This window comes from Humulus lupulus, chromosome 6 (genome assembly GCF_963169125.1).
Source record: "Humulus lupulus chromosome 6, drHumLupu1.1, whole genome shotgun sequence".
In the NCBI taxonomy this organism is placed as follows: domain Eukaryota; kingdom Viridiplantae; phylum Streptophyta; class Magnoliopsida; order Rosales; family Cannabaceae; genus Humulus; species Humulus lupulus.
The window spans coordinates 122,252,654-122,324,576 of NC_084798.1; the positions used below are offsets into that span (position 1 = coordinate 122,252,654).

Genomic DNA, 71,923 nt, shown 5'->3' on the forward strand with positions numbered 1-71,923 from the left:
AAAATCGGCTCCCAGAGCTCTCCGAGTCAAGGCTGGTCAAGCTTTCCCTTGCCATTACCTACACCACGAAGCACCCGTGAGCCAAGGCCCAACAAGAAAACATCACATTATATAACCAACAATATTTACAATTTAATAACCCTTTAAGCATTATCATGTACTTAACATTCCACACTAATCACATAGCACGTAGATATAACCAATGTTTCAACCAATTAACACTCAGCAACATTTGGACCTGGTGGGTTGATAAAAGTAGGCATGTCATTCTGGACCCTTTTCCATTCAACCGATAGGACCTTTTTCTATTTTTCCAATGGAGAAAACTACGAAAGAATGTACAATTGGACTTGGTAAGTTTATTTGAACCTTAATTGGTCCAAGAATGATTTTATTGATGTGTGCAAGGCCATAGTTTGTACCTCGACAGCTATTGTAAAAACACTAGCCAAATACCAGAAGAAGTGAGAAACTAGTTTTTGTGTAAAGATAGTGTCTCGAAGAGGTAGGATTTGAGCAAATGGATTCCAAAGTCATTTTGTATAGAAGGTCCGAGTTCGGAAATCATAAAATTCTGAAGAAAGATTGTTCTATGAGTTGCTACTTCTTTTGCTGATTTTTGGGACTTTTTTGAAAGGATATTTTTTGCATCCCGAGGAAAAGATTGATTGTGTTTGGTAGAAATGGAAGAAACCATCATGAGTATGAGTGGGATGGTATGTGATTATTTTTGGGATATGATGGGGATGGTTTTTGGTGAGTATCATGAGGCTAGATTTATAGCAAGGGGTGATCTGGATAAGAAATCAGTCACAGTATTGTCTTAACCTTGGATGTGTTTAATGTCAAAAGAGTAGTTGTCGAACTAGACTGCAAATCTCAAAAGTTGTGCATTTTTCGACTTGATTTTCTTTATACCGATCATCCCTTTTGACGCAACAAAGTCTGTTTCTACCAAGAAATGATGACCAATCAGATGGAATTAGAATTTTGTAATGCCCATCTTTATTGCCATTAATTCGTTTAGGGTAGAATGATAGTGGAGCTAAGAGTCTTTGAAGTGGCCACTCTTGTATCCACATATTTTTCTTTTCCCTATTTGGTCCTGTTCAAGTAGGACACCTCCCCAAAACCGATCACTAGCATCTGTTTGCAAGATTCTTTTTCCATTAGAAGGAATCTGTAAAAGTGGTAGTGTTTGGATCATCTCCTTTAGTTTTTTTACTGCTATAGTTTGCTCTTGTGACCATGGTGGAGTTTGCTTTTTAAGCATGTCACTGAGTGGTCTTGTCATTTCTAAATGCCGAGGGACAAAATCCCATAAATAATTTACAATTCCTAAGAACTGTTGGGTTTGGACCTTTGTGATGTCTTTTTAGGGAAACTTCAGTAATTCTTGGGATATGTGAGGTTGGGCCTCATATTGGCCTTTAAAAAGCTTCATTCCTAGAAACTCAATTTGAGCTTGTCCAATGAGCATCTTCTTTTTGAATAACATGACCTCATGGGCTTCTGTGAGAGAGATGAACTAGGCTAGTAGCTTGTGGTGGGCTTATTCATCTTGTGAGAAGAATAATATATCAATAATGTAGATTAGGGTTTGTCTAGAATGGGATCGTAGATTCTGGTCATGGCCTTTTGGAATAGTGATGGGGCTGTTTTGAGGCCAAAAGGAAGGACAGTCCACTAATAGTGGTGATTTGGAATGCAGAAGGCCATTTTGGGCCTATCTTCTTATTTGATACCCAATTGCCAAAATTTCTCCTTTAGATCGAATTTTGAATGTATTTGAGCCTTTGACAAGCTTTCAAATAAAGAATTCTTGTTTAGCATGGGAAATTTATCATCTGCCAAAAATTTGTTTAAGGGCTTGTAATTTATGACCAGTCTTTGTTTTCCTCAGGCCTGTTATGATCTCATATTGGCATAGAAAGCATGGCAAGCCCATGATGAGGTGGATGGTTCAATCAAACATTGTTGTTGTAGTTCTTTGCATTCTTCGGGTGCCATTTGCTGATGTTCTGGGTATCATGCTTGGGTGACTTGCCTTGGTAAGGTTAATGTCTTCATTGAGCTTGAAGGGTAGACTAATGAAGAACTATTGATTTTTCCATAGAGGGCGTCACATTTTTGGAGGAACTCGGCATGACTTGTGGCGCAAGAATTTTTTATGAGCCTTTATTTGATTTTGGAGAATGGATCAGGAGGCATCAGGAAATAGTTTGGTATGGATTCCCATGGAGCAAAATGTTGTTTATATCCAAGGCCACCAGGAAGGATTTGTAAACCCTTTTTCTTGGTGTATACATCAAAACAAATGATTAGATCTTTCCCTGGTAATTTGAGCCAATTACTCTATGAATGATAGAGCATCCTGGGAAGAACTGTAATTTAATTGGTTTGCTGATGAGCTCTGTACAAAAAATGCTTCCATTTGCAGCGTGGAAGAATTGTTTTTCTTTTATACAATATTTTGGAGGGAGAACATCATGGTTCATCATGGTGTATGATGCTCAAGTATCGAAGAAGGTTGCTACTTTGACTGGCCGAGCATATCTTGTATAAAGGATTTCCATGGAGATGACTGACGATGGTTGTATTGTATTGATAGCTGCCATGTGGTAGAATTAATGCATCTCTAAATTATCCAATTGTTCGAATGCATAGAGGGACTCTAGATTCATTTCATCATTAGTAGAGAAGATGGATTGTAGGTCATTTTTCTTGAGAGATATGTCAATTTTTTGTTGAATGTGGGAGATTAGTTTGGCAGTCTTTCCTTTGGGGCATTTTTTGGCATAATGTCCTTTCTTTCCATAGATAAAACATATGTCGGACTTCTTCTTGAAAGAGCGCTTCCTCCTTAGGAATTTGAATGAGCGGTATCCCTTTTCCATAGGGAATTTAAAGGTTTTAAGGGTTTCATACCTTTTGTTGTGTTTCTTTTCTTTTGGAAGACAAAAACATGTTGATTTTGATGGACATTTGATCAGGTATTTTTGGCTACGAACCTTTCCAAACCTCTTGGATTGTTTGATGAATTCTTGGATGAATTTGTGCTGAGAGCACATCTTTTCCAATGCCATTAGAACTAGCTGATAGATTTCTCCAATTGTAGCATCAGCTAGGGTTCTTCCTGTTTCCAAGAGAAGTATAAAGGTTTCTTCTCCTAGTGGTTTTGGTATGGAAGAGATGAATGCTTGTTTTAGATTTGGATCATCAATCCCACCTATTTGGTAGAACCGTTGAGTCATCTTCTTGTAATGATTCTCCAAATCTCTCTTATCCATTGAACAACATTTTAGTTTGAAGAATTTTGCACGTAGTCTTTCAGTGACTTGAGCGTCTTGTCCACAGAATTCAATATATATATAGGTCAGGGCATTGGTGACAGATGGAAGTTTAAAAACATCATCTAGCTATATTCACCTACACTTGTCCACTAATCCTGAAGGGTACTTGTAAACTGGGAGATAAAGTTGAGGAGAATCATCCTTGTTAGTGCTTCTGGTTTTTGTGATTCTAAGTTGAGCGAAGCTTGAAACTCTTGGAACCTTTCACGCCATTTTTATGGAGGGAGATCATCTAAAGTAAAAGTTTGAAAGTTTAAACTTTTACTCTTTTGTCGTTGGGGGACATGTGGTGTTGTTGATTCATTTCCACTTTCGTCTTCACTTGTGATAATTGGTTTGGTTTGTGAGGTTGATCCATCAGCAGGTTGAACCATCAAGTGTGAAAAAGCTCTATCGTCATTGCTGGATAAGATTTCAAGATCACTATGTATAGTATCATTAGAAGTTGAACTCATATATTCTTACCAGACATGTGAAATGTTGTTTGAACTAGCTGAAGAGCCTCGATCTTCGGAGTCCATTTCTATGGAGGGTGTATTTTGTTGAATCATTCGTGATAGAGGATTTGTGGGTGGGTGAACCATAAGTTTCTTAAGTTCGTCTAACGGTTGGCTTGGGGATTATTTCTTCTTTCCCTTTTTTGTCTTTTGTTGTTGACTTTCATCAAGTATTCGTCTTAGTCGTACAACAGAGTCTTCTTGCACAGATTCAGTAATAGGAAAAGTTCGGGAGGGTTTTGGCATTGTAGCAAATTGCCAAGGAACTGGCGACGTAGACATCCGGAACGGGGACGAAGTTCCCAAATAGCTAGTGGAATGAGCGTTTGTTAGTTCTTGTTTGAAAAATCAGTTCTTGAGGGATTCATATCGAGTTTTCAGGCTCTTCATCTCAGCTTCTTTTGCTAAGAAGACTGGCATTGAGACTGAGTTTGCTTTAATGATGGTCAGAAGTTCTTCATGAGTGTGTTGGATCTTTCCAGTGAGTTTATCCATGACAGTAATGTGAGATTGTTTAACTGTTGTCTCTATTCTGGTATTTTGTAACTCGACCTATTTTAAGTCCTTGTTTTGGGCAATCATATTTTCTGATTTCCAGTTGAGAACATCTTCAGCTGGAGATAATTTTTTGAGAGATCCATTAGCATTCCTAGTTGTGGGGTTTTGAACCTTTGGTTGGTGAGAAACCGTACCTTGGTCGTCTTGCCTATCCAATTTTTTGAGAGGAGGAAAATCTGACTCATAATTAGTAGCAGTCATCATACAGACTTGTGGAATGTGTTGGAACTGATTTTGACCAGGAAAATTTTCTCCATGATGTTGCATCAATTTTGCTGCTTTTTTGTATCATGACAAAATATTTTGTTGAGGAGCTAGAAGTAGAGACTATCGGGAGTATGTTGGAGTAAACTCTATTTCCCATCCAGTTTGTTCTGAAATAGGCTTAGGTAAGTCTTTGAGAGAAGAATATTTGACAATATAGTCAAACTTTGCAGAGGGTTGGCTTAACAACCCTATTTCCTTTTCTCCTTTTGCTAATTGTTGCTTAAGCCATTTTCTTGAGCTAGGACGTCACTTTGGGAGGTCTTCTTCTGTTTTTAGGCAACTTTTGCAATCCCAAACATCCCAATACTTGTGTCCGTCCGAAGATTTGAAAGCATAAATAGGGTTGCCTTGAGAATCAAAGAATTGGATTTCCACATCAGTTGGTGTGACAAAAGTCATCATGTACTGGGTGGTAAAGCAACTGGGAGTCTTTGTTTGAGTTCTATCAAAGACTATTTCGACAGAGCCATCTTCTTTCTTGTGATAAGATGGTTCAGTGAGAGTTTGGACAACTTTTTTCAGTTGGTGGAGTATCTCATAGTTTGTTGTCCATGAACTGGGCAAAATCTTCATAAGATCATCTGTAGAGATTTTCCTTGAAATATGAGTGCATGTTTAAACTTGGGTAGAGTCTACCGAGACCAGTAATGTTTCTTCAGTTGTTGGCAACGAAAGATCCAGAGTGTGATCTTGGAGTTTGTATGCCATCTTTCAGGGAAGATGTAACGCCCTAGTTACTCCAAGACCGTTACTGTGGACTTTAAATAGTGCTTAACTCGCTAAATGAGTCATTAGGTTATAAACGTGCTTCTAGGTGTTATTAATAGGCCATGGTAAAAATCATGATCAAAAGGAATAGATATATTTTAATTCAAAACGTTAAACTATACATGGGCCCATAAAAGTGTTTACAAAGTTATTTACAATCTAGAATGGTCATTACAGCATAAAAGTTACAACTCGACGACCTAAGCGGTAAAAATAGGGTTAAACCCTAGTTCCCCTGAGAAATGCCTTGGCCTTGGTGGTCAAGCGGCCGCATATGTACACATCGCCACCTAAGCTCTCCACTCAAGGCTGGGTGAGCTTTTCTTTCTCTTTACCTGTACCACATAGCACCCGTGAGCAAAGGCTTAGCAAGAAAACTTATTACTGCATGTAAATAATATCAATAAATGATCATGTAACAATTATGGGGCTTGCAGCCCTATTCAAATAGGTGACTAATGAGTCACACTCTGGATAGATGACTAATGAGTCACACTCTAGATAGGTGACTAATGAGTCACACTCTGGGGCTCTACACCCTTAGCCATGTGATGTTTCAGTCACCTGAGCCTTTTTTGCCTTGGCTCTAAGTAACTAGCCTTTAGACTAGACCAGTGCTTTAGTTTTCTTTGACCTATAGGTCGGTCAAGCATTTAATGCTCATGTTGATTAGATCTAAACATTTCGACCTGTGTTAAACACATTAATGTCGCTCTTGACTCATAGGCCAATAACATACGACCAGTGCTCAGTACTACTGCCGATCATGACTGATAAGTTAAGACTTCACGACCAGTACTAACACCAATGTTGTTTCTGACTAATAAGTCAGCGCCACTCACAAATAAGCAAAGCTTCTAGGAATTTACAATGAAATCAATGTCCATATATAGAGCACTAAACATGCCTCACCAATAACCATGCATGTCACATACTGGGTGCAGTTTTCTTACCTCTGGTTTAAGTGTGAAATATTAAAAGAACGACCATTGAGAACGATCGGTCCTTAAGTCCCTTAGCGGTCACCAAGTCATAAACAAATATGAAATACCATAAATAAAAGTAAATAATAAAAGGTACATGTTCTAAACTCCGCTCTCGAGACCTCGAATCATACTAAAACGGTTAGTAGATTCGACCCCGAGCTTAGAGAAATGAAAACCCGAGCCTAAATCTCAATAAAATCCCTTCTTGGCACAAACAAGGCAGGCGAGTCGCGACCTGCCCCCAAGGGCCGCAGCGCTCCCCCAAGACAGAGAGCCCCCACCTGGGGTGCCAAGGGTGGGCCGCGACTTGAACTTGTGGGTCACGACGCGCTTGCTAGATAGCAACCAAGGGAGGCTCTGGAATGGATTCAAGTCGCAACTTGCATGAACTTGGTCGCAACTTGACCCCACGAACCCAGCTCCTCTGCCTAATTCTCAATTCAATACCATCCAAAACCTCACCAAACCAATCCAAAAATCAAGACTAAACATCAACACAACATATCTACCAATTTAACAACAAAAGCTACGCCTTAAACCACTCAAAACACCAAAAAATACCCAATTCATTGATCGAAACCTCAAGCCTTAAACTAACCTTAAAAACAGAGTGAAAACCAGGAATTTAAACTGAAATCCTTACCTCAAACTTGAATTGAACCCTTTCCAATGGTTAAACACAACCCCAACTCTTAAGCCTTAATTCCCAAGCTTAAATCCTCAAGTTTAGCTCCAAAAATCTCAACCCGAGAGAGAGAGAAAGAGATGATCGAGAGATAGAGAGAGAAGGACTCTATTTTGCAGCCTTAACCTTCTACAGCCCACTAAATTTTAAACATATCTAATGGTCAAAATACAAAAATACCCCTAGGGTCATCAAAACCTTCACAGCCGCCCAAGGGAAAAACTGTCATTTCCCGTCTATCCCATTAATTATAATTAACGTCCTTCAATTCCTGTTACTCCCAATATTCTCAAATAATAATTAAATCATATCCCATTACCTGTTTATTCCCAGTAATACTAAGCATCAAATTACCCCCAGGCTCACCCCGAGCCCAGTAATTAACCCCGTTATGACCAAACCGCTAACTTGCAACCTAGGATTGTCTCATGCCGAATAGCTCGAACATGTCCACATAACAATGTGGTCTTACCCATAAATCACAAACATGCACATAAATATACAATTATGCTCTTAATAGATCAAAATTATGAAAATTCCCTTCTAATAAGAAGTGGACCCACATGCATGCAATTATCATCGTATAATAATATAACTCACATAATCATGCATATAATCACACAATTTCATATTAAATCAATTATGGCCCTCCTGGCCCCCCTAATCCAGACATTAAGCCACATTAGGGAATTTGGGACATTACAAGTATCCCCTCCTTATAGAAATTTCGTCCTCGAAATTTACCTGAACAACTCGAGATACTGACTCTGCATATCTGACTCCAGCTCCTAGGTCGCTTCCTCGACCTTGTTGTTCCTATATAATACCTTAACCAAAGGTATAGTTTTATTCCTCAGGACCTCATCTTTTCATTCTAATATCTGGATTGGTTATTTCTCGTAGGAGAGATTTGCCTCAAGATCCAGATCCTCATAACTCAAAAAATGAGTCACATCTGATACATACCTCCGAAGAACTGAAACATGAAATACGTTATGCACAACCGACAATGACGGTGGTAAGGGCAACCTGTAGGCCACCTGACCAATCCTCTCCATGATCTCAAATGGACCTACAAACCTAGGGCACAGCTTGCCCTTCTTCCTAAATCTTCTCACCCCTTCCATGGCAAGACTCTAAGGAAAACATAGTCTCCCACCTAGAACTCCACGTTCCTGCGTTTAGGATCTGCATAACTTTTATGTCTGCTTTGAGAAGCAAGCATCCGAGCTCTAATATTCTTAATGGCCTCATTGGTCCTCTGAACTGCCTTAGGACCCAAGTATCTCCTTTCACTTGTCTCATCCCAATGAATGGGAGATCTGCATTTCCTACCATACAGCATCTCATAAGGAGCCACCCCAATGGTCTACTGATAGCTGTTGTTGTAGGAAAACTCTATCAAAGGTAAATACTTACTCCAGGATCCACCAAATTCCAACACACATGCTCGGAGCATGTCTTCTAATATCTGAATCGTCCTCTTAGATAGTTCATCTATATGACGATGATAAGCAGTATTGAACTCCAACTGTGTTCCCATGGCCCTCTGTAAACTTCCTCAGAACTTGGAAGTGAAAGTGGGGTCCCGATCTGACACAATCAACCTCGGTGCTCCATGGAGGCTCACAATCTCTCTCACATAGAGATCTGCATATTGGTCAACTATATAGGTAGTTCTCACTAGTAAGAAGTGAGCTGACTTGGTGTAGCAATCCACAATAACCCATACTAAATCATGTTGACCCACAGTCCTGGGTAACCCTACCATGAAATCCATTGTAATGTCTTCCCATTTCCACTCTGGGATGTCTAGAGGCTGTAGTAGCCCTGCTGGCCTCTGATGCTCAGCCTTGACCTATTGATACGTTAAGCATTTAGCCACATACTCTACAACATCCTTCTTCATCCCAGGCCACCAATACAGTGATCTCACATCCTGATACATCTTTGTGGCACCTGAATGCAAAGAGTAAAAAGTAGTATGAGATTCATCTAGAATCTCTCGCCTCAAAGCAGTGTCTAACGGAACACATATCTGACCCTTGTATCTCAATAAACCCATCTCTGACACTGTATAATCTCTGGACACTCCAGCTAAAACATCCTCTCTGACCTTGATCACTTATGGATCACCCAAATGACCTTCCTCGATTCTCTCCAACAGCGTAGACTGTAGCATAATGTTGGCCAACTAGCCCACCAGCAACTCTATGCCAGCTCTGGTCATATCCTCTGCCAATTCTATGGATATCAACCTTGTATTGAAAATCTGTCCCGGACCCTTCCGGCTTAAAGCATCTGCTACCACATTGGCCTGTCCTAGATGATACAGAATCTCACAATCATAATCTTTTACCAACTCCAGCCAACGCCTTTGTCTCATGTTTAAGTCTTTATGTGTGAAGAAGTACTTCAGGCTCTTGTGGTCAGTATAAATCCCACACTTCTCCCCAAAAAGGTAATGTCTCCATACCTTTAATGCAAAGACCACAACTGCCAACTATAAATCATGAGTAGGGTATCTACGTTCATACTCTTTCTGCTGACGTGACGCATACGCAATCACCTTCCTTGACTGCATCAAAACACAATCCAAACCCTGATGTGAGGCATCACAATATATCAAAAATTTCTCTTGATCTATTGGAAGACTCATAACTGGAGCTGTAATTATCCTCTGCTTCAGTTCCAGGAAGCTATTCTCACACTTGTCTGACCACATAAACTTCTGATTCTTGCGTGTCAGTTAAGTCAATGAAGTGGCAATCTTGGAGAACCCTTCCACAAAAAATCTATTATAACTTTCCAATTCAAGGAAACTTCTAACCTCGGAGGCATTCTTTGGCCTTAGCCAATCTTGAACCATCTTAATCTTGGCTGGGTCCACCTTAATCCATTCCTTACTGACAATGTGCCCAAGGAAAGTTACCTAAGATAACCAGAACTCACACTTCTTGAATTTTGCACACAATCTGTGTTCCCTCAGTCTCTATAGAACCAACCTCAAATGTTGTTCATGTTTTAACTCTGATTGAGAATAAACCAGAATATCATCAATGAAGACGATCACAAACTGATCTAAATAATCCTTGAACACCTTGTTCATCAAATCCATAAAAGCATTCGGTGTATTAGTCAATCCAAAGGACATAATGAAGAACTCATAATGCCCATATCTAGTGCAAAAAGAAATCTTCGGTATTTCTCCCTCCTTGACCCTCAGCTGATGATAACCAGAATGAAGGTCTATCTTAGAGAATACTCTTTTACCTTGCAACTAATCAAACAGATCATCTATTCTTGGTAGATGATGCTTGTTCTTGATTGTTAACTCATTTAGTTCTCTGTAATCAATACACAACCTTAGAGAACCATCTTTCTTCTTCACAAACAGAACTGGTGCACCCCACGGTGAGAAACTAGGTGTAACGACCCCAAAACTTGCCAATAAGGCTTAAGGGCCTTGATTAGTGTGTCGAGAGGGCATAATTGACTTATATGTGATTTGAATGAATTTATTGATTTAAATGCATAACTATATGATAAAAATTCTCGTATGATTATATGAATGTAAATGTGATATATATAGTATTTGTGAGAACCACATTATTATGTGGGCAGGTTAGTAGAGAACGACCTGGGGCGATCCTAGGGAGCTAGATAGCGGGAAAAGTCACAACGGGGCTTAATATTTGACTTTGGATAAGTCAGGGGTATTTTAGGTATCGGGTAGTTATTTAGACTGTCAGGTTATGGAAATAAATATATGGAGATATATTTAAGGTTAGGAAGTCTAGGCGGGAATGTTGGGGAATTTTACCGTTTTGCCCTCGGGGACATTTCCGGCACCTGGAGCCTCGGGATTGATTTAATTAGCCAAAGTTAGATTTTGCCAAAACAGAAGCTAGTGGAACAAAAATAGACCGACCCTTTATTGTTCAGCCCTCTCCTCTCTCTTCTCTCTCAAGAAAACTAGTGAAAACCAAGGTGAATTCAGCTAGGAATTCAGTGATTTGAGGATAGATCTTTGAGGAAATAGCTCAGTTTCATCCAGGGAATTCAACCATAAAATAAGGTAAGCACTGAATTTCATTTTTGACTAATTGATTATAAGGTTCATGGGTTAAAAACTAAGGATTCCTAGGTTCTTAATCTCAAGGTTGAATTAAGGTGGAAAGCTTGGGAGTTGGCTTGGATTTTTTCTTAGAGAAGTGATTCCGCTGTGGAGGTAACCTTGAATCCATAAGTTAATGACTGAATTCTGGTGTTCCATTACTAGTTTTTGTGTTCTTAAGTTCTTGAGTTTTAGAATTTAAAATGGGATTTTAATGAGTTTTAACCTGGGTTTTCTATTGGATTATGGTATTAGAGTCATGATAAAAGTGTTGTGATTAATGGGTTTTGAATTAGGGAGCTTTGGGATGGTTTTGGATGAGGTTAGATGCTAGAAATGGTGAATTTTTTGGGCATGAAGGGAAGGGTCGCAGCTCTGTTCTAGAGTGTTGCGGCCCTAGGATGCAGAGCCAGGGAGGCTCGGCTAAAGGGAAGCGCCACGGCGCCCAAGGGCAGGACTGCGGCGCGTGTCTTCTCTCTGGGAGGGGGCTTGGCTCTGTTTTAGGGGCGGGTCATGGCTAGGCTTCAAGGGCCGCAGCCCTTAGGTGCACACTTGAACATTTGGGATTTTAGGCACGGGAATTTAGTCTAAGGTGCTCGGGATCAATTTCCCCACCGTGCTTGGTGGAATTCGATGTCCCGGAAGCTAGTATTGTACCCGGAGACCTTTACTTGAATATTAATGGAACCCAATACCTTGGCTGTGACTAGGTGTTAAAGCTAGGGCTCGGGAACGGATCGTGCTTGAGGAGCGTCGCTCGTAGTCAGTGAACGCAGAGACTAAAGGTAAGAAAACTGCACCTGGTTATATTTCTGTAATGGGACTAAGGGTTCCCTAATGTGTATGCTTGAAAGGATGGTATTATGCCATGTAAACTAAATAGTGAACCAATGGCCTAAGAGTGCCAAGGGTTACACTAGCGCACAGGGCGCGGCTTGGCCACTGGTAGCCGAGGACAGCTTAATATGCACTGAACTCAGTTTAACCGGGCCGGAGTCAGTGGGGTAAACAAAGGGTGCAACTTAAGTTGTCGGCCCTGATTATTATGTGACCTGATTATTATGAGACTTGAATGTTATATGTGATTAGATGCATCCTTGATTCTGAGTATATGCTGAATGGTTAATGTGGATTATTTGATGGATGATGGTGCTTAAAGAATGGACTAATTGTTATTATTTTTGTGTTGCACATTATGTTTTCTTGCTGGGCCTTGGCTCACGGGTGCTACGTGGTGCAGGTAAAGGCAAGGACAAGCTTGATCAGCCCTAACTTGGAGAGCTCTGCGGGCCGAATGTACATGACCAGCTGCCCAGTCGCCACGGTTGGGGTTTAGGCAGGGGCGCAAGAACCAGAAATGTCTATTTTGCCTTAGTATGGCTGATGGTTGTCTGTATTTTGGGGATTCTGTAAACCAACCTTTAAACTCTATTGCTTTTTGGGATCCCATGTATTAAACTACTTAATTATATAAAGTGAAACTTTTGAGACCAAAACATTTTTAACCCTAGCTCACACATGTTTAGTGACACGTTTCTAAATTAATGACTTGATTAGCAAGTCCTACACCTTTATAAGTACACAGTGTATCGATCTTGGCTATCCAGGGCGTTACATTAGGTCTGATAAAACCTAAGTCTAACAGATCTTGCAGCTGTACATTCAGTTCTTTTAATTTTGCTGGGGCCATTCTGTAAGGTGCTCTAGACACTGGCTCCATCCTTGGTGCCAGTCCAATCATAAATTCAATCTCTCTGTGTGGTGGCAACCCTGGTAAATCTTCTGGAAACACATCCAAAAACGTACACACTAATTTGGTCTCCTCTGGTCCCACTGGCTAAGAATCCTATGCAACCTCCTTGCAATAGATCTCTAGCCCTCTAAACAGATATCATAGGTATACGAGGTCTATGCACAGTGCCAACAAATACAAAAGGATCTTCACCTTCAGCCTCAAAGATTACCATCTTCCTTCTGCAATCTATGGTTGCTCCATACTTCACTAACCAATCCATACCCAAAATCATGTCTAAGTGAGTCATAACCAACTCTATCAAATCAACTGATAACTCTCTGCCCTCTACTGTCACTGGCAAAGATCTGACCTATCTTCTGTATACTACTAGCTCTCCAGTGGGTAATAAGGTTCCAAACCCCACAGCATAATAATCACATGGTCCACACAATCTATCAATAATTCTACTAGCAACAAAATAATGTGTAGCACCATAATCAATCAAAACTGTATAAGGGGTTCTAGCACTAAAAAGCTGATCTATAACTACTGAGGGTGAAGCCTCAGCTTCTACCTAAGTCAAAGAGAACACTCGAGTTGGGGCCGAGCTATCTGCCTTCCTTGGCTCTTCCTTTCTTGCTTTCAGGCAATCTTTCTTGAAATGTCCCACTACTCCACATAAGAAGCAGGCTTTTGTCCTAAACTCTCCCATATGGCACCTCTTGCACCTAGGGTACTCTGGATAAGTCCTCCAGGCCTCACTACCACCCTGGCGGCCCATTGAAATACTACGTGGTCGCCTATCAGGGCATGGGGATGGGAAGGTATCAGGAGTCTTCCTCTTCTGATCACTGGAGCCTTCGCCCCTACCTGAACCTGTAAATAGAGGTCCCACCCTCCTAGTGTCTCTTCTGGCTGCATTATCACACCAAATCTTTTTTTCTGCACTCTTAGCTCTGAGCGCCTTCTCAACCACCTATGCATAAGTAGTAACTCTAGCCACAGTGGTAATTCGAACATCACAGGCTATTCTAGGCTGTAGCCGCTGGAGAAACCTCTCCCTTCTGGTCCCATCAGTGGGCACTAGCTCCATTGCAAATTTGGTCAGCCTATCAAACTTTAAAGCATACTCAGTCACTGACAAAATCCCCTTAAGTAATTTGCTGAACTCTTCAGCTTTTGCAGCCCTGATGGCATCATTGTAGTACTTTTCATTGAACAGAGCCTGAAACTCTTCCCAACTCAGGGCATTTACATTTCTAGTCTGGGATATCACTTCCCACCAAATTCGGGCATCCTCCTTAAACATGTATGTGGCACAAGCCACGCTCTCATTTACAGACACCCTCATAAAGTCAAGGATGGTGGTAACCATGCTCATCCACTGCTTAGCTTTAGCTGGATATGCACTACCCTCAAAGACTAGTGGGTGTTGTTTCCTGAACCTTTCATAAAAAGGTTCCCATTTACTTTCAGCCTCTGGAAACTGCTCAATTGTTTGCACCACTACAGGTGGTGCCTCTAGTAAAATGTTCCCTACAAGAACCTGTTGTTGTCTCAGGAGGCGAATTTCTTCTTCCTGCCTCATAACTTTGGCTTGCAAATCAGCAAACAACTGCTGCCAATTATTAGGAGTTGGCTGAGGGATCTGACTCTGGTCATTTTCCTAACTCTGTCTGTCATTTCGGCCCTGATCATCCTGGCCAGATGAGGAGTCTACCTATCTTGGAATCATATTATCAACTTATACCTTGCAGCAATAATTAATACGACCATTTAGGTAGTGATAACTAAACCTATTGCCGCCTCACAGTCCAAGATCAAGCAGATATTCATCCATATTCCACAATCATATCAATAAACATGTCAATTTATGATCATAAAATTTAGCATTTAGCACTTATCAATTAACCATTAACAATTAACAATTAACGATGCTAATAAGCACATTCTTGCAATATTAGTGCTAATAAGCACGTTCTTGCTTATCATGAAGCAATAAAGGCCCAGCCTTATTAATGTTTCATATGCATGCAGGTAAAACATTTATATTCTATTTAAGTAGGTAAACACATAACCACATAAATAGTTACCAAACCATGAGTCGAGTTTGTCTTTAGTGGCGAGTGTACATGCCCAGCCAGTCTACAGGAACCCTAAACCTTGGTTTGCTCTGATACCAAGTTGTAACGCCCTAGTTACTCCAAGACCGTTACTATGGACTTTAAGTAGTGCTTAACTCGCTAAATGAGTCATTAGGTTAAAAACATGCTTCTAGGTGTTATTAATAGGCCAGGGTAAAAATCTTGGTCAAAAGGAATGGATATATTTTAATTTAAAACGTTAAACTGTACATGGGCCCATAAAAATGTTTACAAAGTTATTTACAATCCAGAATGGTCATTACAGCATAAAAGTTACAACCCGACGACCTAAGCGGGAAAAATAGGGTTAAACCCTAGTTCTCCTGAGAAACGCCTTGGCCTTGGTAGTCAAGCGGCCGCATATGTACACATCGCCACCTAAGCTCTCCAATCAAGGCTGGGTGAGCTTTTCTTTCCCTTTACCTGCACCACATAGGACCAGTGAGCCAAGGCTCAACAAGAGAAACTTATTACTGTATGTATATGATATCAATAAATGCTCATGTAACCATTCTGGGGCTTCCAGCCCTATTCAGATAGGTGACTAGCGAGTCACACCCTGGATAGGTGACTAATGAGTCACACTCTGGATAGGTGACTAATGAATCACACTCTGGGGCTCTGCACCCTAAACCATGTGACGTTTTAGTCACCTGAGCCTTTTTGGCCCTAGCTCTAAGTAACTAGCCTTTGGACTAGACCAGCGTTTTAGTTTTCTTCAACCTATAGGTCGATCAAGCATTTAATGCTCATGTTGATTAGATCTAATCATTTCGGTCTGTGTTAAACACATTATTGTCGCTCTTGAATCTTAGGCTAATACCATACGACCAGCTCAGTACTACTGCTGATCATGACTGATAAGTCAAGACTTCACAACCATTACTAACACCAATGTCATTTCTGACTAATAAGTCAGTGCCATTCACAAATAAGCAAAGTTGCTAGGCATTTACAATGCAATCAATGTCCATATATAGAGCACTCAACATGCCTCATCAATAACCATGCATGTCACATACTGGGTGCAGTTTTCTTACCTCTAGTTTGAGCGTGAAATAATAAAAGAACAACCCTTGAGAATGATCGGTCCTTAAGTCCCTTAGCGGTCACCTTGTCATAACCAAATATGAAATCCCATCACACCACTCTCAAGACCTCGAATCGTACTAAAACGGTTAGTAGATTCGATCCCAAGCTTAGAGAAATGAAAACCCGAGCCAAAAACTCAATAAAAACCCTTCCTGGCACAAACAGGGCAGGCGGGTCACGACTTGCCCCAAAGGGTCGCGGCGCACCCCAAGATAGAGTGCTTCTACCTGGGGTGGCAGGGGCAGGCCGCGACTTGACCATGTGGGTCGCGACGCGCCTGCTAGACAACAACCAAGGGAGGCTCTAGAATGGATTCAAGTCACGACTTGCATGAACTTGGTCGCGACTTGACCCCACGAACCCAGCTCCCCTGCCTATTTCTCAATTCAAAACCAGCCAAAACATCACCAAACCAATCCAAAAATCAAGACCAAATATCAACAGGGTAGGCGGGTCGCGAGCTGCCCCCAAGACAGAGAGCTCCTGTCTGGGGTGCCAGGGGCGAGTCAAGACTTGACCCTGTGGGTCGCAGCGCGCCTGCTTGATAGCAACCAAGGGAGGCTCTGGAATGGATTCAAGTTGCAACTTGCATGAACTTGGTCACGACTTGACCCAACGAACCCATCTCCCCTGCCTATTTCTCAATTCAAAACCAGCTAAAACCTCACCAAACCAATCCAAAAATCAAGACCAAATATCAACACAGCATATCCACCAGTTTAACAACAAAACCTATGCCTTAAACCACTCAAAACATCAACACATACCCAATTCCATGATCAAAACCTCAAGTCTTAAACAAACCTTAAAAACAGAGTAAAAACCAGGAATTTAAACTGAAATCCTTACCTCAAACTTGAATTGAACCCTTTCTAAAGGCAGAACATAACCCAAAACTCTTAAGCCTTAATTCCCAAGCTTAAATCCTCAAGTTTAGCTTCAAAAATCTCAACCTGAGAGAGAGAAAGAGATGATCGAGAGATTGAGAGAGAAGGAATATGTTTTGCTGCCTTAACCTTCTACAACCCACTAAATTTTAAACATATCTAATGGTCAAAAGACCAAAATACCCCTAGGGTCATCAAAACCTTCGCAGCTGCCCAAGGGCAAAACTGTCATTTCCCGTCTATCCCGTTAATTATAATTAACGTCCTCCAATTCTCGTTACTCCCAATATTCTCAAATAATAATTAAATCATATCACATTACCTGTTTATTCCCAGTAATGTACTAAGCATCAAATTACCCCTAGCTCACCCTAAGCCCGGTAATTAACCCCGTTATGACCAAACTGCTAACTTGCAACCTAGGATCGTCTCATGTCAAATAGCTCGAACATGTCCACATAACAACGTGGCCTCACCCATAAATCACAAACATGCACATAAATATACAATTATGCTCTTAATAGATCAAAATTACGAAAATGCCATTCTATTAAGAAGTGGACCCACATGCATGCAATTATCATCATATAATAATATAACTCACATAATCATGCATATAATCACATAATTGCATATTAAATCATTTATGGCCCTCCTGGCCCCCTAATCCAGGCATTAAGCCACATAGGGAATTTTGGACATTACAGAAGAGTAGCTCCAATAGAAATAAGAACTTGGTTAATTCCAGCCAATTGGACTTCAACTTTGAAAGCATCAGTCAAGCGATTGTCTTTGAGATACATATTAAAGTTAGGAACAGTGTAGTTATTATTATTCCTGCACTTAATGTAGTCTCTATGGTTGCAATGCTTACATGTTGGTTGTACGCCCTGATTTTCCCACGGGCTGAGACACGGCCTAATCATGTCTACCACGTGGACATCCCCAAGACCGGAGCTGCCATCGTAAGATCCTACCTCCTTAGCTTGAGGTAACCTTAAGGACTGAGTCTGGACTCTGAAGGCCACAAGTCGAGGGAAGCATCCAGCTCATTGTACGAGCTAGAGTTGGAGGCTATGATCTTTTATAAAGTCAACCACGCAAGGTAAATGTGCATATATCAGATATCACGTGTCTGATATACCCCTGACTTCTTGAACACGTAGCATGAACGTGCGTATTCTGGCACCCACGACTGGGTTGGGCCATGCGGCCCATTATCCCCCTTACCTATTGATTAGACCACACTTCATGTGTCAGGTTTTAGGAATTAATCATCACTACTAGAAATATAGGTTTTTACTTCAGTTTTTATAGTGAGCATACAAAAAAAGCGAAGTAAAAACGTTTTCAAACTCTTTTACTTCGCATTTCAAATTGGCGCTCTGAAAAAAATTACTTACTACTTCGCTTTTTTAAAAAAACGAAGTGAAAAATTCATAGTGGAGAGGGTCGTGTTTGTTTGCACAAGCCCTTATATTATGTTTAGAGGTAATAAAAATGCAAAAAACTGGCCAAACCAAACGCGGCCCTTGTGCACTTTTAACTTCGGTTTTTTGGTAAAAACCGAAGTAGAAAGTGGACTTTCCACTTTGGTTTTTACCAAAAAACCGAAGTTAAAAGTCTCCAACGGGTATAACTTAAGGACCTTTAACTTCGGTTTTTTGGTAAAAACCGAAGTGGAAAGTCCTTTATATGCCCATTCCCTAGACCCGAACGGTCATCTTCTCAAAACCCCTTTCCCTTCTGTGCAAAAAGAAACCCCCAAAACCTCCATTAACCACCGTGAGCCAACACCCATTTTGATTCTCCAAGCTTTTTTTTTTGTTTTTTCTTTATTTCTTGCAATATTTCTACCCTATAAACCGAAATATAGTCCAAAAATCTTTTTTTTTTTGTTTTTTAGAGAAAAAAAGGCATTTGGCCGTGGGTTTTTTCTCCATTTGAAAGTGGTGTTTATTGCCGGATTTTGGCCGGATTTTTGACATTGCAAGGGGATTTTGAGCTTCAAAACAGGTATAGATTACTAAAATGTGGTTTTGATGATAATTTTTTAATTTTCCATGTTTTTTTAATTTTTTTTATTATTCCGAATTTAAAATTAATATAATTAATATTTTATTAATTTTTATAATTATTTGTTTATTTTGTTAGTTTAAATAATGTGATAAAAATTAGGTTTATTATAAATATATATGCATATTAGTTAGTTTTAGAAATTTTTACAATAGATAAATTTGTTTTTTAAATATTTGAAAAAAAATAACTTGAAGATGATCAAAGTGTTGTTCATTAGTTTCATTAACTAGTTTGATTTTTTTTATTTATTGATTTGATAATTAATTATGTAGTTTACTAATTATGTAATGTTTTAGTAGGGTCGTTGATTGAGTGGTGAACTTTGTTGTTCATTTCGGGTGCATTGAAGATTAATATTGAAGGTTAGTTATTTTTTGTATTTATATTACTATAAGATTTATGTATAAAGATAAGACTAATGTAATCATGCATATTAGATTTAGTGAAAGTTATGTTTGAAAATTAGTGAAGTAGGCTCTGGGAAATTTGCGTGCTGTGGTGATATAAGGATGAATTGATTTATGCTTGATTATTTTGTTTGTTTGTATTGTTGTTATAGGAAATTTTGAAATTGCGGTATGCTATAGAAACAGAGGATACTCTGCCGAATTTTTAAAAAAATTTATAAGACTAGAAACTAATAATGATAGATTCATCTATGCTTGATTATTGTGTTTGTTTTAAATGGTTTTATAGGTAATTTTTAAATTACGGTATGCTATAGAAACAGAGGATACTCTGCCGAATTTTTTTAAAAATTTATAAGACTAGAACCTAATAATGATGGATTCATATATGCTTGATTATTGTGTTTGTTTTTATTGATTTTATAGGTAATTATGAAATTACGGTATGCTATAGAAACAGAGGATACTCTGCCGAATTTTTAAAAAAATTTATAAGACTAGAACCTAATATAAGTTTTTTTTCTAACTTATTAGGAATTGAATATTGTTATTAGTATGGATAAATCATGGATGCTTGAGAGGAGAGAAACATCACAATTTCAAGATGGATTCAACAAATTTTTAGAGTTTTGCCTAAAGAATTGTAGTGATCCACAAAAAATTTGTTGTCCTTGTATCGATTGTGGTAATGGAGTAAAGGGGAATATTACCATGATAAAGGATCATGTATTTTGTCGGGGATTTGATATGAGTTATAGTAAATGGTATTGGCATGGAGAATTATTAAATGATGACCCATATCCATTAGGTAGGCGAGGTGTAGATGATTTTGAGAGTAATGATTTTGATGATCATCCTATAGAATTGCTTGATGAAGCACAAGAAGAGTTTTTTCATAATCCAGAAAAATTTGATAGTATGGTTAGAGATGCAGACAGACAATTGTTCAGTGGTTGCAATAAACTAAGATTGCCCACAATGGTTAAATTTTATAACATAAAAGCAGAAAATGAAGTTAGTGATAAGTGTTTCAGTCAATTTTTAGCTGCTTTCAAGGAGATTTTGCCGCTAGAAAATTGTTTTCCGGAGTCTACATATGAAGTAAAGAAAACATTAAGTTTGATAGGGTTAAAGTATGAGAAGATTCATGCATGTCCGAATGATTGTATTTTATATCGTAAGGAGTATGCAGACGTGGACGCTTGCCCAGAATGTGGTTTATCACGGTACAAACCTAACAAAAGTAAAGAGATTAGGAAACTTATTCCTCAGAAAGTGCTACGGTACTTACCTTTGATTTCGCGGCTGAAGCGATTATATCGAAGTGCAGAACACTCTAAGAACTTAATATGGCACGAGACTGGACGAGTGAAAGATGGTAAACTCCGGCATCTTGCAGATTCACAGGCCTGGAAGAAGGTAGATTATATCAATCCAGAATTCAAAAATGAACCAAGACATCTTCGTCTTGGTTTAGCTGCTGATGGAGTAAACCCGCATAGATCTCTTAGTAGTAGGCATAGTTCATGGCATGTCTTCCTGGTTATGTACAATCTTCCTCCTTGGTTGGTGATGAAAAGGAAGTTCATGATGCTTTCATTAATGATTTCGGGCCCAAAACAACCAGGACATGATATCGATGTTTACTTGGCACCATTAATTGATGATTTGAAAGAGTTGTATGAAAATGGTGTTGAGGCATATGATGGTTTTAAAAAAGAAGTGTTTAATTTGAAAGCGGTGTTGTTATGGACTGTTAATGATTTTCCAGCATATGGTAACCTATCAGGTTTAAGCACAAAAGGTTACCAAGCTTGTCCAATTTTTTGCACCAACACAAGGGCCCGTCGCTTGTCAAATGGACGCAAAATGTGTTATATGGGTCATAGACGATATTTGCATTTAAGTCATCCTGACAGAAATAAAAAAAAAGCATTTGACGGTACTGTGGAACGAGACATTGCTCCTTTGCCATTGTCAGGTGAGCAAATTCTTAAGGAAGTAGAAAAAGTTGACTTTAGGTATGGGAAGAAGAATAAAAACAAAAAAGTCAATGGATGTTTTCAAAGAAAATCAATTTTCTTTCAACTTCCTTACTGGAAAGATTTACTCGTTAGACATTGCTTGGATGTCATGCACATAGAAAAAAATGTATGTGAAAGTATAATCGGTACATTACTTGATATCCCAGGTAAAACCAAAGATGGTTTGTCTAGTCGTTTAGATCTTGTTGAAATGGGTATAAGACACCGCTTGGCACCTGAAGAAAAGGGGGCTCGCACATATTTGCCTCCTGCTTGTTTTACATTGTCTAAAGAAGAGAAGCAAGCCGTATGTCAATCATTGGCAGGGATGAAAGTGCCTGATGGTTACTCATCGAATGTTCGAAACTTGGTGTCTATGGAAGATTTGAAGTTAATTGGAATGAAATCACATGATTGTCATATATTAATGCAACAATTACTTCCAATTGCCATTCGGTCAGTTTTACCAAAAAAAGTTAGAGATAGTGTGACAAGTGTGTGCATCTTCTTTAATCAACTATGCGGAAAAGAATTGGAAATGAAGAAGTTGAATGCATTGCATGATGAAATAGTTGAAACCTTATGCAAGCTTGAAAAATATTTTCCACCATCATTTTTTGACATCATGATACATTTGATGGTCCATTTAGTAAGAGAAGCCAAGTTATGTGGGCCAGTTTGGGCGAGATGGATGTATCCATTTGAAAGGAATATGAAGGTGTTGAAAGGATATGTACGTAATCACCATCGCCCTGAAGCTTGTATGGTTGAGTGTTATTTAGCTGAAGAAGCTGTGGAATTTTGTTCAGAGTATATGGTTGGAATCGACACAATCGGAATTAGCAAACCACGGAATAACTCGGATGGAGTTGATAGAGGATTACCAGGGAAAGGAACAGTAGTGACCATATCTCGTGCAGAATTAGATCAAGCTCATTTAGTTGTGTTGGAAAACAATCCCGAAGTTCAACCCTATATAACGTAAGTTATAGATTTAATAAACATTATACTCATTTTTATGTATAATTGAAATTTTAATATGTTGTATTTTGTATTGTAGTGAGCACATGGAGTTATTACAATCAATGATTCCCAACAAGGTTAAAAATAAACATAAATGGATTATAGATGAGCACAATAAAACATTTAGTCGATGGTTGAAAAATATTATTCTAGCAAGGTTGGGAGAAGAAAACCATGGAGTGTCGACAGAGTTTGAACGCATATCATTTGGACCAAGTGTTCATGTAATAAAGCACAATGCTTACATTGTTGGAGGAAAACGATTTCACACAAAGTCACGAGATGATGCTCGAATGGTTCAAAATAGTGGAGTAAGTATTGTGGCAGAAGCAGTGCATTTCGCTAGTGCAAAAGACAACAATCCAGTTGCTGGTACTATGGCATATTATGGGGTTGTTGAAGAAATATGGGAACTTGATTATTCCTTATTTCAAATTCCTCTGCTCAAGTGTTCTTGGGTGGACAACAATGTTGGGGTTAGAATTGATGAACTTGGATTCACTTTGGTTGATTTAAGTAAGAAAGGTCACAAGAATGATCCTTTCATCATGGCTACCCAAGCAAAACAAGTGTTTTACATAACTGATCCTGCTGATGATAAAAGGTCAGTTGTTTTACGAACCCCAGAAAGGCAGTTTATAGAAGATGAAAATGACGAAGAAAACGATGATTTGTTCCATGACAATTTTATTGTTGGACAACCAATACATGAGCAAGTTGAGAAAATCCATGATTTCCATGAAGTTGATGATGATGGGGAATATATTAGAAATGATATTAGAGACGGAATATGGGTAGATTGTGGATCAACCAAGAAAAGAAAATGTGTCCAGTGAGTAATGTATTCATTTTTATGTTAAATATGTATTTATTTATGTCATAATTGTAACGTTAATTCTTGTTTATGTGCAGATGACAATTTCTGAAGGGGAGAACACACCAAATAGGCGAGGCCCAACAAAGAAGAACAATATCAATAATCAAAAAGCTAAGGGAATAAAGAGAAATATTCAGTTTAATGATAAAGGTCAACCTATAGGGAAAGCATATAGTGAGATGCAATCGTACCTTGGAGTTAAAACTAGGAGAACGGTCTCTCTCAATTATAAGGATTGGAGACAAGTCCCACAAGAATTGAAGAATAGAATATGGGAGGATGTATATGTAAGAAAATATTTTATGAATATTTTAATTACTTTAATATATTGATCATTTTCATGAATTACTTTGCATTTCATTAATCATTTTCTTTCTATTTCAGGGTGCCTTTAACATTCCAGAAAATTGGAAACCAGAATTAATGAAAAGTGCGGGAAGAATGATGAGAGATTTTAAGACCAACATCACTAGTGACTACATCTACCCTTTGGCAGAAGACGGTCTGATAGATGAACTCCAAATCCTTCCTAAGAAATATCCAGAACTTGACCTAGAAGATTGGAGGACATTTGTTAGCCACCGTTTATCTCCTGAGTTTATGGTACTATTGTGTATATCTATTATGTATATGATTTATTAGTTTTGAAATACTAATAATTGCTTAAAAACTTATTGTTACCTATTTAATGTAGGCTTTGCGGGAAGCACAACGTGAAAGATCTCTCAAATATACTTCGAGGCATCGTACATCTCGTAGAGGGCTTGCCAATGTTAGAGAGGACCTGGTAAGTAATTCGCATCACTATTTTATAACTGTCAACTTGTTATGAAGAATATTGCACTCACCAACTTTAATTAATTGTTGTATGTTGTAGAAAACTGAACTAGGTGTGGCAGATGTAGAACGGTACCAAGTATGGATAAGAGCACGAGAAAAGAGGAAGGTTCTTGTTACAGATTTGGACAAACAAATTGAAGCAAGAATTGTAAGTGGTTTCAAGCAAGTATTTTAAAGTAATTTAGGAATGATAAAGTTCTTATAAGTCACTAATATAAGTGACCACTGGTTTTTTCCACAGAATGAGCTGAAAGAAAAAGTTAGTAGTGGAGAAATCATTGCAAAGGGTCGGAATGACATATTAACGCAAGCTTTAGGGACACCTGAGCACCCAGGGCGTGTTAGAGCACTTGGGTATGATATTATTTTTTATTTGTTGCATTTAACTTAATTCTATAATATTTTAGTTTTAAAATAAATTTGGTTGATTATTGTAGGTCGTTTGCGAAGATTTCGTCCGTCTTTGGAAGAAAACCAAAAATAGCAACAGAAATGGCTGATGTTGTTAGTAAGAAAGATGCAAAAATTGCGAGGCTCAAAGAAGAACTTAAAGCTTTAGAGGAGGAAAAAGCTAAACAAGCAGGTGGGTTAGATGATATGGATGAACACGACAATGATGACGAGCAGAGCGACGAAGAATACCACACACCGCACATGCAGGATGACACACCGTACATGCAGGATGTGTTACTTTGTTCGGATAATATTCATAATGTGGTGGCAGAGGGTGTTATCATTGATGGGGTGGGTCCACTGACTATTCATGGTGTCCAACTGACAGACGAATATGCGAGGGTGCGAGTCACCAAAATGTTACAAGAGGATGCTGAAATCTCATGTTCTGTTGGGGAGATACAATATGTTCGAGATACTTATGACACATTTCTTCCTTGGCCAAAAGATTTAATTATGACTGACCAGGTATAAACGAATTCTTTAATTTGTTACCTATTAAAATATTTGTTGGTCCAGTATTTTAATATTATTTTAACTTGATGTTGTGTAGGGTCCTCTAAGAAAGAAACCTCCTATGTCAAAAAGTTCATCCAAGGATATGTCAAAACCTCCTATGACTAGCCCGCATCTGTCATCAGCTGGGTCTCACATCAATCCAGAAAACACTCTGACCGAAGGCCAACCATTTGCCGATCACATCATGAATCGCATCCATGTTAGCCTTCAGTTTATGGTGAGAGAATTTTGCAGAGTTAAGGGAATAAACTCAGTCGTCTCCATTCCAGTGGACCCAACATTCATGAATCGCGAGTCAATATTCCTAACTTCAGAGGATGTGGAACAAGTTGCTACCTTGCATATGATTGGAGGCTCAGCAATGATATTCGGATTAAGGTATCCCTTAAACTAATTCTTTGGAATGATAGGAATTTAGAATCAGTTATGAGTACTGCTCTGTGATCTGTTGAAAATTTTCATAGACATTGAATGTTTACAGGTTTGGGAAGTCCTATTTATAGGGGAAACTCTGCCGAAATTTTTCAAAATATTTAACACTAAAGAAAATTTTGCAGATGCATTTGGGAGTCTCTATTTCCAAATCAGCGTGTCTATTGCAAGTTTTATGACATTGAACGTCTTAGCATTAATAATGTTAACGATGTAGAGCGATCAACCATTGACTTGGCGAATTGGTTGATGACCATGGATAGAGTTGGTCAACTTTACTTTATACCTTGGAACATACGGTAAGAAATAGTGTAAAAAAATTTTATTTGATTAGTCATATATTAAAAATTTAATTATTTTACTTAACATACGCTTCTTATTTTAGGGAACATTGGATGTTGGTGATTGCTATGCCAAAAGGAAAAATCGTGTTCTTAGATCCATTGAAATCACACAAACGTCCAGAAGAAATTGATTCAATGATAATGAGGTAAGTTTTAAATTTTTTAAAATATTTCTTAATATGCAACAAATATTACATGTTACTACATTTTAATAACTTTTTTTAATAATTTTCTTTTTAAATAGTGCATATTATAGAGCTTCTTCCAATGCATTACTCGGCAATCCCACAAAGATATTCAATGTTACATGTCCAAGACAACCACAAAGTCATGAATGTGGTTTTTATGTCTTGAAGTACATTAGAGATCTTGTACGGGCATCAAATGCAATGACTACCCTAAAAGAAAAAGTAAGTTCATTTTTTATAATTTATTTGCTATCGATAATCTATGAAATTAATTTATATTTATTAATTTTACAGTTTGGTGGGAAGACGCAATATTGTGAGATTGCAGACCTCTTTCCAATCCAACACGAATGGTTAGCCAAATTGATACCATACATTTATCAGTAAGCCTATTTTTGTTTAGTTGTAAGTTTAGTATTTTGTAAATGTATTAATGTTAAGGCTATGTAAATGTATTAATGTTAAGGCTAGTTATCTTACTTAAGTACTTGTATTTTATATGTTTATGTACAACATTTTTAATTAATAAAAGTTATCATATATTTATTCAAAAAAATTTCTTAACCAATTTCAATTGTAAAAATATATATAATTGTAATATTATATAATTAAATTGTTGAAAAATAATTAGGCCAAAAAAAAATATTAATTAGATCAATTAAATAAAATCAGGCCAAAATATATATATATTTATATAAAAATAGAAACCATCCATTTAAAAATAATTAGAAACATATATTAAATAAAAAATGCGGGCACTTTCTACTTCAGTTTTTAGGTAAAACCGAAGTAAAATGTACACTTTCTACTTCGGTTTTACCTAAGAACCGAAGTAGAAAGTCCCCTTTTACTTCGGTTCTTAGGTAAAACCGAAGTAGAAAGTGTACATTTTACTTCGGTTTTACCTAAAAACCGAAGTAGAATCCCCACTTTCTACTTCGGTTTTACCTAAAAACCGAAGTAGAAAGTGCCCAGGATGCTAGCGTATATACACTTTCTACTTCGGTTATTAAGTAAAAACCGAAGTAGAAAGTGGGGATTCTACTTCGGTTTTTAGCTAGTTTTTACTTCGCTCCGAACTACTTCGGTTGCGAATTTTAGCGAAAACCGAAGTAAATCAAGCTTAAAAACCGAAGTAAAAGCCCTTTTTCCTTGTTGTGCATAAATGTCACAGAATTAACATGACAGGTAAGAAGGTCACGAGATGACCTTCTTACCAACTCCCAGGTGCCCTCTCCTATAAATATGGAGACCCTGGGAGTTGCAAGGGGTGGGATTTTATTGTGTAAGAAATACCCTGTAAAAGAATACCAAGCATATAGCAATAATATTGACTGGTGGAGTAGAAGGATTTTAACCTTTCAACCACCTAAAAAACGTGATTGTGTCACCATTCCATTTACAAAGATCATTCATCTATTTCGGTTCAACATAAGCACTAATCCCTTCCTCTTATTTTCTTAATTACCTGTTAGCGAAGAACCGCGTCAACAGTTTGGTGCTTTCATTGAGAGCTAGTCAGATTGGTGCTATCGCAAACATCCACTATGGTGACCACTCGATCCAGATACGGTAACGAGACGGAATAGCATGATGGGCAGGAGGCTCATCATATCGCCATCCCCGGTGAACAAATTCCTGAGGTCCAACAACGGCCGGGCAAACACGCGGTGGGCCAAGATGACACTGGAAGTTCGGCGCCCCGGCCACCTAATCCAAACCCATATTTTTACACTGTGGTAGAGATGGAAAACGCTAAGCTGAGGAGCCAACTAGCGAAAGCTAATCAGCAAATTAAGGAGGTGTTGGCCCGACTACCCCCTCTTACAACCGACGCTAACGTCGGAAAGAGGCAAGGCGAGACTCATAAGTCCCGCCAGGGTAATCGCTCTAGGCCTAGCCGCTCGGACAGACCTCCGACAGCCAACTCTATTCCCTCATCGCACCGTCGAGAGGCAAACTTTGAAGAAATGCCTAGAGCTGAACAACAGTATAGTCGTTCGGTCCAAACTTCAACTCCCAGCTCCCAACCAGCCTCGAGTGCGCCCAGGAGAGCTCGAGAAAATTCCAGAAGGAGATCCGGGGAGGGCTCACAGCATCAGCCCATCCCCACCAGACGTCCTGTGCCTCGTCCAGATCGCCAAGCGCGGGACCCGCAGGTTGGCAGGGCCGAAAGGCCCCCACCTAACTTGATCCGCCCTGACGGAACCAGGATTGCATCTCTGGTCAGGCATCCTTCGTCTCCAATAAGATATCCGTCTCGTCCTCGGCCCATCCGAGATATTCCAGCCTACGGAAGTAGCAGGAGAAACCCGCCGTCCGCAGGACCTTCCCAACGCAGCAGGGCGCCGAGAGAGAGCCCGGATCCTCACCCCCAAAGGAGGACTCCGAGCTTCTCTAACAGGAGCTACTGGACCGGCAATCGCCAGAGTGACCTTTCTGGTAGAGACCTGCGTGAACATTTAAGCTCGGTACAAAGTCCTCAAACCACCCAGGGGGCGACCTGCGAGATCGCCTAAACTCTCATAGGGGGGAACCAGTAGGTGGCAGCAATGCTCACTCAGGGGGAGATCTGTCCGAGGTGGGTAACGGTGGGAACGCCCCAAATAACCTATCTCAAGATAGGAAGGGCAATAACCCACCAAATGTACGCAGTGGATCCGGAGTTGTTGACCAGCCCCGGAATAACCAAGGAAATCAGGACAAAACCCTTGAGCGCCTGGCTCAGATGGAGGAGCTAATGAGGAAGCTCCTGTCGGAGAAAGATAAAGATGAATATGATTCGGGGGACGAGCTGGAGCTCTTCTCCCCCAGCATAGTAGCAACGGCATACCCACCCGGTTTCCGTATGCCACACCTGTCCAAATTCAACGGAGATGGAGACCCGTCGGATCATCTGGGGATGTTCAACACCCTGATGATGGCCCACAACATTGGCCCTGAGCTGAGGTGTCTGATATTTCCCTCCACACTGACTGGACCAGCCAGGCAGTGGTTCAAGCAAAGCAAAATACAATCAATCAACTCTTGGAAAACTTTCTCGGCTGACTTCAAAAGGGCATTCTGAGCCTCCCAGGCTGCCCACATCAAGGCCGACTCTCTAGCTAACGTGAGGCAGCAACCCGACGAGCCTCTGAAGGCTTACCTAAGCAGGTTCGCAAACGTCGCTGCTCATGCCAAAGACGCGGATGACAGCTCCAAGCCCATGGCCTTGAGGACTGGAATCCTCGTCGGAGGGGGACTCTGGAAGGATATAAAAATGAAGGGAGTTAGCTCAGTGAACGAGTTCCTGAATAGGGCCCAGAAATGGATCAACTTGGAGGAGGCCGAAGCCTCAGCTGCAGGAACCAGCCAGGTCCCTGAGCAGCCCGCTGGAGTGGGAACGGAGGTCGTGACAGCGACCCAGAACGTTACACAGAATAACCAATTCGGCAGAGGCAAAAGAAAGGGGAACGACGAGGGCAGCCAGCACAACCCAAAGAAGAATAAGTCTGTAGACAAGTTTAAGCCCGTCTACGCGACTTATGCAGAGCTCACCCACTCTAGGGAGAACATCTTCCTAGCTAACTCTACTCGCCTCCCCTGGAAGAGGCCAGAGCCGTTGAAGCACCAAAAGGGGAAGAGAGACACCTCCAAGTTTTGCCGTTTTCACAACGACGTTGGCCACAATACTGATGATTTTAGGCATTTGAAAGATGAGATCGAAACTCTCATCAGAGCCGGCCCCTTAGCTCAGTACGCGCGGAACAGGGTTCCAGCAAGTCGACCTGCTCCAGAAATCCCGGTCAGTCAGCCCGGGTCTCGGATAGATCAAGATGTCCCTCCTCCCGTGATAGGAGGAGAGATATCCACGATCTCTGGAGGTTCGCATTTAGCTGGGGCGAGCAGGGGTGCCCAGAAGAGGTACGTAAATGAACTCAAGGCGTATAATGGAGTAGAGTTCATCCCGGAGCAGCGTCTGCCAAAGCAGCAGCGATTGGAGAGGCAACCAATCATTTTTACGAAAGAAGATGCGGGCCATGTCCAGTTCCCTCATAACGACCCTCTGGTCGTAGCAGTTCAGCTCGCTAATCGGAAGGTTAGGAGGGTGCTGATCGATAATGGGAGCTCGGTAAACCTTCTATTCCGGTCCACACTTGAGAAGATGGGTCTAACTGTCACCGAGCTGAAGGCGACCTCCATGATGCTGTATGGTTTTTCGGGAGAAGGATCAGCGGCTATAGGGACTATCGAGCTGGTGATCACCTTAGGAGAAGAACCTCGGACAGTCTCCAAACTCCTCGAGTTCATGGTCATCGACTGCTCCGCTGCATACAACGCAATTTTGGGCCGACCCACACTCATAGTTTTGAGGCCGTCACATCCGTTCGCCACCTTGCGATGAAATTTCCTACTTCCACGGGAGTATGCACGGTCCGTGGCAATCAGCTCGCTACCCGGGAATGCTACAGCATTTCCATGAAGGGAAAATCAAAACCCAGGCAGCTAGCAATGGCCATCCAAGGTGGTGGAGAGGAATCTCAGGAACCCTTAGCTGATCCTGAGATTGAAAAACCTCAGAGCGCCGAAGGGGAAAATATCGTCTTAAGTGAGGATATTGACCCCCGAATAGGTGAGGACAAATCCGAGCTCCAGGCTATTGAGGAGCTCGAGGAAGTAAACATCGATCCGCAGAACCCTTCACGGATGGTCAAGCTCGAGAAAAACCTCTGTAACAAGAGGAAGGCGGAGCTGATCAGATTTCTACAAGATAACCTGGATGTGTTTCCGTGGTCACACGAGGACATGGTAGGAATCAGCCCGAGTGTCATCATGCACACCCTTCATCTGGATAAAAGCGTTCCTACAAAGTCCCAGAAGCAAAGGCGCCTGGGAACAACCCAGGCTGAGGCCTTAGAGGAAGAAGTAGCCCGGCTCAAGAAATGCGGCTTTATCCGTGAAGCCAAGTTTCCGATTTGGGTTGCCAACCCCGTGCTGGTCCCGAAGCCCAACAGGAAGTGGCGGACCTGCATCGAATTCTCCGACCTGAATAAAGCCTGCCCCAAAGATTGTTTTCCCTTGCCAAGGATTGACCAATTGGTGGATGCCACAGCGGGGCATGAGCTCATGTCCTTTATGGACGATTACTCAGGCTACAATCAGATCGCCATGAATCCGGTGGACCAGGAGCACACCAGCTTCATGACCCCGACTAACGTTTATTGTTACAAGGTCATGCCATTCGGGCTGAAGAACGTCGGTGCTACGTACCAAAGGTTAGTAAATAGAATGTTCGCAAACCAGATTGGGAAGAACATGGAAATGTATGTTGATGACATGCTAGTCAAGTCAAAGACTGCCGATAACCATGTTTCCGACCTGGAGGAGTGCTTCAAGATACTACGGGAGTATGGCATGAGGCTTAATCCACAGAAGTGCACTTTTGGAGTCGCATCGGGAAAATTCCTAGGTTTCATCGTCAATACCCGAGGAATCATGGCAAACCCCAACAAGATCAGATCATTACTCGAGCTTCCCTCACCCAGGTCGTGCAAAGACGTCCAAGGCCTGACAGGAAGGGTGGCAGCCCTCAATCGGTTTATTTCAAAATCCACCGATAAGTGCTTGCCATTCTACAACCTGCTCCGAGGAAATAAGAAGTTCGAATGGATAGAAGAGTGCGAAAGCGCTTTCCTCGACCTGAAGGCACATCTGGCCGAGCCACCCATATTATCCAAACCAAAAGAAGGAGAGCCCCTTTTTCTCTACCTAGCTGTCACAGAGGATGCAGCTAGTGTCGTATTAGTCCGAGAAGAAGACCGAGTTCAGAAACCTGTCTATTACATCAGCAAGAGACTTCTCGGAGCTGAATCCTGATACCCTTTGATGGAAAAATTGGCGTTCTGCCTTATCACAGCCTCCCGAAAGCTCAGGCCGTACTTCCAGTCCCACTCAATACACGTCATGACCGATCATCCTTTAAGGCAGGTTTTGCAAAAACCTGAAGCATCGGGACGTCTGTTAAAGTGGGCTATCGAACTCAGTCAGTTCGAGATTCTATACACCCCACGAACTGCTATAAAAAGTCAGGCCCTAGCCGATTTTGTGGCAGAGTGCACAGGATTCCGGGAGGACCCTGTAGAAGGCTCACCCCAGCTCACCTCGTCCCAGGCGTCGTGGAAGATCTTCGTGGATGGATCATCCAACAAGAACGGCTCCTAGGCTGGAATCATTTTGATATCCCCTGAGGGACATAGATTCCACTCGGCGCTGAGATTTGGATTCAAAGCCTCCAACAACGAGGCCGAATACGAAGCTTTACTGGCCGGGCTAAGGATAGCCCAGGAGCTGAAGGTGAGCTCCGTCCAGTGCTTCAGTGACTCCCAGCTCATGGTGAACCAGGTTCTGGGTGAATATCAAGCACGAGGACCCAAGATGGCTACCTACCTAGCGAAGGTAAAAGTTGAGCTGTCTGCGTTTGGGCGAGGCTCAATCGAGCAGATACCTCGGGAGCACAACGCTAACGCAGACGCTCTTGCCAAGCTCGCCACCTCCGGGGAAACGGAGGCTTTTGGGGTTAGTTCCCGTAGAATTCTTGGAGAAACCAAGTATAGAAGAAGTCAGGACGGAGGTCGAGATGATCGACGCTAGGCCGACCTGGATGACCCCCATCCTTGAGTATCTCACCGAGGGAAAGCTACCTGAAGGGCGTAATGATGCGCGGTGGGTACTGTACCAGGCCCCAAGGTATACGATGGTAGACGGGGTGCTGTACCGACGTGGGCACTCCCTACCTCTCCTACGATGTGTTCTTCCAGGCGAAGCAAAGGCCATCTTGCAAGAAGTGCATGAGGGTTTTTGCGGGGATCACACTGGGGGGCAAAGCTTGGCTCTAAAGGTCTTAAGACAAGGATATTACTGGCCCACTCTGTCCAAGGACTCGATCTCGTAGGTCAAGAAGTGTGACAAGTGCCAACGGTTCGCCACAGTTGCCCAGGCTCCCCTAGTCGAGCGGAAGATGATCTCTTCCCCCTGGCCATTTTTAGTTTGGGGGATCGACTTGGTTAGCGCCCTCCCTACTGGAAAAGGCAGGGTCCGCTACGCCGTGGTGGCCATCGACTACTTTATGAAGTGGGCTGAGGCAGAACCTTTGGCGACGATAACTTCCAAAAAAGTCCTCGACTTCGTGGTTAAGAGCATTATCTGCCGATTTGGGCTGCCCAAGAAGATCGTTTCCGATAATGGGACTCAGTTCGACAGCGACCTATTCACCGAGTTTTGTGAAAGGTACGGAATTGTGAAAAGCTTCTCCTCCGTGGCCTATCCCCAGGTGAATGGCCAGGTCGAGGTCATCAACAAGACGTTGAAGGTGAGCCTTAAAAAGAGACTAGACGAAGCCAAGGGAGTCTGGCCATAACAGCTCCCCCAGGTTCTGTGGGCATACCGGACCTCGCATCGGACTCCTACGGGTCATACTCCTTTCTCCCTGACCTTTGGGAGTGAGGCAGTCCTCCCTGTAAAGATTAAGATACTTTCGCATAGGGTCCAGGCATATGACCAGGATCGCAACCACGAGCTACTTTGCGCTTCCCTTGACTTGGTTGGCGAAAGACGAGAAGATTCGCAACTCCAGCTCGCACATTACCAGCAAAAAATCACTCGTTATTTCAACTCAAAAGTCAAAAAGCGCGCCTTTAGCATTGGCGACCTGGTCCTCAGGAGGGTTTTCTTAGCCGGTAAGGATCCCAAAGATGGAGTATTGGGACCGAACTGGGAAGGGCCATATCAAATCATTGAGGTCATTAAAGAAGGAACTTACAAATTAGCTCGGCTCGATGGAGGGGCAGTCCCACGGACTTGGAACGCCATCCATTTGAAGAGATATTATCATTGACCCCCCTTGTAAGGCCTAAAAGGCCATTTTTTATGTATTAAGCAATGAGAATTAACTTTTCGTTTATGATTGTACATGTTTACAAGTGTAATCTAAAGCAACCACGAAAGACCCTTTCCTAGTTACTTGGGGGGCATATGGTACCTGGATATAACCAGGTCACCTTAAAGACTTAGAAGTTAATTCAAATCGATTGATCGTTGTTTTTCTTAAAAAAATGCGAGATATTAATAAAGGATTAACGCGAACTAAGTCCTATCCTGGATTTAACCAGGTCGCCTTAAAACTTAGAAGTTAATTTAAATCGATTGATCGTTGTTTTTCTTAAAGAGCACGAGATATTGATCAAAATTAATGCGAACTAAGTTTTCAAACTAAGTTCCTGGATATAACCAGGTCATAAAACTTAGAAGTTAATTTAAATCAATTGATCGTTGTTTTTCTTAAAGAGCACGAGATATTGATAAAAATTAACGCGAACTAAGTTTTCAAACTAAGTTCCTGGACATAACCAGGTCATAAAACTTAGAAGTTAATTTAAATCAATTGATCGTTGTTTTTCTTAAAGAGCACGAGATATTGATAAAAGTTAACGCGAACTAAGTTTTCAAACTAAGTTCCTGGACATAACCAGGTCATAAAACTTAGAAGTTAATTTAAATCGATTGATCATTGTTTTTCTTAAAGAGCACGAGATATTGATAAAAGTTAACGTGAACTAAGTTTTCAAACTAAGTCCCTGGACATAACCAGGTCACAAAACTTAGAAGTTAATTTAAATTGATTGATCGTTGTTCTTCTTAAAGAGCATGAGATATTGATAAAAATTAACGCAAACTAAGTTTTTCAAAATAGTAACTAAAATGCGTAAAGGCAAAAGGAAGTAAATCGAAATGGAAAGGCCCTAAGCTCCACCAGGCTGCCCCGTGGAAGTCACCGTCTCGTCCTCCTGCTCGGCTACGACGGAGACTTCCCCGGTCTCAGAAGGTGCCTCTTTCTGAAGGCGAGCTTTAAACCCCTCCAGCAAGGGCTCCCAGACGTCCGCTCCCAAGAAGGAGAAATCACCGTCTGGGTTGTAGACCCAGCAATGGTAAAGCATGTCCTCCATGGCGGAGCTGGAGGCTGCCTTCTCGGCTTCCAGGGCGGCCTTGGCCTCCTCGGTCCAGCCTTCGCAGTGTCTAGCTCTGCCCGCGTAGCGGCGAGGGCGGCTTTGGTGGCATCGACCTCTTGGAGCTTAGGACGGGCTTCAGCCAGCTCGGCCTGCGCGGCCACCAGGGCATCCTTGGCTTCCCTTTCCTTCTGTTGAGCCGTCTGCAAGGAAGTCTGATGGGCGGCCAAGGCCGTCTAATGCTTGCCCCTCATATCCTCGAGCTGGGCCTTGGCCCTGGCTATGCTCCGGTGAAGGGCCAAGACACTCTGCAAAAACAAAGAGGTAACTGCCTTAGAAAAAAAAAAGAGGAAAAACAGGGCAAGGCATAATAATCAAAAATCATAGAAGGGTAAAGTCAGCTTACCGTTAGGGCCATGCCCAATGACAACTCCATTACGCCCACCGGGCTCCTGGTTTCGATGGCCCGCAGCTCCCTCTCGTTGAAGCGGTTGAAGTGGCTGACGGCGTAGCTCGCCGTCTCATACACCGTCCCTCGAAAGACATCTAGAATCTTCTCCAGGTCCTGGGGGTCCACCGGGATACGTACCTCGGGGGGCGCAGTTGCCGAGGTCCCGAGCTCCGCCCCTGTGTCCCGGACAAAGGCCGGAGCTCGCGGAGGGGGTGGGGGCATGTTCTCCACTACAGTAAGAGGTGTAGTTTCCTCGACCTGGGCAGCTGGGGGCGGCTCTTTCCCCTTTGCAGGGGACTTGGTTGGGGTCCCAGCGGCTTTCTTTGCCACCCGGAGATTCTTCATTTTGGGCCCAGAGGCCCCAGCTGAGGAGTTCCCTCCGGTGAACATAGCTCGCAGATTCTTTTCCCCGGGCTGAGACATCTCCTCTGGTAAAACGAAGACAACATCAATATGTCAGTAAGCAGTCATGCAAAAATAAAAACGAAGGGCAAAAAAGGCGAAACTCAAGTATATATATATACTAAAAGGAATCCTACCCCCCGAGCTAGAAGAGGAATCTATGGTTACGACCATCGGCCCCGGAGCTTCTGCGGGGAATCTAAGACAATTATTTCTCGAGCTGGCGCGGGCTCTGGATCCGAGGCTGTCTCAGGACTAGACTCTTCTACGTATTTCCTAAGACCCGGAGCTACGACACCCTCCCAGAGTGATGGCCATGACCGAAGGTTAGTCCCATACTCCTCGAATAGGACTGACCTAAAGGCTAGGGTGTTGTCTACGACTATGGTACCCCTAGGGCGACTACTTTCGTAATCCAGCACGAGCTGGTCGACGCAATGGAGCAGGGTTTCATCAAAGTCTGGGTAACTTCGATGGCGTTGGACGATCTGTTTGGGATTGAACCTAGCTAGCCGAGGGTCTGCAGTGGCCCTATCTAAGGTCCTAAACATATATGGGTTACCTTGGTCGGAGGGACCCGCAGCTGCTCCAGACCAGATCCTCTCCTCGTCCGTTCTTTGGGAAACCTCCAACGCCCACTTCCTCGTCCTCACGAGGGGCACCTCGTCCTCCTCATCCTCGTCCCCCGCGACCTCCTCCACGAGGATAGGCCTCATGTCGCGAGCTGGGGGAGGCACCCGAGGCCTCCTTAGGTTCAGAGTCTGGCCTGGGGAGATCAGCTTGCAGGCCAGCATCGTCTCATCTATCACGAGCTGGCGATAGTCCTTTTCACTGGGGGGCAAGCCCACCAGTGTCTCGTACTGGCTCCCGAGGATCACAGACTTCTCTGTCCTCGCGAAGATAGCTGCAGAATTAATCTAAGTCGGAAATGGATACAGGGGGAGCTAATCGATACTTAACTTACGAGCTAAGGTTGAAAGGCACTTACGAGGACGGTTGAAGTAGTGCAGCTCGCAGTTTTGGAACCCCGTCGACATAAAGAATTGGTCTTTGAAGTCGTTGGGGTGGCTGGGTAGCTCGATGACCGCAGCCGTGTTGGGGAACCGGGTTAAGTAATAGAACCCGTCACCTCGCCCCCGCTGCTCCAAGCTAGCCTTGAGGCAGAAGAAATACAGAATGTCTGCAGGAGTGGGGACCTCCCACTCCTGTTTCAAGAACAGGTATCTTAACCCCGCCAACAAACGATAAGAGTTGGGGGGGAGCTGGAATGGGGCCAACCTCACGTAGTTGAGGAAATCGGCGAAGTACTGGTTTAGCGGGGGGAAGGCCCCCGCCTTGAAATGTTCGTCGCTCCAGGCCGAGAACACCTCATCAAGCGGCGCGCAGCTCCGCTCGCCTTCTAGGGGAGGTCGGGCAATCATGATTCCTCTCCCCAGCTCGATGTTATGGGAGAGGAATATTTTGTTTACCCTCGCCTGGTCAGTGATCTTCGAGACGATCTTCTCCGCCTCGAAGAACGCTCTGGGAGCCACCTCGAGCTCCCATTCCACTGCTGGCCCGAAGCTGGGAATCGAGGATTCAGCCATCACCTCCTTTCCCTTGTTTTGTTGGGAGGACGAGCTGCCTACGGACTTCTTGGGAGCGTTCTTCTTGGGTCCCATCTGGTCGCCTAGCAAACAAAAAGAAGAAATTTTAGAAAAAGGCGACCTAAAAATGGAGAAGAATCTGAATGTGTTTCATTGGCACGAGCTGAGGTAAGCCCAGCCCGTGGAGAGTGAGACCACGCGGTTCTTCAAACACGCGTCTGTGCTCTCAACAGATCCCCGATTACTCGGAATTCGTGTGTCAGGAGGGTCAGGATAGAAATTTGCCTTGGAAGGAAAGTTTCGGTAGGTGAGAGGTGCAAAACCGCCTGTGAAGCGTGTCCCCTAAGCTACCCGGTTTTGCACCCAAAGTACTGGATACTTTAAACCAGCATACCTAAAATCCTACCCAGAAAATTTCCCCAGAAAACGCACCCTATAAACAATGCTCTTGAATGGTTTTCTACTGCAAACGATACCCTAACCTAAAAGGCTTTCACCCTTCATGCCCACAAAAAACCAACGGAACATTGCATGCAGCTACAGTAAATATTTACCTAGGCTACAGTGAAAAATAATTTCAAAACATGCACAGTCAGGAGACTTACAGAGTGTTCTGGTTGAGAAGAGGATGAAGGGATCACCTGGGTTGGGGCTTCGTCGGAGTGGTTGATTCCAAAGCTTCAAGGGAGCCCTTGCACCTGAACTTCTGGAGTGCTAGGAATGGCGGCCGGAAAGAAGAGGTTTTTTCTTTTTGAAGATGAAGAAGAGAGAAGAAGAAGAAAAATTCTGAAAATTTTCAAATGAACGGGTGGCCACCCCTTTTATATACGTGAAGGGCCACATGAGGAGGGCCGTTGGATTGCCTTGATGTGGGATCCAAGGCCCTCCACTCGAAAGACGAAACGACGGCTGAGTATAGGCTAGGCCATTTAATGCGGTTCTCGGAAGACGTACCGTCACCAACCACGATGTTCCACGTATTCGGCACCTGCGTAAAATGTGGAATATGAAGAGTTCATGGGGAAGCCTAAAAGCCCCTACTGTGGCCCTATGCGACGTCGTGTACCACGAGCAGGGGATTGGGGGGTAAATGTACGCCCTGATTTTCCCACGGGCTGTTAGCGGGCTGAGACACGGCCTAATCATGTCTACCACGTGGACATCCCCAAGACCGGAGCTGCCATCGTAAGATCCTACCTCCTTAGCTCGAGGTAACCTTAAGGACTGAGTCTGGACTCTGAAGGCCACAGGTCGAGGGAAGCATCCAGCTCGTTGTACAAGCTAGAGTTGGAGGCTATGATCTTTTATAAAGTAAACCACGCAAGGTAAACGTGCATATATGAGATATCACGTGTCTGATATACCCCTGACTTCTCGAACACGCAACATGAACGTACGTATTCTGGCACCCATGACTGGGTTGGGCCGTGCGGCCCATTATCCCCCTTACCTATTGATTAGACCACACTTCATGTGTCAGGTTTTATGAATTAATCATGAATGTCACAGAATTGACATGACAAGTAAGAAGGTCACGGGATGACCTTCTTACCAACTCCTAGGTGCCCTCTCCTATAAATATGGAGACCCTGGGAGTTGCAAGAGGTGGGATTCTATTGTGTAAGAAATACCCTATAAAAGAATACCAAGCATATAGCAATAATATTGACTAGTGGAGTAGAAGGATTTTAACCTTTGAACCACCTAAAAAATGTGATTGTGTCACCATTCCATTTACAAAGATCATTCATCTATTTCGGTTCAACATAAGCACTAATCCCTTCCTCTTATTTTCTTAATTACCTGTTGGCGAAGAACCGCGTCAACATTGGTATTTCCTCATTCGCGTGTCTAGCATACCCATTCGGCAATCGATTGGAAGGCATTTTCTGCCATGAAGGGAAATAGCTAAAAGTATGGCACCAAAATGAATATGGGTGAATCCTTGCTCAATCCACTGGGGAATAAATTCATGAGGGTTTTGTAAAGTAACGAATTGGACCTCAGGAATAGGTCTCAATTGACACTCACTAAATTTAGAAGCTTGGATATATTCTTTTAGGGCTTTGTAGGAGGGTTTGATAAGGGCTTTAATGCACCGGGTAAAAGGAGTAATAGATTTTGGAAAAATCTGGTATGGGCTAATCAAAGGAAGGTTGTTATTGGTAATCTTGTTTTCTTCTAAAACAAATAATAGTTCATAATGGAAGTCAAGTTTGTTGGCTGTGGACTTGCAGAAAGATTGAGAAGGAGTAAGTGACAAGGGCGATATAATAGGAGCACTAGAGCTTGTAGAACTAGAAGATGATGTTTCGTTTGTCATGATCAAAAATAGAGACTCATCGGTAGGATAGGATGAAATATGGCTCTCATACCATATATTCCAATTATTTAAAGCACAAGCATATAAAAACCTAAAATTCTTCAAATACTAAAAACATGAATCGGGTGCACTATAGCAGCACCTATATTATATGTAGGTCATCGTACCAAAGAGTTTTCTATTTGAAAATATTCTACTATTTTATGCTCTGCTATGCTATGCTATAGCGATGTTTTATGGGGTTGTTGAACTCTCTTGAATGAAGTTTATTCGACTTAATTAGTAGTAACTTTTGATTCCACAAGTATTTCTTGCTTCTTTTATTTAAAACTATTTTACTTATCATATGTCATTTGTCCTATTTTTAATCTCCTTAATTTTTCTTCTGTATCTTGACAATATAGTTATATTCTTAGAGATTAATTAGTGAGCCAAAAAATTTGGAGAGAATTTGAAAAAAAAATGAAGATCTATATTAGCCCTAAACAAAAGATATGTAACTAAGTTTACAGGATGTTTTAATCAAATGTTATTTTATGCTTCACATGAAAGAACGATAACCAAGTAAAAGCATAATTTTAAAAAGAAATTGCAGAAGCAACACAGTTACAAATCCTTCGGCCAAGGTTTTAGGGCCTTAGACCAAAATTTAAAGTTAACTTTATAAATTAAACAATTGTATAATTTTAAAACTTGCTGATTGTATTGGAAATGAAGAAGATTTTTAAATTAAAAAAAGAGATTAATATTTGAAAAGAAGTCTTTTTTTATTAGCCTCACTTGCCTTAAGGTGAAGAACATTTCATACAAAATATTTTCTGGTACTTTGCTAATTTTAAATAATATTGTTATCCGTCGCACTAATTCATAATTGTCCAATTGGTTGTAACTAGGAATATAGCAAGCTTGTGATATCAATAAAAAAAAATATACATAATTATAAGGGATTATTCTATTTTGGACCATGTGTGTTTGTCTCATGTGTGTTTGTCTCATTATATGTTTGAACCTGTGTTTTGTAAAATTGTTACAAAAGATCCCTAAACCTGAGTTTGATTAAAAAAATTGAATTAAAATCACAAATAATTCATCAAACTAACAACTTAGAACAAAAAAACAACTATTATGTCTGACAACTATATTGTTATATTCTATTTTTTTATTAATCAAAATTGAGTTTAAGGATCTATTTGAATCATATTTTACAAAATACAGTGTCCACAAAATAATTTATTAAATTACGGGATTCAGACAGATAATAAGATAAAACACAAATCCAAAATAGTATAAACCCTAATTATAATATGCTAGCAAAGTATTGAAGATTAATATATGGTTCATTTATTAGTTGTAGAAGAGAATAAATCATACAAAAACTAGCTAGCTAAATCTTATTAAAAAACTTTCTAATAAGGCTATGTTCCACCTAGCAGCAATTAGTTAATCTAAAAAGGACTCATCCCTTCAAAATTGTTATACTTTTCACTAAGCTCTTATTTGACTAAATGAAACATTAACCATATATCTTCTTTTATTGATAAACAAAGTAAAAAGCTCATATTTACTTGGAAAAGTATAAACAAAAATCAGTGGAAGTTGAATAAAATAAATAAACATAATTAGAAGCATTTGCATGCCAAGAACCACTTGGCAAATTTAAACTGAGCTAACCACATAGCACGTATTGCCTCCTCACATAGACAAGTAGAAAATTTCTGGCTTTCATCACAGACAAACAGAAGCACTACAATGCCAACTACATGATTATCAAAATTACTCTTACGTGGTTTATCCCAGCTTAGACAACAATCAAATTCTCTTCTCCACGTACCAAACATGCAAAGGCCTGAATAAGCTTAAATACACATCTCTGCCACTTCAAATCACAACACAAACTAGTTATATCGTTCTATTCTACCTAACAATGACAAGGCTCACAATCCTAGCAGCAGCGGGTCTTCTTGTGGCAGTTCTCTTTGTCGTCAACACCTCCGTCAGGGCTCACCGGACAACCATAACAACCGTGGAGATCGAATCCGAGAACCCAGAACCCTACCAGCGCTGCGAGGAGCAGATCCGGCGCCAGAACTTGAGGCAGTGCCAGCAGTACATAAGGGAGGGCCGAGGTCAGTACGGAGTGCTCGAGTTCAATAACGAAGCCGAGAATTACATCAGCTCATCTCAGACGCAGGAACTCCAGCAGTGCTGCAATCAACTGAAACGGATGGACCAGCAGTGCCAGTGTGAGGCCATGACTCACATAATGAGGCAGCAGAGGCGGCAGCAGGGGCAGCAGCTCAGCGGTGAGCGGTTGCAGCAGATGGTTCAGAGAGCCCAAAACTTGCCTAGAGTATGCGGGTCTGGACCCCAGCAGTGCGATGTGCGAGTAGACTTGTTCTAGTTGTGCATTGGTGGTTGTTTCAGGTTTTCAGAGCCGGTAGAAAATTAGGACCTTTAAATTAATAAAAGATAGGACCGGTTTCGTTTTAGAGATAGTTTAGCATTGTATGGTAACGAGAGTTACCTCAAGGGACGCTATATGGTTGTCTAATAAAGTCGCAAGAGTAAGTAGATCATAAAAGTTTATCATAATTGCGAAGATAGATTACGAACTGCTAAAAGAGAAATAGATACCAAAGGAAAGTCCTTACTTTTACAGTTGATAATAACCAAAACCAGGAGAATAAGAAAAATCAACGACTCTTACGTGCCAAAGGACAGAGATCTAAGTTGGGGTCTGTCTTTCGACGCTGTCACGGGGCTAACCAAAACAGGACACATCTCCGGTATAGGGAGTATAATATCTTCAACTCGCCTAACTCGCTCTCCAATCATATTATATCACCAACCCAAATTTTTTGAACTGTAACTATAGTTGGAGATACTCGACCACCTAGTTTCTTTCCCTCCCACCACAACTTTAGGCACTAACATTACATCGCAATACGTATGCGTAATCTTCAGACGCATACAACAATTCAAAAGTGAATTAACAAAGAAAAACAAAAACTACATCGGAATTATCGCCAAATCACTTTCACAACCAAACGGACTTGAAAATACAGAACACGGTAGCGTAGACATTATGGATGCTATTAATAAAAATGATCCAGCAATTCAATGACGGTCCACAAGTGAAGCTAACATAACAGCACATACATAGAGAGAAGCATACACGTAAACGGAAAATAAAGGACACAAGGATCATTTACATAATAGAATGTTCATAATGGCATATTAGCCGCTTCAAATTGTACGAAACCATAAAAAACAATTACTAAAAGCACACACAGTTTTTCCAATTTATTTAAAGGTCACTAATGGCAACCAGACTAAACGAGCCAACACGAAACAAAGATGACGGAAAAACGAGCAAATTGGACCACAAATCACCATAACCAACGACTTAAAATCCACCTCGGAGACGAAGGACAAGGTGCAGGGTAGACTCCTTCTGGATATTGTAGTCCGCCAGGGTCCTCCCATCCTCCAGCTGCTTACCAGCGAAAATAAGCCTCTGCTGGTCTGGAGGAATGCCCTCCTTGTCCTGAATCTTGGCCTTCACATTATCAATTGTGTCTGAGCTCTCAACCTCCAAGGTAATAGTCTTCCCAGTCAAGGTCTTGACAAAAATTTGCATGCCCCCACGCAGACGCAGTACCAAGTGTAGAGTGGACTCCTTCTGGATGTTGTAGTCAGCAAGGGTCCTCCCGTCCTCAAGCTGCTTGCCAGCAAAGATCAACCGCTGCTGGTCTGGGGGGATACCCTCCTTATCTTGGATCTTCGCCTTAACATTGTCGATGGTATCCGAGCTTTCAACTTCAAGGGTGATGGTTTTCCCAGTCAAGGTCTTCACAAAGATTTGCATCCCACCACGGAGACGCAACACCAAGTGAAGGGTCGACTCCTTCTGGATGTTATAGTCGGCCAAGGTTCGTCCATCCTCGAGCTGCTTGCCAGCAAAAATGAGCCTTTGCTGGTCAGGCGGGATACCCTCCTTGTCCTGGATCTTAGCTTTCACATTGTCAATAGTATCGGAACTTTCGACTTCCAAAGTAATGGTTTTCCCGGTAAGGGTCTTCACAAAAATTTGCATGCCACCACGGAGACGGAGAACCAAGTGAAGGGTGGATTCTTTCTGAATGTTATAATCGGCAAGGGTCCGGCCATCCTCGAGTTGCTTACCAGCGAAGATCAACCTCTGCTGGTCTGGGGGAATACCCTCCTTGTCCTGAATCTTGGCCTTGACATTGTCAATGGTATCTGAGTTTTCCACCTCAAGGGTGATGGTTTTCCCGGTGAGTGTCTTAACAAAAATTTGCATACCACCACGGAGACGGAGTACCAAGTGAAGGGTGGATTCTTTCTGGATGTTGTAATCGGCAAGAGTACGGCCGTCCTCAAGCTGCTTGCCAGCGAAAATCAATCTCTGCTGGTCTGGTGGGATACCTTCCTTGTCTTGAATCTTGGCCTTGACGTTGTCAATTGTGTCGGAGCTTTCGACCTCCAAGGTGATGGTTTTTCCAGTAAGGGTTTTGACAAAGATTTGCATGCCACCACGGAGACGGAGCACCAAATGAAGAGTGGACTCTTTCTGAATGTTGTAATCAGCAAGGGTGCGACCATCTTCAAGCTGCTTGCCAGCAAAGATCAGCCTTTGCTGGTCTGGAGGGATACCCTCCTTGTCTTGGATCTTGGCCTTGACATTATCGATGGTGTCGGAGCTTTCCACCTCAAGGGTGATAGTTTTTCCGGTAAGAGTTTTCACAAAGATCTGCATCTGTGTGGGCAGAAAACAAGATTTTAATGAAACCAATTGCAGATGAAACCGACCTACAAATATTATTGGTTTATTAAATAAATAGCAAGGGAATCCAAATACAATTAAAAAAATAATAAAAAATTATCGAGATAAAACACAAAAGAAGGCAAATTTAGAGGACTCGACGAACAAGATCCTTGATTCTCATCTAAAATAAAATAGAAAAAAATTCATATCAGAATCTAAAATCAATATCCAGCAACAAACAACACATAGTTTAAATTGAGGATAATTTAGTGTGTGAAATCCTACCAAAATCGAAAAAATTCATAATCGAAACACCAACATCCAGATCTCTCTCTCTCTCTCTCTCTCTCTATAAATATATATTATATAAATTTGTAATATAATATAAACTAGTCTGGAATATATTGACTTTAGTTAAACATAAAAAAATTCTTTAGCAGTAACAAACAAAAAGGTTTATACAAAACAATGATCGAAATCAAATTAGGGTTAATTATCAGTAAAACAATTAATCAAATATTCCCCCGAAAAATAAAAATTCAGGAAAGAACGTGATAACCTAATCAAGAGCGGAAACCCCAAAATCTAGAAAAATAGTAATCAATAAAAGGATGGAAAAGAAAATTTTACATACCTTGAGAGAAAGAAAAGAAAGACTTCGAAATTGATGAGAGAAAGTTTCTGTGTAGGTTGATGAAGAAGCGTTCTCATGGGGACTCATTATATAGAACCGGTTGCCGACTTAATCGAGAACCTTACCGCGTATCGAACAAGAATATGACACGTGTTGATTTCTTGGCCCACACCCAATGATATTTCGTTTGGGCTAATCGATGGGCTTTCCCGTCGTTTAGTGGATAATTAAAGCAAATGTCTGTTGTTATCTGTAAACAACGCGCGCATGTGTAATCACGGGCTGTCTGTCGGTAAGAAAATAGAAGAAATTACGATTAGTATTTATGTTCCGAGCATCACCGAGAGTGAGGAATAGCGAAAGTGAAATATGGTAAGCTTCGTGGATGTGGTGGGGTTGGTAGACGTTAAATTAGAAGTACGCGGCGTTAGATTGACGGCATTATCCTTTAGCACGCTCCAGCTTGGGACCCGCCCCTAATGGTGCTGGGAATACCCATCTAAATGGGGAACAGAATGGGAACGGGAACGGGAACGGAGATAACTTTCAATCCTCAAATATTAAATAGGATGGAGACGGGTTAGCACTTCCCGTCCTGACAGGACCCAAATTAAATTTGTATATATTTTTGTAATATTTTATATGTATTTTATATCTTTCTGTTGGACCCAAAATGTTCGGCCCGAAAACACTTGCCTCATTTATCAAATATTCAAAACGGAGCGTTTGACAAAGAGAGGTTCCAAAGGCAGAAGCTGTGGGTCAGAGGCAATCCGCGCCTCTGACCCCTGAGCGAGACATTTTAAAAGTCGGTATTTTTTTAGGGAAATTCAGTTATTCTCTTTCCCCATTTCCAGGGTTCGCTTGAACCAACTGACTGCTTTGTACTTTTCATCCTATAAATAATGAGATTTTGAGAGGAGAAAGGGATGGAACTTGGAACTGACTTAAGCATCGGAGTGTTTTTCTTACAGGTGATCCCGACGAGTCAAAGGCAAATTTCATCACCGGAGTATAAGCAAGTTTTCATTCATCGTTGGGTTTTTACTTCCAGATAAAGAAAGACAAATTGTTGCCACAACAATTGGCGCCGTCTGTGGGAACGATAAACATATCAGCCTTAGCCACGTCGTCGAACCAAGAAATCAAGATCCACTACGAACCCATAAATCATGCCACCAAAAGGCAACGGAGTTTCGGGTCCAGTCGCACAAAGCGTCCCTCCGACGGACATGAACGACTAGATTGAAAGAATGTGTCGTCTATTGGAGCCGAGCCAGCAGTGGTCCGACGAAGCAATCAAGACATTAACCGAAGCCCAAGCTAGGCTCGAAGCTGAGATTGCTGAGCTGCGCAGGTCCGCTGACACGACTCGCAACACCCAAGCCCACGAGAATCTTGATTCTAACAGATCTGACGTTCTAGTCGACCGTGTTAATTCCCCACATCAAAACATGAACCTGGGTAACGGGCGATCCCAAGGCATCCCGCCATCCTCCGGGGCCGAAGAGCGACAAGCCCCAACCTCTGACACGCATGGGCGGGCAGAAGCAGAACCCACGGGACCCGCCCAGCCAGCAGCCGAAGTCCGGCCTCAACGCACCACACCTCAAGTCACACACGATTCTCCCTCCGAAGGTCGCGTCCCTCGATCCGTTTCTTGGACAGTTGGAAAGAAGACATGATGAGGGAAATGATGCAGAAGTTCTAAGATGGGCGATCTGCCTACGCCACCGAACATTTGGATCTAGTATCAAGAACCACTGAGAAATCGCCTTTCTCGGAATGGATTCAGAATGAACCAAAGCCTCGGGACTTCTTCATCCCTTCCCTGCCTGCGTTCAATGGAAAGGGAGACCCTCTAAACCACCTATTTCAATTTCAACAGAAGATGGCATTAGAAGCTAATAACGAAGCCATACAATGCAAAGTCTTTTCCACGACTTTCTCCGGGCCAGCTCTGTTGTGGTTCCGACAATTAAAGCCCGGGTCACTCAACAGTTTTAGTGATCTCCGATGATCCTTCTTACAGCAGTACAGCGCGAACCGAGAGGCGCCCAGAACTATGGCCGATCTCTATCGGATTGAACAGGGGGAGAATGAACATCCGAAAGCATACTTACAGCGTTTCATTGGCCTCGTGCATCAAATCCACGACGTCGACCCACTCACCGCAGCAAATCTCTTCGTCAAAAGCCTGCAGGTGGGATCACTCTTGCATAAGAATCTCACCATGACACCACCATACGACATGGCAGACGTGCAGACCCGAGCCGAGGGCGTCTTCAGGGTATTAGAATTTCGACAGCGCGCACAGAAGAAGACTGCACTCATCTCTGCTCCGCCAACAAATAATCCTCCCCCACCTGCCAGGGATGACAAGAGGAAACGAAACCAAATAGATCATACAAAGGAAGGAAAAAGGCCAAGACAGGATCGACAGCCATCACGATACCCATCCTTCGAATACACCGTCCCACAAGAAGTCATTTATGAAGAAAATAAAAGACAGACCTATCTGGCGAGAGCCCTACAAAATAACCACTCCATCATACGATCGTTGAATGCCACAATTTGAACAATCAGATCCAGGCCCTCATGAGGAGCGGGAGGCTTACCCAATACATCAAAGAAACAGGCAGACCAGGCGCCTCGCGGCAGAACCCAGCTTCTGCCCCCACTCCGCAGGCGTCAGACCCCGTGCACACAGCCTCTGACAGCACCCTGGAGCCTCTTAAGCAAGTCCCTATGATCCACGGGATCATAGAACCCACTGATAATCAAGAGCATGCCACTAAAATCCATAAAAGGATGGAAGAACGAGTGAAGCGATACAAATCATTAGGCCACATGGTCAATCTCGTCACTTCAGAAGACAGAAGCTAACCAGCCTCTGCTATCACCTTCACCGAAGATGACCTGAAGGGCGTCCACCTACCCCATGATGATCCACTCGTCATTTCCCTACAAGTTGACCATTTCCAGCTAGGCAGAGTTCTGATCGACGGGGGCAGTGGGGTCGACATCCTCTTCTGGGAAGCCTTCCAAAAGATGGGGCTGGAGGAGAATCAGATCCGACCCTCCACCATGCCCATTTTAGGATTCAATAGCCAAAGAGTCTATCCAAAGGGCGTCGTTCGGTTAACTGTGGTAGCTGCAGAACGCGCCCTGCCAGTAGACTTTCTCATTATAGACTCCACCACAAGCTACAACGCCATCATGGGGAGAAATTGGATCCACCGGATGCAGGGGGTAGTCTCAACTCTACATCAGGTGATGCGGTGTCAATCACTCAACGGGCGATACACCGTCGACATCAAAGGCTGCCAGAAGCAGGGCAAAAAGTGCTTCCTTACCTTAAAGGAAATAAATAGCTCTGGCTCTGCTTCCCATGACAACTCTCCTGACAAATAGCAATTACAGCAGGACCTACCAGCGTGCCTAAAAGGAATCAATCTAGAAGAAGACCAAGAAAAACCCCAAGTTACACTAGATACCTTAGAACAAGTGGGTCTAGACGACGCTGATCCCTCTAAAACGGTCCTGATAAGTACCGAGCTCTCTGGAGATGAGAGGCAGACCCTCATACGATTTCTCAAGGCCAGAATGAGAACTTTTGCCTGGACTCCACATGACATGCCCGGAATAGACCCTTCTGTCATGAGTCACAGCTTGAATATCTCCAACAACTTCCCACCCGTCAAGCAGAAGCAGAGGAGGTTCGCTCTAGAGGTGAATCAAGTCATACAAGAGGAGGTCCAACGGCTCCTGAGCACAGGGGCAATCGAAGAATGCTTATACCCCAGTTGGCTTGCCAACTCCGTCGTGGTGCCAAAGAAGAATGGGAAAAAGAGAGTGTGCATAGACTACACAAATTTAAACAAAGCGTGTCCCAAGGATAACTACCCTCTACCAAAGATCGATCAGATGATAGACGCCACGGCAGGATATGAAAATATGAGCTTCCTTGACGCTTACTCCGGACACAATCAAATCCCCATGAAATCAAAGGATCGAATTCATACGGCTTTCATAACAGAGGGTGGTTTATATTGCTACAAAATTATGCCCTTCGGACTAAAGAATGCAGGCGCAACGTACCAGAGGCTGATGCACAAGCTGTTTTCCCCATTACTCGGGAGAAATATGGAGGTTTATATTGACGATATGGTCATCAAGTCAATATGGAGGTTTATATTGACGAATGTCTGACCGTTGTCAACCCTTCTTGCAATTCATAAAGAAATCTACCAACACCACCTGGGGACCAGAGCAGAAAAAAGCATTGGAAGAACTGAAAACTTATTTGAGCTCCCCTCCTATATTAAGCTCCCCCATTGCTAATGAAGATTTATTCTTATATTTGTCTGTCTCACAATTCGCTGTAAGCTCTGTCCTCTTCCAAGAAGAAGCCAATCGTCAGAGGCCGGTGTTCTACTGCAGCAAGATGCTTTTGGATGCTGAAACCCAGTACAGTATGATGGAAAAGTTGGCACTCGCACTCCTTACGGCAAAGAAGAAGTTACGACAATATTTTGAAAGCCACACCATCATTGTATATACGGACTATCCATTGAAGAAGGTATTGAGTAAGCACGACCTCTCTGGAAGGCTATCTAAATGGGCCATTGAGCTAGGGACATACGATATTCAGTATTCGCCATGAAAAGCTAAAAAAGGACAGGTACTCGCCGACTTCCTGGTTGAAATTCAGTCGTTCACCCCTGACGCTCTGCCAGAGTTGTTAGAATCAAAAGATCAATGGGTGTGGACGATGTACACTGACGGAGCATCCAATTCCCAGGGGGCTGGTATTGGCGTCATATTAGAAGCTCCCTCGGGCCTCAAAATCGAAGAAGCCATTCGTTTAGAGCAATCCACAACGAATAATGAAGCAGAATATGAGGCACTAATCTATGGTTTGGAAATCGCACGAGAAATGGGAATCCAATGTTTGAACATCAGAGGCGACTCGCAGCTTATGATAGAGCAAGTGGCTGGAAATTTCGATACCAAAGCACCCCATCTGGCTAGCCTTCTACAGAAGGTAACTGACTTACGATCGCATTTTCGCCAGTTCAAACTCATACAAGTACCGAGGGAGCAAAATCAGAAGGTAGACGCCCTTGCCGAATTAGCTTCTGCGGGAGGATGCACATGCCAGTCCTCCATATCTATAAGCCGATCAAGCAGAGACAGGGAAGTCTATTCAACCAAATCAGAACCTGAATGCTGGATAGTGTTAACCCAAGATATGTTTCCAAGAGGGGGGGTGAATTGGAAATTTAAACTAATTTCGGAAATTTAAAACTTAATATGCCAAATTATGCAATAAATAAAATTTATCAAGTAAAAGCAAATAATATGGCAATCAAATAGATATAGCAAATAATTAAACTTGTAATGTAAAGAGTTGAAGGTTAAGAAATCGCAAACTCTCGAATTTTACAAGGTTCGGTAGAACTAAGCCACCTACGTCCTTGGTCTTCAAAGCTAAGGACCTAGCTTTGAGTTCAACTATCAAGCCAAGTTAGCGGGCTTGACTAACCCTTACAACCGGGAATTTTTCACCAAGGTATTTCCAAACCTCTTACAATAGTTTTCCACCACCAAGGACTATCAACCTCTTTTTCAGATTGTTGAAGTGCCAATCTCACTCTAACCGGGTTGTTTACAAAACCGGTGCCAACCTCACCTCAATCTCAATATGGGAATGTGTTTGATATTACAAGCAAAAATCACTCTAGAAGTATGATAATACAATGAGAAACCTAGAGTGATTAGCAAGCACACTTAGAAGAAATAAATACAAATTTTGGCTCAAGTGTGTGAATATGTGTTTGGATGAGTTAAACTTTGAAAGCTCTTTGAAATCAATGGATTTGGTTTGGTATATGTAATAAATGCTCAGCCAACCACCAATTTGAAGAAAAAAACGAGTTTATATAGAGTTTGGGAAAAAACTAGTTGTTTATAGCCGTTAGGAGTTAATTTTCGAAGCTGTCTGCCGCGAACCAGAAGTCCGGATGAGGGAACCGGAATTCCGGTTGGAAGCAACCAGAATTCCGGTTGCCCATCCGGAATTCCGGATGGCAAACAGAGAGCAAAACTCAGATTATGCCGATTTTCCCGTTTTTCAATTCTTTATAACTTTTAGCTCGTTTATCCGATTTCAAAAATTCCAATTGCGTTACGACCGTATCGGGATGTATTTTCTTAAAAATGAATTTAGGATATTTATTTCTCATTTTAAAAAATCACCATTTTTTAGTGCGTGAGTGAGCCAAATTCTATACTTATGACTTAAAGTATACTTGCAATCACTTTACAAGACTAAGAAATGAAGTTAAACCTTTATCTTGAGTTTCTTGAGTCTTGAAGTCCATTTCGGGTCGATTCCGGAAAACTTGGTAAAATGACCATTTTTCCCTTGGTCATAATTTTGACTTTGAAGTGCTAATTCACTTTAGTTTTTGCTACAAAATCAACAAATCATTAGTAACAAATAATAATCAAATATTTGTTAATCATCAAAACAAGGAGACTTAAGAGTTTGGGTCAACAATCTCCCCCTTTTTGATGATATCAAATATTTGATTATTTTACAAGGGAAATAAGATATTTTTAAATATGAATATTAGATTAGCTCCCCCTTAATGTGTGCAAGGATAAAAGAAATTTACCTTTTAGTTTTACCTTGCATGATTTTGTAAACTCCCCCTCAATATATCACTTAAGTTCAAATAACATTGTTAGTCTTAGATATTTAGATATTGAGGTTTTGCCAAAACAGTTAAAAATAATCCTATCACTTCTCCCCCTTTTGATTCATCAAAAAGGATGGCAAAAGAATTCACAAAATAAATCATAAACAAACATGGATTAAATAGTTTAAACATTCATACATAAGGCATAAAGCCATGCAAATACACAAGTACACAAGAAAAAGTAAAAATGCATTTTAAAAGGCCAAAAAAAAAACTGAAGTGGCTGCTGTCAGGCGCCAACCGGAATTCCGGTTGGTCTGTGCACAGCCAACCGGAATTCCGGTTGGTGCACCAGCCCAGCCCTCTTTTCAAAAACGTGCCTAAAAACTTCGTTTTTAACCCAATTGACCCCAAACTTTTTCTAACACCTAAAATATGAGAAAATGAATATGCTCAAACAAGAAAATCTGAAAAATGTTGAAAAATGACGATTTATGGTAAGTTTTAAAAAGAAATTCAAGAAAGCCAAGAACTTACCAAAAACGAAATCTGTTCAACCAAATTGAAAAATTCTTTTTCCAGAAGTTCAAGAATATTAAATATGAGGTGTGTGAAGTGACGGAATCGAAAAATATGGAAAATTGAGAATTTTGGGTAGATTTTTCGAAAAATGCCTTAAAAGGCCTTGAAAAGTAGAAATCTACCAAAAATGATTTTTATGCATCCAAATCAAAATATTATTTTTGCAACACCTCAAGAATGTTAAATGTGAGGTGTGGGAAGTTACGGTTTCGAAAAATGATGAAAATTGAGCATTTTTGGTAGATTTTTCGAAAAATGCCTTAAAAAGGCCTTGAAGAGTAGAAATCTACCAAAAATGAGTTTTATGCAACCAAATCGAAAAATTCTTTTTGCAATAGTTCAAATGTGTTAAATGTGAGGTGCTCAAACTGACGGATTTGAAAAATGTTGAAAATTGAGTAAGTTTGGCGAAAAACACTCATTTAGGCAAAAACTAACAAATTTTCAATACTTAGCATACCTAAAAATTGTTCAAAGAGTAATTCAAGCATAGAAACCCTATAGGCATACTAGATAGACTTATTTAGACATGTTCAAACACATAAACACATATACTAAGCACATATGCGAAAATTCACATATTTACTCAATCAAAAATGAGTTCAAAGTTCACCAAAAATTCATATCATGACCTATAATTTGTTATCCTCAAAGACATATATCTAATAGGTCAAGTATTATAAGATTTTGCTTATTTATGCATAGAATCATATTATAGTGAGAGTATACATGCATAAGTAAGTAAGAAGAGATATGATATTCAAGTAGCTAGTAAACCTTAAATTTCATTTATGTTGGTCATTCCTAGCTCTCTTCTAATAAAACTAAATCTCTCATCACTAAGAGGCTTGGTGAAAATATCCGCTAGTTGGAAATTGGTGCTCACAAAATCTAGCATAATGTCTCCTCTTTGGATATGGTCTCTAAGGAAGTGGTGCCTTATATCAATATGCTTGGCTCTAGAATGCAAGATTGGATTCTTAGAGAGGTTAATGGCACTAGTATTGTCACACTTTATGGGTGTACATTCAAAATCAACATCAAAATCCTTAAGAGTTTGTTTCATCCAAAGTATTTGAGCACAACAACTACCAGCGGCTATGTATTCGGCTTCGGTTGTGGATAGGGCTACCGAGTTTTGTTTCTTGCTAAACCATGACACTAAAGAGTTTCCTAGAAAGTGACATGTTCCACTAGTACTTTTCCTATCCGACTTACAACCGGCAAAGTCCGCATCCGAGTAACTAATGATTTCAAAGTTTGAGTTCTTGGGATACCAAAGCCCTAGATTCATTGTGCCTATCAAGTATCTAAAGATTCTCTTAACGGCACTTAAGTGGGATTCCTTGGGACATGATTGGTACCTAGCACATAGACCAACACTAAACAAAATATCGGGTCTACTAGCGGTTAAATATAATAATGAACCAATCATACCTCGATACTTGGTGATGTCAACATCCTTACCACTTTCATCCTTGTCCATCTTTATGGAGGTGCTCATAGGGGTTTTCATGGACTTTGCATTGGCCAAGTCAAACTTTTGAAGTAGATCCTTGATGTACTTGGATTGACTTATGAATATTCCATTCTTTTGTTGCTTTATTTGAAGTCCAAGGAAAAAGTTGAGCTCTCCCATCATGCTCATCTCGAATTCACTATGCATACACTTTGAAAATTCTTCACAAAGAACATCATTAGTAGCACCAAAAATAATATCATCAACATATATTTGTACTATAATAATGTCTTTTGATTTTCTTTTAATAAAAAGTGTATTATCCGCTTTTCCCATTGAAAAACCATTTGAGATAAGAAAAGTGCTTAAACGATCATACCAAGCTCTAGGAGCTTGCTTTAAACCGTATAATGCTTTCTTTGATTTGTAAACATGGTTAGGGTGTTTGTGATCTTGAAAACCGGGGGGTTGAGAGACATAAACCTCTTCCATAATGTATCCATTTAAGAAAGCGCTTTTAACATCCATTTGATACAAGACAAAATTCTTGTGACATGCAAAAGCTAATAACATTCTTATGGACTCAAGTCTTGCTACCGGGGCAAAGGTCTCCTCATAATCAATTCCTTCTTCTTGATTGTAACCTTGGGCCACTAATCTAGCCTTGTTACGCACAATGACCCCATGCTCATCTACCTTATTTCTATAGACCCATTTTGTTCCAATCACCGATTGGTGTGACGGTCTTGGAACTAACTCCCAAACATCATTTCTAATAAATTGATTTATTTCTTCTTGCATAGCTAGAAGCCAAGATTCATCGAACTCGGCCTCTTTAAAATTCTTTGGTTCAATTTGAGAAATAAAAGCAATGAAATTACATAAGTTTCTAAGGGAGCTTCTAGTTGTGACTCCTTGTGAAGGATCACCTAGAATTTGGTCTATAGGATGAGCACTTTTGAACTTCCACTCATGAGGGAGGTTAGAATCCATACCTTTGCTTTCATTTACCTTTTCCTTGGGTAGTTCCTCTTTGGGAGTTTGTGATGGAGCGTTAGATGATTCTCCAATGTCAAGCTTTTGAACCTCTTCTCCCAAACCTACAACATCATCATCTACACTTTTGCTTGTAGGAGGGTTAGACTCATCAAATGCAACATGAATAGATTCTTCAACAACATTAGTTCTTTTGTTATAAATTCTATAAGCTTTACTATGTGTTGAATAACCTATAAAAATTCCAACATCGGATTTTGCATCAAATTTTCCAAGGTTGTCCTTGGTGTTCAAAATATAGCATTTACATCCAAAAACTCTAAAATATCCAATGTTGGGTTTTCTCCCTTTCCAAAGCTCATAAGGGGTTTTATTCATGTTAAGCCTAATGAAAACACGGTTCAAAATATAACAAGAAGTATTAACGGCCTCGGCCCAAAAATATTTAGGTAATGAAATTTCATTGAGCATTGACCTAGCCATTTCTTGAATTGTTCTATTCTTCCTTTCGACAACTCCATTTTGTTGTGGAGTTCTTGGAGCCGAAAAGTTATGGCTAAAACCATGTTCATCACAAAACAATTCTAAAGCATCATTGTCAAACTCTCCACCATGATCACTCCTAATGGAGGTGATTGAATACCCTTTTTCATTTTGCACACTCTTACAAAATTTAACTAGATTTTCCAAAACATCATTTTTGAGTTTCAAAAATATAACCCATGTAAATCTAGAAAAATCATCAACAATCACAAATGCATAGTATTTACCACCTAGACTAGCAATTCTTGAAGGACCAAATAAATCAATATGAAGCAATTGCAAAGGTCTAGAGGTTGAAATCTCTTTCTTGGAATGAAAAGATGTTTTAATTTGTTTTCCAAATTGGCATGCATCACAAAGTTTATCTTTAACAAAAGGAATAGATGGCAAACCAACAACAAGATCTTTTCTAACCAACTTTGAAATAGAATCCATACTAGCATGTCCTAATCTTCTATGCCACAACCAAGAATTATCATTCATAACGGTTAAACATTTATTTTTGCTATCAAAGGAATCAACATCAATAACATAAACATTATCCTTCCTTTCTCCAACAAAAATAACTTCATTGGTTGAAGCATTTTCAATGGAGCATTTTGAGGATTCAAAAACAACACGAAAATCCTTATCACATAGTTGACTAATACTAAGTAAATTATGTTTAAGGTTATCAACAAGAAGCACATTTTTAATACATGGAGAGTATATGTTACCGATATCACCAATGTCCAAGATTTTTCCTTTTGAATTGTCTCCAAAAGTGACAAAGCCATTTTCCTTGCTCTTAAAACTCGAAAATCTTGATGGGTCACCGGTCATATGCTTGGAACAACCACTATCCAAGAACCACAAGCTTTTGCTCTTCCTTGTTGATTCCTACAAAAATAAAATCATTTGTTGGCCTTTGGTACCCAAACAACTTTGGGTCCTTTCTTGTTAGTTTTGGAACCCTTTGGTACCCATTTGGTCTTGCCTAGATATGCATATCTCTTTACATGACAATATGAAATAGTATGACCATCTTGGTTACAATATGTGCATGTAAAGTGTGGTAGGCTAGTTGGTTTTACAAAGAAGTTTCTCAAAAATTTTTGTTTCCTACTAGGATCATATCCAATACCACTTTTTCCAAAACCACAAGATTGACTCCCTAGCATAAGTTCATAGCCTTCTTTACCTTTTGTAAAAGTATATATGTCATTCTTAAGGCTTTTTATGTTATCATGCAATTTTCCAATTTCTTTCTTATAAGAGGAGCAAGTAGTACATTGAGATTTAGTTAAGAGTTCTTTTTCATTTAATTTCAAAATCTCAATTTCTTTTAATAGCATGTTGGTCTTTTCTCTAAGTGTTTGGTTTTTAGCAAGCAATTTTCCAAAATCATTAAATAGATCCTTAAATGAACTAGACAACTCATCATATGGTATTTCTAAGTTATCATCATCATTTTCACTATCATAATCACTTTGGCTAGAAATGCTTACCCCATCATCAAGAGCCATCATGCACATGTTAGCTACTTCATTCTTCTCCTCATTGTCGGAGTCCTCCTCATGACTATTGAGCCAATCCACCAACATTGCCCTTCCTTTGTATTTATTTTTCTTTCTCATTGGGCAATCCATCTTCATGTGACCGGGCTTCTTGCATTCGAAGCAAATTGGTGGATCATCTTTGCTCCTTCTTTCTTTTTCTTTTGAATCACTTCCTCTTTGTGGCTTCTTCCCAAAGTTCTTCTTGAATTTCATGAACTTTTTGTACTTCTTTGTGAAGAGTGCCAAATCCTCCATGTCACTACACATGCTATCCTCATCATCCTCACTAATGGCACGGGAGGAGGAAGACTTGAATGCAATAGTCTTCTTTTTCTTCTCAACTTCCTCTTCATCTTGTGCACTCATGAAAATTTCATGGTTCATGAGTGAGCCAATTAGTTCTTCCAAGGGAAGTGTTGAGAGATCCTTGGCTTCTTGAATGGCAATTACTTTGCCTTGATAGGCTTTGGTGAGACTTCTCAAAATTTTGGTCACCATCTCCTTTTGTGAAAGTACCTTGCCAAGAGAATTCAAACCATTAGTGATAGTAGTGAAACGAGTATACATGTTAGCAATAGTTTCATCCGCTTTCATCTTAAAGTTCTCATATTGAGTAGAATAAATTTGAATTTTAGTTTCCTTCATAGCATTTGTTCCTTGATGAGTGACTTCAAGCATTTTCCACATATCATGAGCGGTAGAGGCTTGTTCAATATTTTTGAACACATCTCTATCCAATCCACATATAAGTGCATATTTAGCTTTAGCATTCTTAGAAAGCATTTTCTTATCTTCTTCGTCATATGCCTCATATGTCTTAATAACTTCTTTATCATTAATGACATGTTTAGGAATGTAAGGACCATTAGACACTATATGCCACAAATCATAATCAATAGATTGAAGATATGTTTCCATCCTAATTTTCCAATAGGGAAATTCTACTCCATTAAAGAATGGTGCTCTAGTTGTGCTTAGACCTTCTAACATGTTATTTTGTGAATTACTTGGAAACGCCATGCTCTAGATTGTAAAATCTAATTAAATAAATGAGCCCTAGCTCTGATACCAATTGTTAACCCAAGATATGTTTCCAAGAGGGGGGTGAATTGGAAATTTAAACTAATTTCAGAAATTTAAAACTTAATATGCCAAATTATGCAATAAATAAAATTTATCAAGTAAAAGCAAATAATATGGCAATCAAATAGATATAGCAAATAATTAAACTTGTAATGTAAAGAGTTGAAGGTTAAGAAATCGCAAACTCTCGAATTTTACAAGGTTCGGTAGAACTAAGCCACCTACGTCCTTGGTCTTCAAAGCTAAGGACCTAGCTTTGAGTTCAACTATCAAGCCAAGTTAGCGGGCTTGACTAACCCTTACAACCGGGAATTTTTCACCAAGGTATTTCCAAACCTCTTACAATAGTTTTCCACCACCAAGGACTATCAACCTCTTTTTCAGATTGTTGAAGTGCCAATCTCACTCTAACCGGGTTGTTTACAAAACCGGTTCCAACCTCACCTCAATCTCAATATGGGAATGTGTTTGATATTACAAGAAAAAATCACTCTAGAAGTATGATAATACAATGAGAAACCTAGAGTGATTAGCAAGCACACTTAGAAGAAATAAATACAAATTTTGGCTCAAGTGTGTGAATATGTGTTTGGATGAGTTAAACTTTGAAAGCTCTTTGAAATCAATGGATTTGGTTTGGTATATGTAATAAATGCTCAGCCAACCACCAATTTGAAGAAAAAAACGAGTTTATATAGAGTTTGGGAAAAAACTAGCCGTTTATAGCCGTTAGGAGTTAATTTTCGAAGCTGTCTGCCGCGAACCGGAAGTCCGGATGAAGGAACCGGAATTCCGGTTGGAAGCAACCGGAATTCCGGTTGCCAATCCGGAATTCCGGATGGCAAACAGAGAGCAAACCTCAGATTATGCCGATTTTCCCGTTTTTCAATTCTTTATAACTTTTAGCTCGTTTATCCGATTTCAAAAATTCCAATTGCGTTACGACCGTATCGGGATGTATTTTCTTAAAAATGAATTTAGGATATTTATTTCTCATTTTAAAAAATCACCATTTTTTAGTGCGTGAGTGAGCCAAATTCTATACTTATGACTTAAAGTATACTTGCAATCACTTTACAAGACTAAGAAATGAAGTTAAACCTTTATCTTGAGTTTCTTGAGTCTTGAAGTCCATTTCGGGTCGATTCCAGAAAACTTGGTAAAATGACCATTTTTCCCTTGGTCATAATTTTGACTTTGAAGTGCTAATTCACTTTAGTTTTTGCTACAAAATCAACAAATCATTAGTAACAAATAATAATCAAATATTTGTTAATCATCAAAACAAGGAGACTTAAGAGTTTGGGTCAACAGATAGATCCGATCATAAAATACTGAACCACCTCCGAGCTCCCACCTAATCCGAAAGATGCAAAGCTTCTGCGCCTTCGGGCACAACGCTATTCCATGATTAATGGGACGTTGTACCGAAAATCCTTCAACGGACCATACCTACGGTGTTTGCGCCCATCAGAAGCTAAAAAATTATTAGAGGAAATACATGAGGGGACATGTGGAAATCACACAGGGGGACGAAGCTTGGCACACAAGGCACTTACAGCAGGGTATTACTGGCCATACATGATGACAGAAGCGCGGGATTATGCCAAAAAATGCGACAAATGCCAACGGTTTGCACCCACCATCCATCAACCTGCTCAAACCTTACACTCCATCGTTGCACCTTGGCCTTTTGCAAAATGGGGTATGGATGTAGTAGGTGAACTACCTAAGGCTGCTGGTGGAAGACGGTATGCTCTTGTAGCCACTGATTACTTCACAAAATGGGTTGTGGCAGAGGCATACGTCACGGTCAACAAAACAGACACTGTGTCCTTCATCTGGAAGCATATTATATGTCAATTTGGAATACCCTGGGAGATAGTCGTGGACAATGGAACTCCGTTCCAAAATGCGAAGGTACAAGAACTATGCAACACGTACAAGATCAAGCTAAGCTTCGCCTCTGTCACCTACCCACAGGGCAATGGACAGGCAGAGGCTTCCAACAAAGTTATCTTTGCCAACATCAAGAAGAATTTGGAACCCAAAAAAGGAGCGTGGGTAGAAGAATTACCGAAAGTATTATGGGCTTATAGGACAACAAAAAGATCCTCCACGGGGGAATCTCCCTACGCCATGGTATATGGAACAGAGGCCGTCATCCCAACAGAAGTCGGTCTACCTACACTTCGGACAGAGATCGCATCTGACCCAACAACAAACAACATTCAACTGCTGCACAACCTGGACCTTCTAGAAGAAGCACGTACAATGGCACAATTGCGACTAGAGAATTATCAAAAGGTCGCAGAACGCTACTACAACAAAAGGGTCCACTCATGCACATTTCGAGAAGGTGATTGGGTTCTGCGTAAGATCACAGGCAACAAGAAGAAGCTAGAGCCTAACTGGGAAGGGCCTTTCCAAATCATTAAAGTGCTAGGCAGAGGGTCTTACACTCTAAAGAATGTACATAGTTGGAAAATCGTACCCCGTACTTGGAATTCAATGTCTTTAAAGCAATATTATTGCTAATAGTTGTACTGTGCAATTCAAAAGTAATACAACAACTTTCCATTTTTTCATATTCTTTTAAATTTCTCTTGTATATTCAATTCCTTGGCATTATTATCAACCATATTTCGCCAAGTCACACACATGACAATTAACTTTTCACTCAAAAGGGTTCCTCAATTATATCCTCACCTAACTTTGTAACATTATTCACGTGTACTCAAAAACCACCTACCACAATGGGCTATAAATAAACAATTATCTAACGCTTGAAGTTGCCAACATCCCCTAGCAATGCACCGTATGTCCTTAATCTCAATACATGCACCTACACTTCAATAAACAAAGAGCAATGATAAGACATAGCGAGGCTCACACCCCGCATGTTGACACCAGGCTGAATCTCAACAGTTCGTGGCAACAAGGCCACTACACACAATCTGCGTACACGATCCTACCACCTCTGCGTACACTTTACACTGGATTTTGTACCGCATTCTAATCTGACTTGACTAAGCTCACAAGGAGCTACGGCCAGCCATTTCGCAGTCTAATCTGCCCTGACTACACTGATCTGGCCGTCCAACAGAGGTGCACTGCAAACCCTACCCTCTTACCCGCATAAGAGGAGCACCTCCTGCTGTCTAATCTGCCCTGACTATCACAGTAGAACCATCTGCTGTCATGCTTTGGATTCCTCTCCAATATACACTAGCTGGTTTGGCAATCCAAGGCTGGGAGGAACTTTTCCCACAGTCGCACCCATATCCTGCACAATGGGTGCCTCTGACAGGATACGCGGCAGCCCAAACGACCCCTCACCACACTACACGATATGGGTGCATTGGAAAGATACCTGCCTCGTAATTTTCACCTCTTTGCATCTGCCTCGACGTTCGGTTTGGATCACATTAACTCCTCTGATCCCATGGGAACGTTTCCGTCTCCAAAGGCCGAGCCCGTTCCGATCAAGACCACTACAACTACTCCCTACGAGTAAGAAGGTCTGCCACCCCACAATAATGGCAACGTCGCAGGAATGCAACACACTTGTCACTATAGTTTACATTGGCAGATGCTAAGTAGGGGCACACATATTTGCTCAATTCCTTTCTCAATAAACAAAAATGCATATTTGTACTATACCTTAAATAGACAGATGCTAAGCATGCGATCAGAAGGCGATGTATACTAAAAAATAGCAATAAATTAGAAGTTGTTATTTATAAGTTATGCTACATTAACAATAATATTAACTCCTCATTTCATAATTGATTTATTCTCTACGAACAACTATTTTCTTGCCCATAATTAATCCCACTCAATACGACGCATATACTCTGCCGTCGCACTCTCTAGCTTCGGATGGCCTAACCCATAACGTTCACATGATATGTAGTACGGGATGCCACTTCTGATAAGCTCTTCCATAGCCCATGTTGAGTAAAGCCACTGTGGGTTGTCAAAGATTCTCCTCAAAAAGGGAACCTTCGTCCACTCACGATGCTCACCTGCAACAACAATACTGTCAGCTCCAACCCTTCATCAAAACACCAAGACGGATCACTCACACAAACACTTAACTGGGCATCCTCTCCCACCATCTGTATAACATTTCGCTGTATTTCGCACACAATGGCCTAAAGGGCCTATGAAGCTTCTGATCCGAGTAAACCATACGACTCACACCTGTCATCACGTCTTCGATTAAGTCCTAAACAACAACAACCACATACACTACACACACCAAGACAACCAACAGGAAACAAGGTTCTATTTGCATTGATAATTTGCTCTATTACAATCAACTACATATTAATGGCCTAAAGAGCCCAAAGAATGTATATACAGAAATTAATTCATAGCAAAACATGACAAGAGTTAACAAAACGATAGTGTGTCGTTCATTCTACGGCACCTCTTTCACCATCTGGCTTGCCCTCTGCAACAGACACGGATCCTGATGCCTTCTGATCAGACGCCACAATGGCAACACTATCTTCGACAGCTTCCCCATTGGCATTATACATTGACCCCAGCGCGTCGCCCCTCAACTTCAACTTCTCCAGATGGCACGGTGGATAGGAAATCTGCAAATCCCCAAGTTCATTCAAGTACTTGTCGACGTCATACTCTCCTATTTTTACATCAACGCTCTTACAATACATCTCTAGTTTTGCCCATTTCTCCTCTGGGGTCTGCCTCTTATTACGCAATGCCAGATCCAGGTACTTCGCAGTATCTACTTCAGCCACCCTCGCAAGCTTGCGTTCAGTGATCTCCCGATCTCGAATACACTGCCTAGTGGTTTCAATCGCTGCCTCTGCTGCCCTCTGCAAAAGCAAAAACATTACAGAATCAACACACGTATTTTATGGGCCAATTAATTTTCTAATGCATCAGTAACAAAAGAAGAGTCACATACCTTTGCCATCTCCTCCAACTGCTTCTTGGCTTCGGTTACCGCCTCTTCTGCTTCCTTCAACTTCTTCCCTAAAAGAAGTTCAGCTTCCAGCTTCTGCTTCTTGGCCTCCGCTGCGCTGGCCTCAAGACTGTTTGCCCTTTGCTCCAGCTCTTTTTTCTCTTTCTCTAAGGTCTCCTTATCAGTCTGCAACGACACAACATCTTCTTCAAGGTCGTTCATCATACTGCTAAGCTTCTCCATGCGGGCTTCATGCTGAACGCAGAATTGACTTTTCTCCATCCACTTATTGGTCATATCCACCAAATCGGCTTTCAGTTTATCTCGCTCTACTTCGAGCCCGACAGTGCTTATCAGCTTCTCCTCTGTGGCAGTCACCCTCTTTTTTGCCTCTGCCAGCTCTGTTTCTAACCTCTTGATGGCCTCCACAAGCACGTCCCGATTCGCCTTGGCCATCTTTCTCCCTGACCGCTCCTCTTCTAATTTCGCCATCTGCTCCGCCAGTTTGGAGCCATTCTGCATAGCCGCTGCATATTCCCGCCTTACAGCAGATGCGCATACATAGCTCTGTGAAAAATAACTTACACCCATTAAAGATAACATCTTATACATATCAAGAGATATAAACAAGCCCAGACTTTTGAATCAACTTACCATCCAGATGTGATCTGATACTTGTTGTAGCAAATCACCCTGCCCACTCAAGGATCCAATCGCTTCTGCTGGCAGATGGGGCCTACTTATACGTAGCATTTCATACATAACTTCCGTAGACGCAGAAGGCCCATATTCTGACACAACTCCGGCTTTGTCACTTGCTTCTCCACCTGCAAGCGCAGCTGCAGAAGCAACGGGGGCAGCTGGCTTCCCACCTTCTGCTAACGTCGACACCATAATGCTATCAGACGCCAATGCAACCGTCCCCTCGCCAAAAGAATACGTCTTCGAAGGGCGTATAAATATGCTATCATCTTCACCCAAATCACTGGGGAGGTACACCGGCGTATGCTTGGCAGAAGATGTTAGCTGCTCCAAGAAAGCGCTAGGAGATTCAAAAGTGTTAGTATCCTTCGGGGACACCGCAATAACATCTCCTGGATGAGACTCAGAAGTGGTAGGCGGTAATAAGGAAACGTCAGCACTGAGAATGTCAACACCTGTCGCTTCGACAGCCCCTGATTCCTGACACCCAGAGATGGTTTCGGGCACAACGACTTTACTTGCCTCAACTGGCAGAGGAGTGGTATCCGCAGCCTCAAAACCATCTCCGAAGGCATCCTCTAGAAGCTTGTTTTTACGAGAGGTAGAGGAAGGGTGTCTCCCCTCTGAGCCACGTTTATGACCAATGACAGACCCCTCAGCTAGATCAGAAGCAGAGGGTAATGCCTCTGACAGCTTCGCACAGACAGCAGGCGACTTCACCTCCAACGGTAAGCCACCCTGCACTCCATCTCCAGTCGTCACTCCTGATAATTTGGACGGAGAAGAGGAAATGCCCTCTACATGAGCCACCCCTTCTGAGCCTGCTGCCAAGGAAGACCCAATTGCAGGTGAAGTAGAAGACGCCCCAGGTAAATGCCCAACGGGGGCAGATCCCCGCGGTTTCTTGCACAACGAGAGAGCCTGGCCCGTTGGTAATTTCCCTGGGGTAAGTTTGGGGATTGCGAAAGCAGATCCTTGAGTAGTGGGGACAGAACCTTTTGGGATCCGAAGCTTCGACGAAATGCACTTCCCGTCGTCCGAATCTTCGGAAGAGGACTCCTCACGCTCCTTTCTTTTTCCTAAGGCGTCTGTAGGCAAAGGCACTTGCTGAAGAGGCTGAATTTGCAGAGTGTCAGAAGGCGTGGACGATCGCCCTTGGATGCGAGAAGACCTGCATGATAAGCCAGACTTGTCAGGGGAAGACTCAGCCAGGCCAGAACCCTCTGGGACCCCTTGATGCTTGGCACACGCAGCGTAGGCTTCAGAACACGCCCTTTCGAACTCAGCCTTCGTCAGCGACAGAGTTGAAGGAGTAGGAGGGGATTTCTTCAGGAAAGCTCCCAGCTGCTTCGCGCATGCTGTGGTAATCTTGCCTAGGGTCATGTCACCCTTCTGCGATCTAACCCGCACAGCTCCAGGTCGACTCGATCCACGAAACAAAGCCGAGTCATAATTTGCATACAGTAGGAGTTCAGTACACCCTTGATACTAATGGCATTCTCCTTTGATTCATGTAGAAGCCCCTTCTCTGTCAGCTTGCTTTATCGCTCAGAGCTCATGCTAACCTGGGGCCAAGAAAAATCTGATACAAAGAACCGAAGCAGCAGTACAGAAAGTTAAAACTAGTAGACAATCATCTAGATATGATTAATTCACATTAAAATTAATGAGAAACAGAATGAAAAACCTGACTCACCTTTTATAAACATCCTGGCCAGAGGAAAAATTTCCTGAGGCACGAACTCAGGATACCACGCTCCTCCAACAACGAAGAAGTATTTATCCCAATTTCGATGGGAGTTATTGAAATCAGTGAAGATTGTCCGATCCTTTTTGGGAGAGAGGTAGAAAGTTTTCCAAGGCTTTCCCTCTATCACCTTGTTCGTAGACTTGGTGAAGCACGCGTAAATGTCGTCCGATTGAATATTGACATTCCTGAGGCTCCCTATCATCTGAGCCCCGACTATAGACTGAAAAGCATTTGGGAGAAATTGCGAAATGTGAGCCCCGGAGTTTGAAATTATCTGAACAAGCAGAGCCGGGAGAGGGAAGCGGAGCCATTCGATGTGTCTCAAACTCATGACTATCTCAGTAGGCTTCACTACATCCTTAAATCGCCATTCTCGAAGCTCGGCCTCCGAGAGCATCCTCACCGTGACATTGTCTTGAATGTCGAACGATTTACGCATGTGTTCGAATGCACTTTTGTATCCATCACGATCCACAGGGTCGGGAGATGAACGAGAAGACATTATCACACCGAATGAGATAATTGTCGAAGGTTTGAGCTGAAGGAAATCTCTAGGGTTTTCTTCGAAGCTTCTCTCTGGAAGTTGGAACAAAGTTTGGGAATTTGAATGAAAATTATTTTGAAACAAAAACTACTTAAATGAAAGGTAAAATTTTGAGCCAAACGTTTTACTCGATAACCGTGTTCGCATTAAGTGTAACTTGTCAGGTAATCAAATAATCATGTACCTACGGATTGCCTCGGTTTACGGAGAATGACGGCTTTAGGCGAACCTTTTGGTGTTGAAGAGTCAGCCCAAGATTCTAACAGATCAACACACCACGCCTGTCCGAAGCTTGGGCCAGGGGGCATCTATTGGGCCCAAAATGTTCGGCCCGAAAACACTTGCCTCATTTATCAAATATTCAAAACGGAGCGTTTTGACAAAGAGAGGTTCCGAAGGCAGAAGCTGTGGGTCAGAGGCAATCCGCGCCTCTGACCCCTGAGCGAGACATTTTAAAAATCGGTATTTTTGGAGGGAAATTCAGTTATTCTCTTTCCCCCTTTCTAGGGTTCGCTTGAACCAACTTACTGCTTTGTACTTTTCATCCTATAAATAATGAGATTTTGAGAGGAGAAAGGGATGGAACTTGGAACTAACTTAAGCATCGGAGTGTCTTTCTTGCAGGTGATCCCGACGAGTCAAAGGCAGATTTCATCACCGGAGTAGAAGCAAGTTTTCATTCATCGTTGGGTTTTTACTTCCAGATAAAGAAAGACAAATTGTTGCCACAACACTTTCTTTATGTGCTTTTGTAGTAGTAACTTTTTTAATATTATAAATTTTATTTAGGATAGTGTTTAATATTTTAAATAATAATTATTGTGCAATATTTTAATTCACATATAATTTATGATTTTTATTTAAAAAATTTAATTTAAAATTTATTATTTAAATAAATGAGTTCCCCGTGGGGATTCCCCGCCCTAATAGGGGAATTCCCATCCCGTCCCCAACGGAGAACAAGCAGGGATGGGGCGAGGATGGGGATTAAAGATATAAATGGGGACGGGGACGGGGGGAGCACTCTCCGCCAATTCCTCGCCCCGTGTGCATCACTACTCTAGCTAAAGATGTCGTCATCGTTTGTTTACGTAGGAATAAATACAAAACTTTTGTCTTCCTACAAATAGTGACCAGATACCATCTAAAGTTGTCTATAGCCACCAAAATAGAAAGTTGAGCACGAAAATTTGAGTTTCTAGGCTTAATGTTGGGTATTAATTAAAAAAACATTAGCATTCTAATCATTTTAAAATAATTTCAATTCATTTTACTATACGCAAAATACTATAATTTTTTTTCCACAAATTTTGAGTTTCACTTTTTCTCTCGGTCAAACTTCCCCCACCCAATGCCTTCCCTCTTGCCGGCTTCCTCTCCCCTCCTCCCAATCATTTCTTCCTCTCCCCTTGGTCGGCCTTCTCCCTCTTACTTTATCTCACAAGTTCGTGTCTTTCCTTCTCCTCATGAGTTTCCCCATCTCGGCTCCGCCTCTGTTTAAACCTTCAACACTGATGGCTCCCTCTCCTCCCTCGATTTCTTTGAGTAAAGGTTAGGCTCCACACTTGAAGCTTAAAAATTGATTGGGTTTTTTTTTTTAATGTTCTTGCATTGGTTGTTGTTGAATGTGTGGGTTGATGGGGTTTTGAAGTTTTTTTAATCATGTTGTTATCCCTCAAATCAGAAGTGAATGACATGGCAGGCATCAATTACACGTGGCTGACACCTGGCAGAATTTGTGTTCGACTATCGACCAGGAAGACATTCAATATCATGCGATCGGTTTCTTCATACGACCAGCCTGGTCGTATGCACATTATACGCGGAGGAAATCTTAGGCAGTTATGATGGAATTCGAAATTATCTCCCATGATTTCTTGAGTATTTGATTATTTAGGAAAGAATATCTGTAACAAATCAATGTAAATCTTCCCTGAGCTTATAAATAGAAGAAGAGGGCTCAGGGAAGAGGGCCGATCCCTTTTCTTTTGAGAAAAAAAGATCATTTGAGATTAGAGAGAGATTACACGAGAATAATTGTATTTTCTTCTTCAGAGGTTAGTAAAACTCATTGAACCCCAGTTCTTTGATCACCCCTTTGAATCTCATTTCAATAACAATTCAAGTGGACGTAGGTTATTACCAGATCCTGGGGTCGAACCACTATAAAATCTTGTGTTCTTATTATTTTTGTCATACATTCTTTTCAAAGTATTCATCCACGTCAAGCATATTTTGACTCCGTGTCAGTTGACCAAAATCTGGGTCAACATTCTGGTGCTTTCATTGAGAGCTTGATATAGCATCGTTGAGAAAACCAATGGCGAAAACTACCAGAAAAACTGGACAGGCAGCCGGCGCTGCACCATCTAACCCGCCCTCTCCTCCTCCTCCAAACGTGGCGGAAGGTGAGCCACATTTGGAATTTGATGAGGAAGAAATGGATGACGCGACGCTGAAGAGTACCCTAGGGGCATTGCATGAGGAGCTGCCCAATCTGAGGGCCAGCCAGGAAAGTGCCGCCGAAATCATGGCGCGACAACAGCAGGAAATTGAGCGGCAGCGCTTGGAGCTGAGTGAAAGGCAGGCGGAGATGGACCGTCGTCAGAGGGAGGCCATGTCAACCCTCGAAGCAGCCCTACAGTTGGCTAGGAATCAGGCTGCACCTGCCTCGCAGCCTGATCAACCCACGGATGGGCCACCCCAGAGGGGTCCCAATCCTAGCCCGCCTATCCAACCCTCGAGCCCATAAAGGGTCGAGCAGCCGACTGTGCCTCAGGAAGATCTCCCACCAAGGGATACTGAAGCATAGCCTATCTTGCAGGCTGGTCGCGGAAATCCCCCGCAGCAGAGGCAGAATAGGACCGGGCAGCAGCCTCGTAGTCATAGACGCGATAGGGGCGATGAGCCAAACCTTTCGAACAGAGGATAGCATCCTCCTTGTAATAGGAGGAACTCAGAGTTAGGCTCTGCGGTCCGAGGCCCCCCACAGCATGATAATGCACGGGGACCTAACGACCAACGCAGACCACCCTCTAACGCTCGGGAGGTTCCAGCCCGAGAGGGCAATCGAGGGAATAGTCGATCCTACCATAGCCAATCAAGATTTAGAGATGGCCATGGTTATAATGAGGCCGACTCAGGCAGAGGGAATGCCGGTCGGAGAAATGAAGAAAGAGGTGAAGGCAGGAGCCAGCTACCTCAGGATGATCAGCCCGACAGACGGGACGCTGGGGGGCAGCCCAGACAAAATAACGTCTTCAACCAGCTCGGAGCTAGCGAGCAGCAGAGGAGAGATAAGGACTTGAGAGATGTACTCAACGATCGCCGCGAGCATCACGGCAAGTACGTCCCCCCAACAGCAGAGTCCCCGGCGATTCCTAGCGCCGTGCAGACCCAGATAGATGCCCTCAACCAGGCAGTGCAGCAGCTGGTCGGGGGAAGAACATCTTATATCGACCATGATAGGAGAAAAGGTACTCCTTTCATCTAGAGGATAGCCATGGTGGAAACTCCTAGCAAGTTTAAGATGCCTACGCTTCCAAACTTTGACGGGTATGGTGACCCGGTATCTCATGTCAACAAGTTTGAGATACAAATGGACATTCAGAAAGTGTCCGAAGACGCTCGGTGCAGGATCTTCCCTGCAACACTTTCTGACGCTGCACAGGAGTGGTTTTTTAAATTCCCTCCTGCAAGTATAATTTCTTGGGAAATGTTCGTGAAAGATTTTTACGGATAGTTCTATGTGGGTCGCGTGCACCCTACCGAGGCAAATCAGCTGGTCGAGATACGCCAGCAAAATGGAGAATCGCTGAAAGACTACGTTCAGCGTTTTATGCGAGCAGCCGCCGGAGCAAAAACGGTGGGTGATGAAGGCAAAATGATGGCCATAACGGCAGGAGTTAAGTGTCGTACCCCTCTTTGGGAGAGCCTCAGAAAGCATGGGATTAGAACTACCCAGGAATTCTTAGATCGAGCTGATCGCTACATCAAGCTCGAAGACGCCATCGCCAATGAAGGAAAGCCCTCAGACAAAGATAAGGAGACAGCCGAGCCCGCCAAAGCCGCCAATGGGTCTAAGCCCAATGGCAACGGCAAAGGCAACGGGAACGACAACGGCAATGGCAAGAATGGTGGAAAACGGCCACACAACGAGCCTTCCACCTTTGACAACAAAAAGACCGAGGGTAATCGTTATGAACCTCGGTTAACTAACTATACTGCCCTTATTGAGTCTCGGGGAGAGGTATATCAGGCCACGAGTTCCAGTGTGCCTTACAAGAAGCCTGCCCTCATTCGAAAGGATATTTCAAGAAGAGACACTACCAAGTTCTGTCATTATCACAACGACTATGGACATGATACCAATGAATGCAACCAGTTGAAGGATGAGATCGAGTTCCTTATCAGACAAGGACACTTGAGAAGATATGTACGGGCCTCGGGAAATTCCCAACGAGAAGCTCCAGGTGGCAACAAGCAAGCACCCACACGCCAACGCTCGCCACCTTTGCAGCCTGATCCCGTAGCCGGCACCCTATTAACCATCTGTGGAGGCCCGCACCTCGCGGGAAACAGCGGCAAGGCCAGGGAACAATATGCTTGGACCCTGCGCCACGACCAGGACATTGAGATGATGGCTGTGGAGGACCGCGCGCTGAAAAAGGCTCGATCAGAAGAGGGCAAGATAACCTTCTCTGATAGCGATGCCCAGCATGTCCTGTTCCCACACTCCGATCTGCTGGTCGTGGACATCCAAATGGCCAATATGATGGTGAAGAGAGTGCTAATCGATACAGGAAGTTCAGTGAACATCCTGTACAAGTCTTCTCTGGAACGCATGAAGTTTTCTGTTAAGGACTTGGAGCCTTGCTACCAAACAATATACGGCTTCTCTGGCGAGGGACTCGACCCCGCAGGGTCAATCAGACTTCCAGTGACAGCAGGTACAGCGCCTGCTACCAGGACATTACTCGCTACTTTCATAGTGGTCGATTGTCCCTCGGCGTACAATGCCGTCATTGGAAGACCCATACTGGTAGACCTACGGGCCGTCAACTCCATATGGCACCTAGCCATGAAATTCCTGACAGACGCAAGGGTAGGATGCATGTTAGGAAACCAGAGGGAAGCCAGGGAATGCTACAACGCCTCAATCATGAAGGCGAAGAAGGGAACGTCAAAAAGCACTCCCTCTGAGAGGTTGCAGATGGAAATTGATACACAAGCCCAATCCGGTGATGAAGTCACCAAATAGGGTGTTGCCCAAAGTGAGGATAGAGATTTAGATCCTCGCTTTGGGGATTTTGAAGATACTGTTGGACCCGTTGAGGACCTGGAAGAGGTCCAACTCAACGAAAAAGACCCGACAAGAGTAGTGAAGGTCGGGAAAAACTTAGAACCCACTACGAAACATGCACTAGTGGAATTTATGTGGAAGAACCAGGAAGTCTTTGCCTGGTCGCACAAAGACATGGTTGGGATAGATCCTGCAGTTATCATCCATGTCTTGAAAGACAAAAGTTTTCCACCAGTGCAACAAAAGAGAAGGCTGCTCGGTAAGGATAGATCGAAAGCCTTGAAGGAGGAAGTCGAAAGACTAAAGGAGAATGGATTCATCCGGGTAGCGTTCTATC

General features: G+C 41.9%; 5 protein-coding genes across 6 annotated transcripts; 3 read left to right on the forward strand and 2 right to left on the reverse strand.

Annotated features, from left to right (window-relative positions):
- Window positions 1-23,889: 23,889 nt before the first annotated feature.
- On the forward strand, window positions 23,890-24,890 carry LOC133785422 (uncharacterized). Its single transcript, XM_062224662.1, has 5 exons — window positions 23,890-24,102; window positions 24,194-24,286; window positions 24,377-24,487; window positions 24,581-24,679; window positions 24,873-24,890. Exons 1-5 carry the CDS (start codon window positions 23,923-23,925, stop codon window positions 24,888-24,890), a joined length of 501 nt encoding a protein of 166 aa, XP_062080646.1. The 5' UTR covers window positions 23,890-23,922.
- A 271-nt stretch (window positions 24,891-25,161) lies between these two features.
- LOC133784181 (uncharacterized) lies at window positions 25,162-25,803 on the forward strand. The gene is made up of 2 exons (XM_062223644.1): window positions 25,162-25,260; window positions 25,346-25,803. Exons 1-2 carry the CDS (start codon window positions 25,249-25,251, stop codon window positions 25,703-25,705), a joined length of 372 nt encoding a protein of 123 aa, XP_062079628.1. The 5' UTR covers window positions 25,162-25,248; the 3' UTR covers window positions 25,706-25,803.
- A 9,073-nt stretch (window positions 25,804-34,876) lies between these two features.
- LOC133782496 (uncharacterized) lies at window positions 34,877-36,355 on the reverse strand. The gene is made up of 3 exons (XM_062221812.1): window positions 36,247-36,355; window positions 35,663-36,135; window positions 34,877-35,564 (listed from the first exon to the last, which is right to left on the reverse strand). The coding sequence occupies exons 1-3, from the start codon at window positions 36,281-36,283 to the stop codon at window positions 35,493-35,495; spliced, it is 582 nt and encodes a 193-aa protein (XP_062077796.1). The 5' UTR covers window positions 36,284-36,355; the 3' UTR covers window positions 34,877-35,492.
- A 5,587-nt stretch (window positions 36,356-41,942) lies between these two features.
- LOC133785423 (2S seed storage albumin protein-like) lies at window positions 41,943-42,419 on the forward strand. Its single transcript, XM_062224663.1, has one exon. The coding sequence runs from the start codon at window positions 41,943-41,945 to the stop codon at window positions 42,417-42,419; it is 477 nt and encodes a 158-aa protein (XP_062080647.1).
- An 806-nt stretch (window positions 42,420-43,225) lies between these two features.
- On the reverse strand, window positions 43,226-45,703 carry LOC133782497 (polyubiquitin-like). 2 transcript variants are annotated; one of them, XM_062221813.1, is made up of 2 exons: window positions 45,442-45,703; window positions 43,226-44,798 (listed from the first exon to the last, which is right to left on the reverse strand). In XM_062221813.1, exons 1-2 carry the CDS (start codon window positions 45,526-45,528, stop codon window positions 43,425-43,427), a joined length of 1,461 nt encoding a protein of 486 aa, XP_062077797.1. In that variant the 5' UTR covers window positions 45,529-45,703; the 3' UTR covers window positions 43,226-43,424. The 2 variants fall into 2 exon arrangements, with proteins under 2 accessions (XP_062077797.1, XP_062077798.1); XM_062221814.1 differs by having other exon boundaries at window positions 43,226-44,851; window positions 45,442-45,558.
- Between the last annotated feature and the right edge of the window lie 26,220 nt (window positions 45,704-71,923).

Bases quoted from the DNA above. Each gene is read 5' to 3' on its own strand.
- LOC133785422 (XM_062224662.1), top strand. From the start codon at position 23,923: ATGAAAAGTGCGGGAAGAATGATGAGAGATTTTAAGACCAACATCACT. The intron at 24,287-24,376 runs GTAAGTAATTCG...TGTATGTTGTAG, and splicing joins CCAATGTTAGAGAGGACCTG to AAAACTGAACTAGGTGTGGC. The intron at 24,488-24,580 runs GTAAGTGGTTTC...TTTTTTCCACAG, and splicing joins AACAAATTGAAGCAAGAATT to AATGAGCTGAAAGAAAAAGT.
- LOC133782497 (XM_062221813.1), bottom strand. From the start codon at position 45,528: ATGAGTCCCCATGAGAACGCTTCTTCATCAACCTACACAGAAACTTTC. The intron at 44,799-45,441 runs GTATGTAAAATT...CTGCCCACACAG, and splicing joins TTTCTTTTCTTTCTCTCAAG to ATGCAGATCTTTGTGAAAAC.
- LOC133782496 (XM_062221812.1), bottom strand. From the start codon at position 36,283: ATGGTCGTAACCATAGATTCCTCTTCTAGCTCGGGGG. The intron at 36,136-36,246 runs GTAGGATTCCTT...TCGTTTTACCAG, and splicing joins TTCCTCTTCTAGCTCGGGGG to AGGAGATGTCTCAGCCCGGG. The intron at 35,565-35,662 runs GTAAGCTGACTT...TTGTTTTTGCAG, and splicing joins CATTGGGCATGGCCCTAACG to AGTGTCTTGGCCCTTCACCG.
- LOC133785423 (XM_062224663.1), top strand. From the start codon at position 41,943: ATGACAAGGCTCACAATCCTAGCAGCAGCGGGTCTTCTTGTGGCAGTT.